A 66599-nucleotide genomic window follows, 5' to 3' on the forward strand; every position below is an offset into this window, starting at 1 on the left:
GCGGGGGGAGGTTCTCAACAAGTTTGCCCCAGAAAACCGGCACCCCCCCAACACACACACACCAATTCAACCCTGAGCCCATCATTTACCTGAACCACCTTCCCTGAGCCCCTCATTTCTCCCATCCCCAGCACCTGCCATCACTTTCCTGCACCTCACACATACCCCAAGCTTGTGCCCTGAGCTCATAATACACCTGAACCACCTGCCCTGACCGCTTCATACACTCCAACCCAGATTCCTGCACCCCCACATCCCCAGCCCCCTGCCATAAGACTGACCGAAGGCAGCCTGAATACATGCATGAAGATGGATTTGACCAGTTATTATATAAACTTCAAAGAAATGTGTGAAAAGATACAGCAGCGGAAGTCCCATTAAATAAAATCTACGCGTACAATGTTTCATTTATGCTATTATTAATCATTAGTTCAATTATCAATAATATTAAGTTGTATATTTTCAGTCATGCAAATGGGCATTCTTATACAGCTCTTTGTTGACCACTTGTTCTGAATTTTCATATAGTTTGGCTCTTTGGTTTGAAAATGCCGACCCCTGCACCGAGTATCCAAGTGCTTCAGAAAACAATGATTTTATTTTCACTATACCTCCTATTATATCTCATTTTACAGATGAGAACTGAGTCACAGAGAGATTAAGGTCAAATGTTTCCGCTAATTTCAGGTGCCCCAAACAAGACCAGTAGGGTCTAATTTCAGAGTACTTGGCATTTGATAGCATATCTTACACTGAGTTGCAACTCTGACTGATCAGCACTTATCTGTTTCCATTCATAAACATACAAAAGAGAACCAACCCAAAAATCTCTCTGTGCCCTGCCAATGCTTAAAATCACTTACGAAATTATGCAATAAAATACCCAGTAAGACTTTCAAAATTAGCTATACTCAGATAGTCTTCAGCAAACTTCAGCATCCTATTTGCTCTTTAATCAACTCCCAGTGGTCTGAGAAACAGATGGGTCTTGCTGCATGCACTAGAAGTCAACAGAATCTGGTTATTTTGGACTGAGTGTAGTGGATTTCAGAGTCAAAGGATATGTCTACAGAGCAAAGGAAAATCCACAACTGCCAGTACCAGCTGACGCATGTTTGCAGGGCTTGGGGGAGGTTGTTTCATTCCTGTGTCAACTTCCAGTCCCAGGCTGGAGTTAGTTTTTTAAAGCTGAAATATAACAAACTAGATATTTCAATTTAATTATAGGTAACCAGCAGGTGAGGCCCGTTGTTGTCCAGGCAAAGTCATTTTGCATAGAATACACTTAAAGGAAAGTTCAAGAAATGAAATATATGCAATAGATTTTTTTATTAATGTGCTTGAAAAAGGGAACAGTTTTAAATTTGTAGGATTTCAATTTCAAACATTATTAATGTTATTGAATAATTACCATGCATAGCAAATATGAATCAGAAACTCATAAAGCTTCCATTACTCTTTTCATAACCAATTTGAATTATTTTGTAATTTGCAACAGTAAAAATTTTCTTTGCACTAAAATGACAGTCAAATAGGTGACTCGATTTTAATTTCATTCGCAAATATTTTTATGAACTCGAATCATAATAGTCATGACTTTTTTCTGATGAAAAACAAAAATAATTATTTAAACCTTTCGCCCATCATATTCTGGTGTAAAAAGTAGTGCATTCAACTAATTTAAGTGGCAGGATTGTAAATTTGGTATCTGTAGGTAATCATGAAGTATGACTTTATTTAGCACAAACAAATGCACAAACAAACTCTTCAAAATATATAATAGATATCTGAATTGAATTTAATAGCACCTCTTTTAAATAGGCCAGGGATCATTAGATTACCAATTTTTATGCTATGTTCTTCTCAGGAAAACTCCTGTATTGGATAGTCCTTCAGAGATTAGTCCTTCAGAGATAAAATATTTAGTTATTTTAGCTAAGTATATTATATCACCAAGAATCATACAGGAATATAATCAGTTATCAATTCTTTAGTATCTCTAATATGTTTATCACACTTGAAGTAATTCACCAAGATGTAATGTTGGACTCTAGCTTAATCTGGTCCTGGTATGTTCAGTGTTTGGTTTGTAATGGACAAGATTAAAGCGTCAGAAGCAATTGCTTAACAGTTTTCTCTGAGATTCGCTCAGGTCAATTTACTTCAGCTTACAAAAGAAAAGCATGCTTAGAGCATTGCTTAGTTAGAATCCAAAAATGCAGTTCCTTGATGTCTCACTAAAAAGAGTGTAGACTCAAGAAGGTAGCATTCAGTACTTATATGAAAGAACATAAAGAGAGAGGCACTCTCTGAAATGAAGTCTCACCACGTATTCTGTTATTCTACATTTCTATCACGTATTCTGGTAATCCCTAAGGGAGCGCAGGTCCACGGGACTGGTAGCACTTCTGGGTTCAGCAGCTCCTTTGGTGGGTTCAGCAAACTATGAAATTCCATGTGATGGCCCCAGGCTTTATACCTTGCTCCAGAAATTTGTTGGAAGAGGCAATCCTCATATTTCTTTTTGGACTCATGCCAATGGGCTCTCATTTTTGCTTTCATTTTCTCAGCTATGTCCATCTATATCCAGTAGATGGCAACAGCATGTAACACATTTCTTTGCTCCTTTTATCAGTCTCTTTATATTTTATTCATTTCAGCAATTGTATTTCTGTTTTCACACAAACTATTAATTGGAATTTCTCCTTTTAAGCAATTTCAGTGTCGTGCACACAGGTGCTTATACCTTCCAATAATGCTTTTTCTTTCTATGGCATACAGTTCATATCCCTTCTAGGTGCAAAAATCATTTAGAAAGAAAACAAACATAATCTTCAGTTCCTCCAAATACTGTGGACCTATGCTTTACATTCTCTGAGTATTACTTAATCCCTTTTATTTCACATCCTTTGAGACTTACAAAGAGACATTGTCTTCAAGGAACAAGAAATTATTCACACACACACACACACACACACACACATACATAATATATAAAGGAGAATGTTTGTATGTTTGTGTGCTAATAACTTGGACACTATGGGTGTGTCTAGACTACAGGGTTTTGTTGACAAAAGTGGACTTTTGTCGACAAAACTATACTTGAATCTACACTATTGCAGAGTTCTGTCGACATAACGTTGACAGAACTCGGCAGTTTTGTCGATGGTGGTAAACCTCAGTTTTACTAAAATATTACAGAATCGTTCTTTGACCAATCCTAAAATTGTGAAACAATTCTGTACCCCTGAATAGGCCTGCTGACAGGGGTGGGGGGGAAGAGGGCAGTTGTCACAGGGCTTGGCAATTCAAAAAGCCCCCAGGTCTCCCAGCTGTCATCACTCTGTGTAGCTCTGAGGATAGAGGGGGACACCACTTCTGAGGACACAGAGCCGCCTCCCCCTACACCTAGCTTGGGGGCCCCGCAGAGGCTGTTGGCGCCCCGTCCACCACCTTAGCTGACTTAAATCTTGCAAAATTAGGAAACAATCAACAAACCAGAAAGAAACCATAGAGATAAGCAATATATAGGGACCATAGCACCCTTTCCCCCAATCCTGACTAACAATAATACAGTACACTAATCCATATAATATACTTCCAAATCTCTTGGGGAACATTCATCTTCTTAACTCCTTTTATGTTCTCCTTTACAGATGAGGAACTGAGACTGAGTTTAACAGAAAGATTAAATCACTTGACAAAGAGCGCAGAGTTTCTGGCAAAAGTGGGTTTAGAGCCAACAAGTTCCTGTCTCCAAGCCCTAAATGCATTCCTTCAGGTCATGATTCCTTAGTTTTTTATTCTTCATGAGCTCTGATTAGCAGTTGTAAATCAGTGACAAAAAAGCAAGAAAGGATAGATGCATTTCTTGTTATGTGACAGCAAGGTTTCAATTCCTGGATCAAGATGCTCTGTCATATTTAGATTGTCACAAGGAATGTGTGTGTTCCTTTGCCACCAAGATTGCTAACATCTGATTGGCAGCAGAGGAGGCTATGGTGAGGACAAATGTGAACCAAGTCTTCAATTTCAGCTAATGTTGCTTTCTTAGGGTAAGAACTTCAGATGGTCCTGGAACCTTGCTCAACCCATGTTTTTCATTTCTGGTGACAGCCAATTAAGTATCCAATCCAGTCCTTGTGGAGAATTCCAGCACCTCCCTTTGGTAAGACCAGGTGCCAGCTTCTCTGAGAAAATATTTGTTAGATTTCTGCTAAAAATCTGTCTCTTGATGCAGGTAGTCTCAGCCATATAAGCCTATTTCAAACTCTCTTTTTGACAGAGTTCATGGTGAGACAACTCCAGAAATATCTGAAGGTTTCATATTTCTTTATCCCAGCCAAGATGGTTTCAGGCCTCATTATGGTAGTCGATCTATATTGTTCACATTATTTCCCCCTAGCATTGGACAAAGGTCAAGAGTCCATATTTATCAACCACAGAAAAAAGAGAAAAATTAAGTTTGGGGGACATCTGCAGTATATGGATATACTTGCCTAGAGTGTCATCATGCTTAGGTTCTAAGAGAAGGTCCAGGACAGTGTTGAACAATTGTTTATCCTGCCTAAGAAGGCAGCCCACATCTTAAATGTGTGACACACAATGTTTAGGGAATCCTAGCTAAGCTGAAGGTGAAATCTCTTCTCCCCCAGGAATAGGAAATGGGTGGTGAAATAAAATCTTCAAGCGCTTGCTTGTCATTTAGCCAAGAATTTCATAATTTACACATGGATGCAATTTCTCTCTCATCCTTTTTAGCAAGACAGTGGAAATGTATGAACTGAAGAGCTGGCCCAAGGTAGTCTGGCATGGGGAGGAGTCTACCCATGGCAAAGCCCTTCCTATGCAACTGTGTCCACAATGGTGCTGTGCTAGCCCAAGTGCTGGGATAGATTTCGGGGGGCCAAAGGGGAAGGTGTCTATCCATGGCTTGCAGTGCTTTACATTGGGCTGCTCTATGAATTCATTTGCAGAGACTCTCTCTGGCCTGGTATAGAAGCAAGCTGGCCTAGAATACTGTCTGTGGCAGTGATATGAGAACAATAATTTGAATGATTAACTTCCAACTGCAGTTCCTCATTATTAATGCAGACAGTTCGGAAGGCAAAGAGTAAACTGCATTTGGCAGCAAGACCTTTTAATGAGAATGTCATTAAACAATTCAGTCTGAAAACCACAAAATGATTTGTAGCACACCCAACTGACTTCGCTGTCTGTTTCTTCCCTGTGCATTAAACATAAAAATGTCATTTTGGATATATTTCCTAAATTATGGATCTTACTGATATCACACCCTGGCTTTAGCAGAAGGCTGGTGTTGGCTTCTGGCCAATTGGCAGCAAGGAGGAGTGCTATCCAAATGATGTGGAAGCACAGCAGAAACACAGCAGGCAGATGCAGGCTAGAAATACTGAGCTACTCTAAATCTCTTCCAAGGCAGAATGTAGCCAGGGAGGAGGTAGATGAAAAGATACAGCTTAGTTGGAATTGTGAGACTGCATTGGAGGATTCAGCACACTGATGTTATTAGCCTGTATTCTCAGTGAAGAGTAGGCATTTGCCAGTCTGGGTTGAAGTGAAGCTTGACCTCAAACCTATACCCTCAGTCATACCTTGTAGCTCAGACTTAAAGCACTCTGGGGAAACTTTTCTGTGAAGACTGAAGGCTGATGATAAGGGTACTACTGTATTTCCAGTTCAGAGTGGCCTATTCTGTCCTGTTAATCAAATTAAAGAGATTATGGGGAGAAGAGGGGGAGTGAGGCATAAAGGGTACATTTGCAGTGGTAGGAATAACTACAAACAATAGATATAAAATAATAGCTGAAAGACCAGTGTCGAAGCAAAAACACGCTCCTCTGTGTTTAGGCAGCTAACAAACAGCTTTATTAATTAATAAAGCACAGCATGAGCCAAACGTGGTCACAGCAGAGCCAGACCCAGTAAGGCTGCTAATACAATCAATCCTAGTATCTTTATACCCTTAGCCAAACAGTCTGACGTCAGGGCATCCAATTACAGAAATCCTCAATTAAATTTGGAAAAACCAAACCTTATCAACAAGATGGCGGACAGGTGCGAGGGAGTACATCTCCTGTCCCAACCAGCCCAATTAACACATCCCAATAGCCCATCCTGTAGGCCTCTTCTCACGGGGTGACAGAAAGTTCACTCTGGTCTACGTGCTTGAGAGAAAAGCTGAAATGGTTTCTGATATACAAGATGGCTTCTAGCTAAACATGAAAATGGTTTCTACACCAGGACACTGAAGAATCTAATGCTCAAACTTCCTGATCCCCCACTGCTCTCCTATATTGCTTTTACTTCCAATTAGAAACTGTACATTTGTCTGCCTTATGACTCAGATACATATATATATATATATATACACACACACACACACTAGCTGGAGTTACCTGGCGTTGCTCGGGACAGTTGATATAACTGAGGTGAAGAGTCTGAGAGGAGGGAGGGGGAAGGGAGCCGTTCACCTGCCGCTGGCGCCTGAGCCTGCCCTCCACTTCCTTGTCCCTCCACCGGTCTTAGTGAGTGACTGTCCCCGCCACTTCCCCTGGGAAGCCACTTCTCCCCATACTGCCAAGCTCGGTGCAGCCAGGGGAGAGGAGTTGGTCTCTCATCTCTTCCCTCCCAAAGTCCCTTAAAACCTTCTCCTGGATGACAGGTTATTCCTCCACCGGCCTTAGTGAGAGACTGTCCCCGCCACTTCTCCTGGGAAGCCGCTTCTCCCCGCACTGCTAAGCTCCGTGCAGTCCCGGGGAGAAGTGTCCGTCTCTAATCTCTTCCCTCCTACAGTACCTTAAAACGTTCTCCTGGAGGAAAGGTTATCCCATGCAAAATTTGGTTGTGGTAGCTCTTATAGGGTATGTCTAGATTACAGCCAGTTCTGTCGACAAAGCAAGCCGCTTTGTCAACATGACAGTGTAGACAAAAAGGACAGAGTAGATGCAATAACGCCTTCTGTGGACAGAACTTTCCATCCCAAAGAGCACTCAAGAGTGCTCCCAGGAGCCTGCCAGGAACCTCAAAAGGCATGCACTAGTCTGGGCTGGGGCAGAGATCCTGGCCCTCCTCAAGGTGTGAGGTAAGGAAGAGAACCTCCAGGAGCTCCACTCCAGATGGTGCAATGCTGATATTTATGGCCAGATGGATGAAAGCCTAGTTACAAAGGGCCATACCTGGATCCAGGAGCAGGCCCAGAGTAAAGAAAAAGAGCTCCACCAGGCATACGCCAGTGGGAGGGAGCGCAGCTCACACTTGGGGGTAGGACCCCACTTCTGCCCTTCACCACATCCTGAGAGGCAGTGCAGCCCCTTCCCCTTCCCCTTCCCCACCTCTGGTAATGGACTCAGGGCTGGAGACACCCGTTGTCACTCACCTGGGGGTCCCAGCCAAGGAGGAGGACACGGCCAGCACGGTGACCACCATCACCCTGGAGCCGGTACCCCACGGCCTGGATGTGTCTCAGGCATTTTCTGAGGCCAGGGAAGGATCATCAGGCGAATGGTCTTAGTTTGCTCACACACACAGGGTGGGGGTGGCAGGTGCTGAGGGGCTGAGGTGTGATCATCGCTCAGCTTTTTGGCCTGGGCATCGCGCTACAGTCTGTGCATGTGGAGGCATGTGCAGCGCTAGTCTGCGCCACACAGCCTCAAGAGGCAGCACCAGAGCACCCTGGGCTCCTACACACAGGCTCTGGGGAGGCCGGTCACACTTCTTACCCATGGGGGAAACGGGGGGATGCCCCCCCACACACACTCACTGGAGTGCTGCACACAGCACACCTGCATGCTTGAGGCAGCATGCACTCTGGGGGGAGGAGGGGACAGCATTGCCAGGCGCAGATGTGTCTGCTGCTCACACACACACCCTTGTCCCCTGTCACCCAGTGGCCAGGGATACAAGGTCTCTCCCCTTGGGATACCACCACTGCTGGAGCTGACGTGTGTATGGCACCGATGGAAGCCTAAGCAGCTCGAGGCCCCCATCCCCGCCATCAGATCCCATTGTGACCGGCAAATTTCCATGCCTGCTTGTCCATGTGATGTGGGGAGGCAGGAAGCCTGGTACCCTGGGCACATCTGGGCTTCTGTAAAACAGGGCCCGCTGTCCAGGTCACACATAGCCTTGCTCCCAGGACACCTTCTTCTGACCTGGGAACTGTTGGTCTCAGCTCACAGATGAAGGCAACGCCTCAGGGAGAGTGTCTCCAGGGTTGACTGACCCTCTGTCTTTATTGTCTCCAGCCAGACCAGCTATGACTTTGGGGCAGGCTATGCCACCTGAGCCAGCCGCCCGACCCCAGGGGAGCCGCAGGTGCCAGAGAGCCCAGGAGGACCTCATGAGGGAGCATGTCTCCATCCTCCAGGACATGCTGGAGACACTGGCCCAGAAAGTCCAGGATGACATGCAGTGGCAGACAGACATGTTGATGGGGTTGCTGCAGCAGGGACACATGTGCGTGACCGTCCAGGCTCTCCTGACCCACCTGGAGCCAGCTTCTGCTCCTTTTCCAGACTGTTACCGGTCCTGCTTCCGCTCCCATGCCTGACCCTGCTCCAGCTTCCCTCCCCCCGCTTATCCCCCTAGACTCCCTGGGTCCCCCCACCCCCAAGGTTGCTGAGGTCCCCGCACATGAGGCTGAGGAAGCACCTTAGCAATGTGCCACTCCCAGCCCCAGCCCTGAGCCTCTCTTCCCCCCCTCCAAGGTTCTCAGCCCCCACCTCTCCCCTCCTTGGTTCTAAGACCCCCTACCCTGTTGGGCCTGCCAGATGGCAGCTGTGCACAGATGCTCAAAGGCCCTTCCCTCCTGTCCGTCCTCTGTCCCCGACCCTGGAAGGAATGCCTCCCCCTTCCTCTCCACTATGTTGTGGAGCTCAAAATATGCAGACACCACCTGGGGGATGTTTTGCTCCCCCACATCCAGGCGAGTCAGGAGGCACCTGAACATTGCCTTCAGATGCCCGAAGGCGCACTCTGCCTACATGTGGGCCCTGCCCAGGTGGGTAATGAAGTGGTCCTTGCTCGGATCAAGGTGGCCAGTGTAGGGTTTCATTAGCCATGGCATGAGGGGGTAGGCCGCGTCCCCCACAATGCACAGTGGCATGTCCACATCCCCAACTCTGATGCTTTGCTCAGAGAGGAAAGTGCCAGCCTCCAGCTTGCAAAAGAGGCTGGAGTTTCTGAAGACATGGGTGTCATATGCCTTCCCCGACCAGCCAACGAAGACATCTGAGAACTGGCCTCAGTGGTCAAGCAGGGCCTGCAGGATCATTGAAAAGTATCCCTTTCGGTTGATGTATTGTGATACCTGGTGGTCGGGGGCCCGGATGGGGATGTGGGTGCTATGAATAACCCCTCCTTCCCGGCAGCCAGGGAAGCCCATAGTGGCAAAGCCAGTGACAATGGGGTCCACATCACCCAGTGGATGACCCCGCACAGCAGGACTGTGTTGATAGCCCTCACCACCTGCAGAAGGAGACAAAAAACAAACAAAACAGAGAATCAAAGGGGGTGCCAGAGCCCTTGGGAGGTCCCTGATCCCTCTCCCTCCTTCCCCCCTCCACAAACACCCCAGGAGCTGCCCCTATGAAGTCCCCTTTCCCCCCTCACCCCCCCGCAGGGCTGTGTGAGGGCAGGACTGCAGAACCCCTGCCACTCCCACCCTCTCTTTCCCTATGGCCCCCCCTTTCCATTACTCCCCTCCCCCCGCCCGGGACTGTAGTCCAAGAGCACCATACCTGCATGACAAGGGCCCTGATGGTAGACTTCCTCATGCCAAACTGGTTCCCAACGGATTGGTAACTGTCCTGCATTGCGAGCTTCCAGAGAGTGATGGCGACCCTCTGGGGGGATGGGAGGGCCGCATCTGCGTGTCCCATTGTGTGAGGTCAGGGGTGAGCCAGTTACACAACTCCAGAAACGTCTCCTTCCTCATAAGGAAGCTCTGGAGCCACTGCTGGTCATCCCACCATTCCATGACGAGCCAGTCCCACCAATCAGAACTGGTATCCTGCCACCAGAACCAGCACTCCATGGTAGGGTGCATCTGAAAGAGTTGCAGTCCCAGACGCATGTTGAGGGTTTCCTCAAGCAGCTCGGGGTTGTGTTCCTGAAGGACCTGGAGAGCAGCCTGCAGAAACTGCAGCACAACAGCATCTTAAAGACTAACAAAATATGTAGATGGTATCATGAGTTTTTGTGGGCACAACCCACGTGTCATTGTGAGTTGTGGCCACGAAAGTTCGTGGTACCATCTACATGTTTTGTTAGTCTTTAAGGTGCTGCTCGACTATTCATTGTTTTTTTAAGTTTCTCCAGTTAACTAACTTGGCTACCCCTCTGAAGCTTTTGCAGCAAGACAGTCAGGGGCCATCACATGCCCAGAGGCAGCTCCGATTCCATAGTGGGTTGTGCTGTGGTGTCCAAAGGCAGGGCAACCAAAGCACACAATGGCAATGATTTGCTGTCCCTCAGAGAGATAGGCAAGCAAGCAGAATAACTTGAGAAACAGCTGTACAGGAGAGGTCCCTTTAAGCAGGCAACGCAAGCAGCAGCTCCAGGAAGTGACTGCTGACTTAATGCCTGCCTGAACTGGTTCTGGGTGACCTTAAATGTAAGATAGGGTCCAATCAGTGTTGTCTATTTCTAAATAGCAAATGGCTATTTTGTTGTGCTTTTTTGTGTGTAGACATGCAATTTCAAAATATGCTATTCCGGAAGATTTCTTCTGGGGAAGCTTATTCTGAAAGAAGATGCCATGTAGACATACCCTAACAGATTGATGTGGGCATAAACTTTTGTAGATCAAAACCACTTTGTCAAAAGTTTCCTGTGTCAAAACCACTTCCTGCATCTGACCAACTGGTTTTGAGCCTCAAATGCCCAATAAATCTGTTATTGAGTCTTTAAAGGACCCACAAAACTCTGTGTTGTAAAAACAAGGGAGCAATTTTAAAAAAATCCAACATCGATTCGTTTTAATCCTTGTAAATCATTATCAAGCTCTGTGTGAGAGTGACAAGAACTGCTTTTCCCTTTATCATCCTCCCCGCCCTTATTGGGGGGGAGAGCGTGAAGAATGGATGGAAGACTGCCTCCACGTGGTATTTAAAAGTTAGGGGGCGGCTCACTATCGCTAATGCTCTCCTGGTTTGTGTGATTCTGTGGGCAGGTTCATGACAGAAAGGTGAGGAAGGAATCATTGTATCATTTGATCCACGGGATCATGTTTTCCATGGTGTTTCCCTCAGCAGCATGGCGGAAGCTCACTGCCCCTTCCTGCAGCCTCCGATTGGTGGAAATTCCCTCCCCAAACACCAAATCCCAACCACGACAAACCTAGGGAAATGATGTAGCCAGATACTCAAAAAAAAAATGTCTACCCCCCAACTTTTTAAAATTATGAACATAGAAAAAGAGGCTGGTCGTTGGTAGCCCTGGAGCAGTCAGGCTGGGCATCAGGGCTGGCAGCGTTCCCAAACCCGGTCATCAGTGCCGCGGATCCACTGTCACACGGATCCTTGTCCGTGCTGCAAGCCGGGCCGCTTGCCGGTGGATAGTGTTTCTGTCGTTGCACCGGCCAGCTGTGTGCGGATGCGTCCGTCTACTGGTGCAATGCGCCCTAGGAGGCAAACTCCCCAGGGGCGGGCGGAACCCCTGTTCCCCCGCGTCTAACCCGCTCCGGGCTTAGGGGAGGGCAACGTAGCAGGGATGGAACCTCCCCGTTTCCACCGCTGCACGCTCCCCTCCCCCTTTCCCGCGCGGAGCGGAAGGGACCCGGGCTGCGATTCGCCCCGCTCCGAGATGGGTGGCGCCTGCTCCCGGGAATTTTCTGGCACAGCGGAGCGCGAGCGCTGCAGGAGGCGGGGAAGGGCGTTTAGCAGGGCCGCTGCCGGGAGCTGCTGCGTCTGCACCGGAGCGCGAGCGGCCGCGGGGAGCTGCCCGCGCGGTGAGTGGGGGCGCGGCTCTGCCGGTCCCGCGGGCGCTGCAGGGAGGCCGGGTTCCCAGCTCCTGAGTGTCCCGGGGCAGCTGGCGCGTCCGCCTTCGCTTGGGTTAGTCGGCTGGGCTGGCTGCAGGGCGGTGCCCGGGCCGGGAGAGAAGGCTGGGGCCCCGCGCTCCACTTCTAAGCGGGAGGTGGTCTCCGGAGCTTCCTGCCGGGCAGCGCTGGAGACTGGCGGGCAAAACACGCCTTGCGGTTAGCAGCTTGGCTGAGCTTTTGAAGGGGGAGGGGGGCGGAAGCTGGGTGATGGGAGGCTGGCAAGGGCCTCGAGAGGCGGCAGGCTTGCAGAAAAGCCTCCTCCCCCTCCCCCACTCAAGCTCTTTTCGCCCTTTCCCCTCTAAACTGCCCAAGGTTCCGAGAGGGACTTTGGATGGGGGGTGGGAGTTTGTTGCAGAAGCGGGGAAGGGCTCAGGGAAGGGTTGTTAGCGGCTACCTGGGAAATGGTAAACCATTGCTTGTGGCTTAACAGCCCTACATAACCACAACAGCCTTCCCCTCACTCCTCCGTGCGCTTTGCATTTTAAACTCCAGCGGGCAGGCTGGCTCAGTCCCAGCCCGCTGGTCCAAGTTGTAAATGAAGAGCAAGAATGGGGAGCCACCTGCTTCTCTCCCCCCCCCCCAGCAGGTAGCTCCGGCCCCCACAGACAAGGGCTGCTGCTGTATCAGAGGCAACATAGCAGGGCATCAGGAAGCAGACCAGTGGACTTTTTTCAAAAAAATTTCACCTGTATCTAGACTGCCACCGCATTCTTTCGAAATTAAATCGAAAGAATGCAGCAGGTTTTTTTTACAGTGGTAAACCTCATTTTATGAGGGAGATTGCCTTTTTTCAAAAGAGCTCTTTTGAAAAAAGGCGTTCTTGACCACAAACAGGGCTTTTTTGAAAGAGAGCATCCAAGTAGCCTGGGTGCTCTCTTTGAAAAAAAGCGGATCTCTTTTTCAAAAAAGTGTGGCTGTCTAAACTATCTTTCAAAAGAAGTTTTTTTTTGTTTTTGAAAGATTCTTTCAAAAAAGCTTCTTTCGAAAGATAATCTGGACATATCCTGAGTGAGTGGTACTGTAACTGCTAGTGCTTTCCATCTGTCAGTGTAGACATGGCCTACCTGAAAACATTAATGTAGTAATCTGGGAGCACCAACTTGCTAAATTTTACTGAACTTTGCTCAGAGAATCAAGAATCCAAGTTCAGCAGACTTCCGATAACCCGGCACCTTTGGGACCCAGGGGAATGGCATGACATGGGGCGAACTGGGTGCTGGTGAGGGGCGATGTTGCAGGACCAACCTGGCAGCAGCTCAGCTTCCCCAAGTCTGCCGCTGCTGAAACTGACCAGCGGCGGACTTGGGGACGGGCAGGCAGAGCAGCTGGGGTCAGTTTCAGCAGTGCTGGACTTGGAGAAGCCCTGGGGCAGAGTAGCTGGGGTGCTGTCGGGTTGGTCCCGCAGTGCCGCTCAGGTGAGGGGTGGCGCTGCGGGACCAACCAGGTAGCACCCCAGCTGCTCTGCTCCGCACCACTTCCCCAGGTCCGCAGCTGGCCAGTTTCAGCAGCGGCAACAGCGGACTTGGGGAAGCGGTGCGGAGCAGCTCCAATTGTCCGGTTGTCTGGAGCACTTCTGGGTTCCAGTTGGTGCCGGACTATCGGGAGTGCCGGACCTCTGGATGCCGGACAATTGGAGTTTTACTGTAGTTGTATCAGGCATTATTTGTCTAGCCCTGTTGTCGCAGTGTATAATAAAGGACATGCTTTTTAGGTGTGTGTGTGGAGGTCTTGTAGGACCCTGGAAATCTTTGTATTCTGGGTTCACTGACATCATGGCCCAATTTCCCACAGGAACCTCTATCCACCTTCTGTTATTCATGCAGTCTTGAACTAAAAGGCAGTGGCAACACAAATGAGAAATATCCCAAGTTTAAAAACTTTTTAGTCTTAGTTCTAAAAATTAAACTCTGAGCTCCAGTACAATGAACCTTCAGCTGAGGAGTGGGAGGGTAAAATATTGATTCTTAAGCTTAGAATTGCACAGCAGGTTCATCATCTTGCTGAGAGTAGAATCATATTCCATATGTTTGTGGATGGTAAAATAAAGTTGTAAACCAACAAAATGTTAAACATATGTTTAACTGCATTGAGTACAGTGCATTAAGTTAAGACCACCTGAGACTATAGAGTCAGGGTGCATGTCAGGCACTAGAGTTTCTACTGCATGTTTGATTAACACACATGTAGCTCTTTTCATTTTGAGGAAGGGTTTTGTTTGATTTGTAAGGGGTACAAATAGTTTTCCACTACTGTAGCTCACCTGCAAAAAGCCAGGAGAGATGATAGTTATTGTCTTGTGGGCCATGGAAGTATCTAATTTTTTCTCAAGTGGTTTGGTGAATTTATAAAAATAGGTTGTTTTCTGAAGTCCTATATGCTAACAGCTCTGAAGTAGAGCAGACTTTATGCTTTAGCCTGGGTACTTTGAAAGAAGAAACAACATATTTAATGCAAAAATTTGTCTTCCGGTAATGTTTCTCTGTGGTTGATTTAAAAAAAGAGGGTGTGAGTTAGCAATTATTGGTCTGGCTATAATTCTCTTTTAGAATTGTCACACTATATCTAAGGCACACATTTATAAAAATACACACTAGCAAAAATGTAAATAGAGAATAAATATCAAATGTTTAATTAAGATGTCTTGCATAAATAAAATGGTATTAGAGTGCTAATCAGTTAAAAGTATGTGTGTATAAATGAAGTGATTAGGAATTTAGTGATTGCTTATCTGGCAGGTCCTACCAATTTCATAGCTGTGGAAAAATATATCCCAGACCATGAAATAAGTCCCTCACCAGGAAATCTGAACTCCCTTGTGCTGCCAGGAGTGTCCCAGACAGGGGTTTTTTAGCTGTGAGTCCTGGCCGGGCTGGGTAGGGTCAGGATTTGTAATTTCCCTGCACAGCCACTTCGGGAGGGAGGGGGGCGGCAGGAGGAGGGAGAGATCAGGCCCATCTCTAGGTACCCTGATGCACCAAGTTCCAGGGTTGGACAGCAGCCCTGGAGGTTCCTATGGCTAGGTGCACCCCAACCAAGGGTTCCTAGCTGCTAGTGCTGGCTGGGCTGGAGAGGGGCAGAACTGTCCTTCCCCTGCACAGTAGCTCTGCAGCCCCTCCCTTAAATTCGCTTCCTGTCCCCATAACTTCACAGCCGCAGGGGGAGGAGTCATTGAGTAGGGAACTGCCCCTCCTTATGCAGAAGTAATTATTAGCATGATTCATTTAAAATAAAAAAAGTGAGGAACTTGACAGAATTTTTTGATTGACACTTTAAAGAGATAAATCACACTCACAACTCAGTTCACTGATTGGTAAATAGATGTTGGGACGATGATGTTATGTATGATCTCAAAGGGCACTCTACCAGAAGTCAAGTGAAATTACAAATGTAAGATGAGTGTCCAAAGTAAATAAAAAACCTCCTAAAATCATTACTGCAGTGTATCGTGTGAAAGAATTTGGCTTCTCTATTCTATATGCCAATGATGACAAACTGTGTTTTATTTGATCATGTACATTGAGCAATGGTTCAGAGCCACTTAGACTTGAAAACCAATTGAAGCAGATAGAGGGCTGCAGGTAATGCATTGCTAGTAAACGAAAAGTTGAAAATACAATTTCACCTTTTTAAAGAAGATAACAGAGTCTGAGAACAGTAATTCAGCTAGAATGAAACTTGGTGGGTGCATTTGCAAGAGCTAATATACAGCTTGAAAATTTTTATCACCCAAAACTGCATGAGTTCATTGAATTAAATATACAAAATGTTGGTTGTTTACCAACTATGAATAAACTACAGTAGGATAGGTTTCACAGGTTTTGCTAGACATTTTTTATGGAGATGAAATCTCAAATTAACTCATATGAATCATTTGCAGTTATTTCAGATGAGTCCACAGATGAGCAAGACAGCTATGTAGTGCCTATTTGGTTCAATTTTATTTCTGACAATGCCAAAAATGTAGTTAGGGAAATTATCAACAGTGCTCACTAAATGCATTTTCTTGGATGCTGTTAACTACACAACATTTTCACAAGTGATAATTAAAGCCATTTAAAAATAGGGTGTGAACTGACAAAGTGTCTGCTTTTATAAATGAAAATTCAGCTTACATGACAAAATGTTTCAAATCTCTTCTCTGAGATATAATGACAAATGCTGTCTACATATACTTTGTCTGGTCAGTGAACTGTGTAGATTATGGGTTCCCAAACTGGGGGGCATGCCCCCCTGGGGGGGTGTAAAGAAATTCCAGGGGGGATGCAAGGCAACCTCCCCTCCTCCCCCAATCAAGTTTTGCTGCCCTGGTCAGTTCTTTTTTTTTTTCTCAACAAGTTTTGCTGCTATTTTTTTGGAGGGGGGGTGGGGGCTGAGTGTTTCTCAGGAATCAAAAAGGGGGGGTGATGCCAAAAAGTTTGGGAACCACTGGTGTAGATGCAAGTTTGGGTAATGTTAATAAATTCAGCTACCTTAAAAGATCTTTGAAGCTAGGGCAGAGTTTAAACTTTGATTTAGGCAGTGTATTGCAAAACCAACTGAAATAACTAAAAAGAGAGAGAAAACATTACATTACACGGTAGCCACCAATTAGTCATTGAAATTCCTATATTTGGGCTGTACAGTACTCTATGCATGCAGAGAGATCTGTATTTAAACACAGACTGGTGTTTTCAGCATAGAGACAGGGCATGAAGAATGAGTCCATTGCTGGATGGTCCATACTGACATTGAATTGATCACATTAGAAACCAGAACATATTTTTTCACTTACTTTTGTTAACTTAAGGCAGTCGTTTCCAAGTTTGAGGCTACCAATTGAGATCAGTACTCCATAATATTGATTCAGATGCCCATATCTATCAATCAAGGAGTTGAGTTCTGAAAATTATTTTCTGCTGTAAAATGTCCATCAGTAAATCCTGTCAAGTTCACATGACCTTTATCATATTGAAACAGGTAATAATTGCATGAAGGGAGGGGGGGGAGGGACACACCCTGTCTAGTGGCTGGAAGGAGAAGATGTCTTGTCCCTCCCCTGCCAAGTCAGGACTACCAACTAAGAGATCCTTCCTAGTGCAATCACAGCAGATTGAAGGAGATCAGACCAGTGTTCCCTCTAAGCTGGACAGCAGCACAGCTTCACAAGTGATTAATCAGCCCTGCCCAGTCAGAGGCTCAGGGCTCTATGCATGGAGCTGGCTGACTGGGTAGGACTGATACTACCTGTAAAGCTGTGCTGCCATGCAGCATAGAGGGAACACTGGATCGGACTCAACTCTGGGAACTTCCTGCCTCTGTAGGAAGCTCTGCAGCTGCAGCCTTCTGTGCCCATCTTTGAAGACAGCACAGAAGTGGGGATGACAATCCTACCATCCCCCTGCAACAGATGTGTGATTCCCACCTGCCCCATTTTGGGTCAGGATCCTGATAGTTACACTGAAATTTTACATTTAAACATCTGGAAAAAAATGAAAATTACCAACTTTCAAACCCTATGACAATGATATTGACTAGAATGGACTGTGAATTTTGGTAGGACCCTGCCTATTATTTCTAATAATTTCCACTGATGGATGTATTCACAGATAGGATCTATTTAGCAATATTTTTCCATTCTAAAATATTTGTAGTTTCATTGTTGCTGGTTTGTTCTAAATGGTAAATATTCATCATTAACAGGTATTTGAAAAATCTTCTCCAAGATGAATTTCTTCCTGGAAACACTCAGAGTCGTGGTGCTCTCAATATATTTCTTGTTGGAGTCTCTAGTCTTGTTGTTTGTTCCCGTACGAAAGAAAAGTGTTGCTGGTGAAATAGTACTTATAACAGGAGCCGGAAGTGGAATTGGAAGACTTCTAGCATTAAAATTTGCCCGCCTTGGAGCCACTCTTGTTCTCTGGGATATTAATCAAGAAGGTAACAAGGAAACAAGCAGACTAGCTAAAGAAAATGGAGCTGTGAGAGTGCATGCATACTTGTGTGACTGCAGCAAAAGGCAAGAGATCTACAGAGTGGCAGATCAGGTGAAATATTACATGTTCCTTGTTTTTTTATGAACCCATAAAATATTATCCATGAATAAGTGACCTCTTACCTAGATGTCATTGAACAAAGTTAATAGGTCCAGAGTTCATATCACTCATTCCATATTAATCCAGTCCCGGGTGCAATATCCGTCTTCACGTACTTCAGAATCTAGCGTCAACTTGTCCAATTCCCTCTGCTTCTGCTAAAAGCAGTAGCAACACTTAGGCATTGTAGTAGATAACTTTATTAAAAAAGACAAAGTGGACGCTAATGCAATAGGTTATTGAACATAATAAGTCAAAATATTAAAGCAACTAATGCTCGAACAACTGCAAAGGATGAGCCTTAGAGGTAGCAGTATCTTGTAAAATGGCACAAATTTAGCATAACTTGTGAGATTTTAAAGGACTTCATGGGTATGTTTTGATCAAACACACCAAAGGCAGAAATATTACATTCCTTTATAAGAAACTGTTTGCCTCTGCTTAACATGCTGTTAAACCTACCTGCTGAGCTGAAAATTCTGAGTCTGCATCAGGCTAAATTTTTGGAAAATTTCAGCCAAAATAGTTCAGCTCTTTCTGGGAAGAAGGTTGGAGCAGAAAATACAATGTTTACCCGGTTAAAAATTTACAAAAGTTTATTTGAGAAACTCTATCGTGGGGGTCTCAAACTCAGGCTTGGGAATCTTCCTAACATACTCAGCCATGAAGCCCAAAGCAAAGAATTTATTTAGTTTCTCCACAATGACCTTATCGTCTTTGAGTGCTCTTTTAGCATCTTGATCATCCAGTGGACCCACAGGTTGTTTAGCAGGCCTCCTGCTTCTCATGTACTTAAAAGCATTTTGCTATTACTTTTTTAGTTTTTGGCTAGCTGTTATTCAAACTCCTTTTTGGCTTTCTGATTATATTTTTACACTTATTTTGACAGAGTTTATGCTCCTTTCTATTTTCTATTTTAGTGCTAATAGGTATTCAGTTAACATAGGAAGCCTGTGTGGCAGTGCGTACACATGGGAAGATGGCTCCAGTTCCTGCTCTTCACAGCTTTCCCTAGACGTAACAGAGGTAAAACATCTTACGAGTTTTTGCAGCTGGAAATCCTCTAGGAGGCAGTGAAACTACGAAGATTTAGGTCTGCTTCAGCTTGAGGACAGCTATGAAGAAAGGCTTTTCTCTTGTGAACAACAGCACAAAGAATACCATACACCCTCTACTTTAGGATCCAGGAGGAAAAAACAGCTGTGGCAATATGGAGAATGAAACTCCAGGGCCTTTTATGATCTCATCTTTCTTGCTGAAATTACACAAAATGAAGGATGACTGTAAAGCAACTATAGCTTCAAACAACCCTCCCTCCGCCAGGAGAGCAGGGCCTACTTAGTAGGAAGTAGAATAGGGCCATCCTCTGCTGCCAAGGATTAGTTTTGAAAGTCTGACTCAGAAACCACCCCACCCCCATTTGCTTTTGTTGTTTTCATCCTCCCCACCCAAGAGGTGTTGGCAGCCTGTCACTGAGTTGGGCTGGCATCGTTGATTCCATTACACACACACACCCATATGCACGCTTCTGAATGAGAGTATAGACATACACCCAACTTTAAACTGAATTAAGGCAGTACAAAGTTTAAAATGGAGTTTGTTACAATATTTAAAAAAAATTTGAATAGCAGATTGTTCCAAAGCAATTCTTTAACATGCTACTAACAGATTAATCCAAAAGAAGTTAACACTGTTTCATTTATAAAATCCATCATAAGAATTGGTCTGCTAGCCAAAAACTCAAGAAGTAATAGTAAAATGTTTTTTTAAGTACATCAGAAGCAGAAAGCCGGCTAAACAACCAGTGGGGCCCTTGGACGATCGAGACGCTAAAGGATCCCTCAAAGATGATAGTCATAGCGGAGAAGCCAAATTAATTCTTTGCTTCAATCTTCATGGCTGAGGATATTGGGGAGATTCCCAAACCTGATCCATCCTTGGTAGGTGACAAATCTGAGGAATTGTCTCAGATAGAGGTGTCATTAGTGGAGGTTTTGGAACAAATTGATAAACTTAACAGTAACACATCACCGAGAATGTATGACATTCACCCAAGAGTTCTGAAAAAACTCAAATGGGAAATTGCAGAACTATTAACTGGGGTTTGTAATCTAGCCTTTAGATCAGCTTCTGTACCTAATGATTGGAAGATAGCTAACATGACGCCAATATTTAAAAAGGGCTCTAGAGGTGATCCTAGCAATTACAGACCGGTAAGTCTAATGTCAGTACCGGGCAAATTAGTTGAAACTATAGTTAAGAATAAAATTCTCAGACACATGGATGAATATAATTTGTTGGGGGAAAGTCAACATGGTTTCTGCCACTGCATACTGTGTGGACATCTTCAGAGAACTATCCACGATGACTCCAAGATCTCTTTCCTGATTAGTTGTAGCTAAATTAGCCCCCATCATATTATATGTATAGTTGGGGTTATTTTTTCCAATGTGCATGACTTTACATTTATCCACCTTAAATTTCATTTGCCATTTTGTTGCCCAGTCACTTAGTTGGGTGAGATCTTTTTGAAGTTCTTCGCAGTCTGCTTTGGTCTTAACTAACTTGAGCAGTTTAGTATTGTCTGCAGCTTTTGCTACCTCACTGTTTACCGCTTTCTCCAGATCATTTATGAATAAGTTGAATAAGATTGGTCCTAGGACTGACCCTTGGGGAACACCACTAGTTACCCTTCTCCATTCTGAAAATTTGCCATTTATTCCTACCCTTTGCTTCCTGTCTTTTAACCAGTTCTCAGTCCATAAAAGGATCTTCCCTCTTATCCCATGACAATTTAATTTACGTAAGAGCCTTTGGTGAGGGACCTTGTCAAAGGCTTTCTGGAAATTTAAGTACACTATATCTACTGGATCCCCCCCCCCCTTGTCCACATGTTTGTTGACCCCTTCAAAGAACTCTAATAGATTAGTAAGACATGATTTCTCTTTACAGAAACCATATTGACTTTTGCCCAACAAATTATGTTGTTCTGTGTGTCTGACAATTTTATTCTTTACTATTGTTTCACCTCATTTGCCTGATACTGAAGTTAGACTTACCGGTCTGTAATTGCTGGGATCGCCTCTAGAGCCCTTTTTAAATATTGGCGTTACATTAGCTGTCTTCCAGTCATTGGGTACAGAAGTTAATTTAAAGGATAGGTTACAAACCAGAGTTAATAGTTCCGCAATTTCACATTTGAGTTCTTTCAGAACTCTTAGGTGAACGCCATCTGGTCCTGGTGACTTGTTACTGTTAATTTTATCAATTAATTCCAAAACCCCCTCTAATGACACTTCAATCTATGACAAGTCCTCAGATTTGTCACCTACAAAGGACGGGTCAGGTTTGGGAATCTCCCTAACATCCTCAGCTGTGAAGACTGAAGCAAAGAATTCATTTAGTTTCTCTGCAATGACTTTATCATCTTTAAATGCTCCTTTTGTATCTCAATTGTCCAGGGGCCCCACTGGTTGTTTAGCAGACTTCCTGTTTCTGATGTACTTAAACATTTTGTTATTACCTTTGGAGTTTTTGCCAAGCTGTTCTTCAAACTCCTTTTTGGCTTTTCTTATTACATTTTTACACTTAATTTGGCAGTGTTTTTGCTCCTTTCTATTTACCTCACTAGGATTTGACTTCCACTTTTTAAAAGATGTCTTTTTATCTCTCACAGCTTCTTTTACGTGGTTGTTAAGCCACGGTGGCTCTTTTTTAGTTCTTCTACTATGCTTTTTAATTTGGGGTATACATTTAAGTTGGGCCTCTATTATGGTGTCTTTGAAAAGCGCTCATGCATCTTGCAGGGATTTTACTTTAGTCACTGTACCTTTTAATTTCTGTTTAACATCCTCATTTTGCATAGTTCCCCTTTTTGAAATTAAATGCCACAGTGTTGGGCTGCTGAGGTGTTCTTCCCACCACAGGAATGTTAAATATTATTATATTATGATCAGTATTTCCAAGCGGTCCTGCGCACCAGTCTAGGACTAAATCGAGAATTGCCTCTCCCCTTGTGGGTTCCTGTACCAGCTGTTCCAAGAAGCAGTCGTTTACGGTATCGAGAAATTTTGTCTTTGCATCTTGTCCTAAGGTAACATGTAGCCAGTCAATATGGGGATAGTTGAAATCCCCCACTATTATTGAGTTCTTTATTTTGATAGCCTCTCTAATCTCCCTTAGCATTTCATAGTCACTATTACTGTGCTGTCAGGTGGTCAATAATAGATGCCTACCGTTAAATTCTTATTAGAGCAGGGAATTACTATCCATAGCGATTCTATAGAACATGTTGATTCATTTAAGATTTTTACTTCATTTGATTCTAAATTTTCTTTCACATATATTGCCACTCCCCCACCCGTACAACTTGTTCTGTCCTTCTGATATATTTTGTACCCCGGAATGATTGTGTCCCACTGATTGTCCTCACTCCACCAGGTTTCTGTGATGCTTATTATATCAGTTTCCTCCTTTAACACAAGGCACTCATCTTATTTTTTAGACTTCTAGCATTTGTGTACAAGCACTTTAAAAACTAGTCACTGTTTGTCTGCCCTTTTCTGATGTGTCAGATTCTTTTTTATGTGAATGTTTTTCATCTGATCTGGCCCAGGATTCTTATCCTCTTCCATCATCTCCTCCTGACTAAAACCTAGAGAATCTTTATCAATAGACTCTCCTCTAATAGTCATCTCTGTCTGATCCATATGCTCCTCTGCACCAATCAGCTTTCCCCCATCTCTTAGTTTAAAAACTGCTCTGTGACCTTTTTAATGTTAAGTGCCAGCAGTCTGGATCCACTTTGGTTTAGGTGGAGCCCATCCTTCCTGTATAGGCTCTCCCTACCCCAAAAATTTCCCCAGTTCCTTATAAAGTTAAACCCCTCCTCCCTACACCATCGTCTCGCCCACACATTGAGATTCTGAAGCTCTGCCTGCCTACTTGGCCCTGCGTGTAGAACTGAAAGCATTTCTGAGAATGTCACCATAGAGATCCTGGGTTTCAGTCTCTTTTCTAGCAGCCTAAATTTGGCCTCCAGGACATCTCTGCTACCCTTTCCCTATGTCACTGGTACCACAAGGACCAGCTCCTCTCCAGCACTACATATAAGTCTATCTAGATGCCTCGAGATCCACAACCTTCGCACCAGGCAGGCAAGTCACCATATGGTTGTTCCAGTCATCGCAAACCCAGCTATCTACATTTCTAATGATCGAATCTTCCATTACTAGTAACTGCCTTTTCCTAGGGTGTGTCTAGACTACATGCCTCCTTCGACGGAGGCATGTAGATTAGCCAGATCGGAAGAGGGAAATGAAGCCGCGATTAAAATAATCGCGGCTTCATTTAAATTTAAATGGCTGCCCCGATCTGCCGATCAGCTGTTTGTCGGCAGATCGGGGGAGTCTGGACGCGATGCCCCGACAAAGAAGCCTTTCTTCATCGACACAGGTAAGCCTCGTGAAACCAGGCTTACCTGTGTCGATGAAGAAAGGCTTCTTTGTCGGGGCATCGCGTCCAGACTCCCCCGATCTGCCGACAAACAGCTGATCGGCAGATCGGGGCAGCCATTTAAATTTAAATGAAGCCGCGATTATTTTAATCGCGGCTTCATTTCCCTCTTCCGATCTGGCTAATCTACATGCCTCCGTCGAAGGAGGCATGTAGTCTAGACACACCCCTAATGACTGGAGTTCCCTCCCCCGGAGAGGTAACCTCAGTGCAAGAGGATACTCCAACATCTGGAAGGAGGGTCCCAACTAGGGGAAGGTTTCCCTCTGTTCCCATTGACTGAAAAGGCAATCTCCATTCATTTCAAATCTCCTAGAACTGGAAGGGACCTTGAAAGGTCATGGAGTCCAGTCCCCTGCCTTCGCAGCATGAGCAAATACCATCCCTGACAATTTTTGCTCTCCGAGGGTTGTGAGTTCAATCCTTGAGGAGGCCATTTAGGGATTTAGGACTGCTCTCCTTCCCTGAGCCTTTCATCCTCCTTAACAGTACAGGGGCTGTCTGACTGGAGGTGGGACAATTCTACAGTGTCCTGGAAATCCTCATCTACATACCTCTCTGCCTCCCTCAGCTCCTCCAGTTCAGTCACCCTGGCCTCCAAAGCCCGTACGCGGTCTCTGAGAGCCAGGAGCTCCTTGCACTGAATGCACATGTACGCCTCCTGCCCATTGGGCAGGTAATCATACATGCTACACTGAGCACAATAAACGGGATCACCCCCACTCTGCTGCTGAGCTTCTGCCTGCATTCTCTCCTACAGCTACCTAGATTATTGATAGGGTTTCTAGCTAAATCAGGAAGTTTTGATTAAAACCTTTAAACTAAACTATAAAGAATGGCAAGTGTACGTTGGCCACTTCCCAACTCCCTCTCAAAACTTCCTTTTTCCTGCTCCTGTTTGCAAAGCTCCCTGGTTGCTGACTAACTGCTTTATAAAGCCCTGACCTTCCTGATTGCCCCGCCCCCTGACTAAGGCTCAGCCAATTAACAGAGGCTTCTAGATTTCAAACCTTTAGAAGCTCACAGCTTCCAACTGCCGGCCACAGCACACGCTCCTTCAAACAGACAAACACAAGCTCAGCAGGTAACCCCCAAACACACACTACAGACAGCCACTTACCTCAAGGGTCCTGTATTTGCTCCTCCTTTACCTGGAGAACTCCCTCTCAAAGGGAGTAAAGTCCCGTTTAATCAGTTAACCAGTTAAATGTTATGTTTAACCGGTTAACCACTTAAATGGGGCAGGTTGAAGGTTGCTCCAGCTGGGCTGAGGCCCATGTTCAGTGGGGGGGGGGGCTGCTGCAGCCCAGGTTAACCATTTACATCCCATGTATCTATACTTTATGGTTCTGTGCTGACAGGCAAGGATAAGCATACCCACTTCTGAGGGCTCCATTCAGTACACCCTCAAGTATCCAATAGTTTCTTCTCTTTCCCAGCCCATTGGCTTATAACGCAAAGTAGCCAAAAAGATCCCATGGTCAATTTTGGGAGCAGGCTTACCTTCCATAGCTCTGTCTCCACAGACTGTTGGTGTGCAAATTCACCTAACAACAAATCAGGCTTAACCATGCTAAATGCATATTGCTTCCATTCATGTCTACAGGTGTCAAACAATGAGCTTTTTCATTGTTTTAATGTACTAATACCCTAATATTGTTGATATTGCCCAATACAGTTTATGTTCAAGAAGGAGATTTTCATTTCAGTACATCCAATGGCCATTGCAGTTTTATTCCCTGATTCCATCTGATCCTGATTAAACTTATTTATTTTTGTTTTAATAGAGGTGATCATTTCTTGATCTGCCACTAAGCGGAGATAAGAGCTGTTACATGCCTCTCATGGCAGCTATACAGCTGCTGCTCCATTTTGCTTGGGCTGGACAGATTATAAACTACCAGGTATTGGGCCAATTTATCTACCACATCTGAAATGGTATGGATATCAAAAAGGACCTGCTCTGTTCATGGACTGGGTTCAAATTTTGCAAAATATGGATAAAAGGAGTGATTTCTTTGACAAATGGTAGAGAGGATTGCAGGTTAAGATGCTTCCCTGAAAGGCAAGGCTTTTGGGGTGTCTCTTCCCAAACAGTTTTGAATACCACAAATGTCTCTAGACCAGTCAGAGTCCTTCACACACAGCACCCACTTCTCTGTGTAGAAATAATCCTAAGTGCAAACTCTTACTGCCCTGCTAACAGACATGCAGCTCCATCATGAGGCCAGAGTATATGCAGAAGACTCATTGTACTTCTTGCAGGATATATACTTTGCTATGTAGCTAAATTAGCAACACACATTCTGCAGCACCCCTTTGTTAAAAAAGATTAAATATAACAAGTGTCAAACCCAGAACTAGAACCCAAATATCTTGATTCTGCCATTGTCAAAAAGAAACTTTACATTTCTGGGATTTATTACACATGAACTTTCATGTTCAGTATTGTACATGAGCAGTTCAAACTAGCTTGATACAGGTAGCTGACTCAGTTCAAATTAGCTCATTTTAACTCAGCCTGTCTGTTGGCAGACACTTGAGTCAGCCTATGAAAACAAAGTAGAATCTTAAAATCTTGACATATTGACTTTTCTCACTTGGCTTTTTAAAGCATCTTGCCTATCTATGCTGCTCTATAAGGAAAAATTAAGCATGTGAGAGGCTGCTGTGTTGGAGGATTCTCAGATGAAATGAAGCCAGAGGGATTGAAATGTGTTGGCTTCTGCACATTCCTGGAGGACTCTGGGCCGAAGAGTGGTGCTACATAGAAGCTGATTAACACAATCTATTGAGCCAATTGCAGTGATTTTACTGGGATAGAGAAGATATTACAGGGATGCAGATCTTGTATGTGGATAGCCTCCCATGGCTCCAGGGGGCACAACAAATTTGACAGATTTCTTTTCTAGAAAGCAGGTTGTTGGGTTTTTGGGGGGGGGAGGGGGTGAAGGGGGTAAGCGGTGCCTGAATTGTATCCCGGTCTGAGTATAATCTCATGTCTGTCTATTACATACATTATACAGTAAAACTCCATTAGTCCGGCATCCAAGGCTCCGGGACTCCTGATGGTCCGGCACCATCAGGAACCCGGAAGGGCTGGGGCAGCCGGACAGGTTTCCCCCATTCAGCTGCTGCTGAAATTGACCAGCAGCTGAATCGGGGAAGCCAGGAGCAGAGCAGCTGGGGGTGCTGCCGGTTGGTCTCGTAGTGCTGCCCCTCGGGGCTGCGGGACCAACCCGGCAGCACCTCAGCTGCTCTTGGGGATGCCTGGGGCAGAGCAGCTGGAGTGCTGCCGGGTTGGTCCCGCAGCACCAAAGGACGGTGCTGCGTGACCAACCCGGCAGGACCCCAGCTGCTCTGCCCCAGGGGTCCCCGATTCAGCCGCTGCTGAAACAGATCAGCGGCTGATTCCAGGAAGCCCCGGGCAGAGCAGCTGGGGTGCTGCCGGGTTGGTCCCGCAGCGCTGAGGGGCGGCGCTACGAGACCAACCTGGCAGCACCCCAGCTGCTCTATTGCAGGCATCCCCGATTCAGCTACTGCTGAAACTGACCAGCAGCAGCTGAATCAGGGACGCCTGGGGCAGAGCTGGAGTATCGTAAGGGGGGGCTATGACGGGTCTGGGGTGGCATCCCCTCCCACCCCACTCCAGACCCCTCATAGCCCCCCCTTCTGATAGTCCATCATATCTGATAATCCGGCACCCCCTGGGTCCTAAAGGTGCTGGATTATCGGAAGTTTACCGTATCCTGCATTATAAATTGCTCCTTTTGACTGTCTCCGGTAACATAAGTCTTAACTTCAAGATTACATTGTCTGAACACTGATACAAACAAAGTAGAGTAACCAGTTCTTCAAACCCCACCTAGGAGCTATCTACACATCCCCTTCTTGCGCAAGAAAAATCCTCTTGCGCGATGCTGCTATGCTGATTATTTTCAGGAATAGCGGCATTGTGCAAGAGGGTTTTTCTTGTGCAAAGAGGGGCAGTGTAGACGCTCTTTCTGGCGCAAGTGCTTCTTCCGCAAAATGGCGGCTCATTAGATATGAGAATGAGGCTGTGATATTCCACGCTTAGCCTCATTTGCATATTTCTGGCGCAAGAACCCGCCAGTGTGGACATAGCCCTAGAGTTTTCTTGAGGCAGTCAGTCCATTCCTTTTGCTCAGAATGAGAACCCCCAAGACTGTCATGTATTCCTTTGTTAAAAAATTTTTTTTTTAAACTGTGTCTATGAAACAGGTGATCAGGGCTATCAGAAAGAAGCTTCAAAGGCTGAGTGCTTAGTAAGAGCAGGTTACAAATTCCCACCTGTGTACTCCCTAAGAATTCCATGCTATACATGTTGTCACAAAAGATCATTTATCCCTTACATCCCTGGTGTCCAACACACTAGCTACATGTGGCTGTTTGGCTGGATGAATGCTGCAAGTTTGCTGTAGCAGAAGCCACTGTAGTGGTACTCCTTCAGAACTGCTTGGACATCAGGGCCCTACACAGTCTTTTGAAATGTACAGTACTTCCCAAAGATTATATTAACCTTGTCTTTCTCCTAAAGGAGTTCTATACAATCCCACAATAATACATAAACTAGGGATCTCAATTCATTTTACCGTAGGGCCAGTGCCAGTCCTCAAATGATCCTAACAGGCCAATGGGCACCTCCCTCTGGCAGGGCTCGGGGCAGGGGAGGATCTTCACACATTCTCTCTTCCTCCTCATCCTTCTCTCCCCCACCCTCCAGCCCCCTCCGTGTATCTCCCAGCCCTGCTTACTGGTCCATACGCTCCTCTCCTGCGTGTCTTCCTGCTGCCCCCAAGTGATTTAAACCCCTTTTCCTGCGTCCTACCACTGGCAGCACAGCAGAGCTAGAGCAGGTTCTGGCTGGTAGGTCCACACTGCTGCCGGCATGTCCCTGTCAATCAGGGTGGTGTTTGCATAGCCATCCCACCCATAGCCAGCCCAGGTCCTGCATTTTGTGGGTTTCCACAGCAGCCACCCCAACTGTCCCATGGACAGAATGATCTCCCATAATGAAGTTAGCCCACGGGTGAAGCAGAGCAACTGGGCTGGTCTGGGAGATGGCGTCAGAGTGGAACAGGCTGCTGTGGTGCTCTGCTGCCCCGGGGCTTCCACCACTGTAGTGAGTGGGGGGCGTTGAATCCTGCTGCCCCAAGCTCCCTTTCCCCCGATAATCTCTGAGGCCACATAAGGGAAGAGGTGCAATGAGGGAGGAGAAGGCGGAACAGGAAAAGGCTGGGCAGGGGCTGGGCTTGGGTGAAGGGTGTAGATCCACATAACTTCCTAGTGCAACAAAGACTCGTGCCAGCAGCCACATGCAGGCCAGATTATGGAACTGCTTGGGCCGTAGATGGCCCACCGGCCATGAGTTTAAGACCCCCGGCATAAACATTTGTGTTTTCACTACAGTGTATTCTTTAAAATACTTAAACGTAAGCCTTTTCTGTGTTACAAATTTTTGCCAGCAAAAGTTATGCTGATTTTATTAAAGCACTTTAATTAAACCACTGTTGCATTTCCACAGTATGTGCCTTCTGTTGGTAGAGTGCATCGACACTAGCAGCTCTTGCATTGACTCACCCCCTCCACACACACACACACACACACACACACACACTCACACTCTATGCAGCAGTGTGTTACTAGTGCAGAGGGAAGAACAGGAGCATTCCCTGTTAATGATTTGCTCTTTGTCCCAGAACAGATCTGTATACTCAGATGTCAAATGCTTCCAGGAACTTTGAAAAGGGAGAGGGTGGCACATGCCTGGAGGACAGCAGGGATCAAAACAGTGAGAAAAGCACTCAGGGTATGTCTACACTACCCTCCTAGTTCGAACTAGGAGGGTAATGTAGGCATACCGCACTTGCAAATGAAGCCCGGGATTTGAATTTCCCGGGCTTCATTTGCATAAGCTGGGAGCCGCCATTTTTAAATCCCCGCTGGTTCGAACCCCGTGCAGCGCGGCTACACGGGGCTCGAACTAGGTAGTTCGGACTAGGGTGCCTATTCCGAACTACCGGTACACCTCGTTCCACGAGGCTGCCATGAGAGCAGTGCTCCCTATGGGGGAGGCACATCTCCCCTTCCCTCCATGAAGTGGTGGGGGGCCGCTACCTAGGGATGTTAAATTTAGTGTAATTGACTAGTCGATAGAGGCAGCAAAGGAGGGGAAGCGACTAGCTGAGGGACTATTCGACTATCCAATAAGCTTTTGCTTATTGGATAGTTGACTAGTCGCTTACGTCCCCAGCGCTGCCTGGGAGAGTCTCTTGGGGAGCAGCACCACTGGTGGGTGCCACGGTGGCACACATCCGAACAAGCGCACTTGACTCATTGTTGGCACACAAGACAATACTCACTCCACTCATGGATGGAAAATCTTAGAGGGAACACTGGAGTACATCTCCACTATTTTATCAGCAAAAAGAAGCTTTTACCGACAAAGCTTTGTAGTACAGACAAGGCATTAATTCAGCAAAGATGTGACCGGGATATTGCAGGAAACTGCCAGAATTATCACATTACCTTTCAGGGGTGTTATACAAAAATCTGTAGAAGACTAAGAAAATCTTGTGATCTTTGGAGAAGCCACAGAGTATTCTTCTATCTCCATTACACAATCCTTAACACAATTGGAGAATCCTTATGCCTCACTATCAGTAAGCTTTAATTATATGTCTGGCTGGTCATGCCAGCCAGCTCAGACTAAGACTGCAGGGCTGTTTCATTGTTGTTTAGATTTCTGGACTTAGGCAGAAGTCAGCCAGTCCTCAGCACTACCCGGAGCGCCCCATGCCGGCCCAGTCCCTCACCAGCTCTCAGAGCTGCCCAGAGCACAGCATTCCAGCACTGATTTAAAGGGGCTGGGGCTCCTACCGCTGCTGCGATAGCGGTGGCTGGGAGCCTTTCAAATTGCCTGGCCTTGGGACAACTGCCCCCTCTGCCTCCTCTGTGTTGGCAGGCCTGTGTGTAGACTTATCCAAGAGGGTTATCGGGGCCTCATTGTCTCTGAGGAGGTTCAGTACATTTGTATGTGAGCTCATAACACCTTAATTCAAGGTATGGGAAATATGACAAAGGTTTCCTTTATACAAAATATTCAGATTTTATTTATCTTCTGTGAACTTCTCCTCTTCCTCCCTGTGTTTTTTGGATCATGACCATTGCCAGAGCTATCAAAGTATCGTGTTCTTCTTGCCATTTTTATAGTATACTTAGAAGATTTACGCAGCATTGCTCAGATCCTTAGCTCAATTATTATTCTTTTTTGGGGGGAAAATAACATGAAATTGTACATGCATAATTTAAATCATTGCTCTGAGTTTAGGCTGGGGACGAGGGGGTCAGTATGCAGGTTGCCCCATGGAGAGAGGACCACCTCTTGCCCTCTCTCACTGCAGCAGCTTGGGGCCAGGTGAGAAGTGCCTTTCCATGGCCACTGCAGCTCCATGTTCCCCCGGCTGGGACAGGTGCAGATTCATCTGTCCCCTCTGCTGCCCAACTGCACTTTCCCCTCACTCCCTGATGGAAGTCCCCATACAAATGGGGTAGAGAGCCTCTTCCTCCCCTTCCCCCCCCTTCTAAAGGATACCTGAGAGGTGGGAGGCTCAGGTCTGGGGCAGTCCCAGACAGGGGGACACCACCTCGCCTCTCTCCCCCACCCCCACAGACAGTCCCTTTCACTGCCTGGTTATGATGTCTCTTTTCTGTACGGTTTTATGAGAAGGAATCCAATTCTAGGCACATCCCACTTTCCTGAAACAACCAAATCCTTGCCTTGCTTTAAGTAATGCTAAGAGGAAGCTATATACTGAATTTGGTGGTCTTAGCTCTTACATTTAGAAATTCTTGAACAAACAGAGGGACAGACAAACTCTCAAAAATATGCAGGTTGAATGTCTATAGTCTGTACCTTTGGGACCTGACCAGTGCTGATCCAGAGAATTTGCCGAACCATAGTAGATCAGTGTTGTCTAGCAGTATTACCAACATTTCCACTGCTTACTGGGAGCTATATAACAGCGCACACAGAGCCAAAACTGGTGGCTCTAGACAAACTGTATGGGACCGAGGGAAATCTGGTCATACCCATAAGTAGACACCCAGCTGACTAAAATCATTCCAGACCATGGATGTTGCCAGACCAGAGAGAGCTGGATTAGAGAGGCTCAAACTGTAATAGATAATGTGCTGGTGGTTGTATTTTTCTTTTATAAAGCCCAGTATTTCCCTGTAGCAGGTCACATTTAAATTACAGCCCTGTAAAGTTGTTGTCTTCAGAGTTCTAACACTTCACTAAAGGAAAAAATTGCAAAGAAAAAGACTTCTACCTTATGAAAAGCTTGTAAATGACATCTTGATTTGATTGCTTTTCTTTAGGTTAAAAAAGAAGTTGGTGATGTTAGTATCCTAATCAATAATGCTGGTATTGTAACTGGAAAGAAGTTCATTGATTCTCCAGATTCGCTTGTGGAGAAAACCATGGAGGTGAACATCATGGCACACTTCTGGGTAATATACAGAATTTTTTTTATAGGGAACTATGAAATGTTGGCACTCACACCTGTTTTGGAAATGGGGAGGGAGAGATTTATTTTATGTAATTGATTTTTAGCTGGTTAAGTTTGTGAAGTCCTGCATGCAAGTTGGTGATATTTATTTGTGAGTTCCAGAAATAGGGAGGATGGTAGGGTGTCCCACAGGAAGCTTGTTGGGGGAGAATGGAGGGATATTTGCAGCCCCTTGTATGGGTAATCACTTCTGCCTAAAGAAGAAATAAAGGATGCAACTGCCTAGTATTGGTTGTCTGATATTAAGAAATACTTCTGGGAAATGTGAACCTGAAAAGTAATAATATTGTGGGTAGGGATGTAATAGTGTAACCGTTTAAATGCTGGAAGCTGTCTGCTGCCCTGCAGTACAGGCTCGCAAGGAGTGGGGCTGACAGCTGGGCGCACGCTGGCTACCAGTCCCACTCCCAGGAAGCCAGCTGCACTGATGGCTCTGCAATACAAGCTTTATACTGCAGAGCCTGCAATGTGTAACCGCTTAAGATTTTTAACAGCTACACAGTTACCTAATAAACTGCTTTTTAACATCTCTAATTGTGGCGATATTGTTCTGTAGCTGTTGATATAAACTGACAAAAACTTACCTTAAATTAGTCATTCGATTTGCATTTCATTATGAAGGAGACGAACCGATATAGTAATAAAGAACTGGAGAAGGAATGGTGAATTAACATATGCTGCTCTGTTTCCATTCACTGGAAAACATGGAAATGACAGAGAATTTGTAGCTGAAATCAGGAAATGATGTTAGAAAGGTTAGAAGTGGTTTCCCCTTCTCAGCTGCTATTTTTAAAATGGAAGCCTATTTGGAAAATGTTTCAGTACTGAACTCCTAGGTGAAGGGAAGTTTCCCAAGGCTTCAGCTGATTGCAGTCTCTCTGACATCAATTTAGTTTCTGACTCCCCCTAGTGGATGACTACAACATGAAGAAAACTATGGAAACATATTGGAGAGTCCTTAGAGATTTACCTCGGAGGATTTAGTTAGTAGACAAAGTAGCAGTACTTCTTGTTCTAACTAATATGTATCTTATTAACCTCTGTAGAAAGAGGCAGACATTTTTCTTATCTCCTAGAACTCAAAAGACTTAATAGGTCTCCTTAATACTTTTTCAATAGTAATCCTCTTAACCAATTGGGCAATTAAATCACTTTAAGTAATGTTTAATTGTAAGTGTGGGTTTCAATGTGTTTCATAGACTTACAAAGCCTTCCTCCCAGCCATGATGGCCTCTAATCATGGACACTTGGTTAGTATTGCAAGTTCAGCAGGACTGATTGGAGTCAATGGACTAGCAGGTTAGTGTATTCAACATAATTCTAAATGGAATTTAAAGGTATGTTCTTGGTTATACCCCTCAACAACAGCTCTTAGTCCAAGCCACCTAATAACATTATCTGACTTTCAAAACACGTGCACACTTAATTGCTCCCACTGACCTCAATGGAACATAAGTTCTCAGTGCCATTAAAAATTATTTTCACCTTTTATTAAAAGGTACAGGGTGGGGGTGGAGAACAGGAAAATAATTGAAGCATTTGAAATATAAAGTGTTATGATAAAACCTTTACTTACCCATCCTGTGGCTTGTTCCTTTTAGCTGGAGAGTCTGTAAAAGGAATATCCACCCTTCTTCCTCCCCTTTCATTTGATAGTATTTTAGATTATATTAAAAATGGTAATAACTACTCTTCTGGGGGAAAAGAGAAGCTAATTGAAATGGACTAGAGTTGGAGCTGTTGCTGCTGTTAAATCTGATCATCTTGTTTAGAAGATGAACCAGGACACACAATGGTATAGAAAAGAACAATAAAAATAGAAGATGCAGTTTCTGTGTCTTTGGTGTTGACTTTTATTTGCAGCATTACAGCTGGCAAAACACAGGCTTGGCACATGGTCTTATTAGCCACTCTGAAATCTGGCAAACTTGCGCCAGCATTGGGCAATTTAGGACATTTAGTTTTAGCGGCCTTTTTCATAACAGGCTTATAGCAGTGTTGCAAAACCTGAAGGCATGAAACAGAAGATGAAAGAGAAGAAATATGGTGAGGAAGAGAAGAGATACATGGTGGGGAAGGAAGAAGTCTCACCAGCCGATGATTGCGGTTTACCCAAAGCTAGTGGAGGTGACAATGTCATCTGAATCCCTCTTTCTGGCCCAGTCTGATCAGGACACATCTCAGGATTAGAACAACAAAGGCCTGGTGGTATCATGATAGATCCTAGGGTCCTAGGAAGCAGTTGAGGTGGCAGCTATGATTATAAAGTTTCTTGGCCATCAGACAGCTTTTGATTGGTAGTAAGGAGTTTAAGGATCCCACAAGGAAGCAATAGCAGTGTAACCCTCTTTATTTTGTTCACAAACTAGGCCTAATTTCTGACACACTGATTTGGATACATAAGTTTTAGTCCCATACTTAATTTATTGACCAAGCATAATCTTGTCCTTGAATAACACTGTCCTTGAATTCTATCATTTGCCCTTTTTGTGATCTAACTTAGCCTTGCTCTTTCCCTTTCATACCTTTTCCCTTCAGCATTTGTTATAGATTAGTGTGACTCTTCATAAACTTACACTCATTCTTTGCAGTTAATCTCACACTTAAGATACATTTGTACGTGCAGTTGTTTTAACAGTACCCAGACTACCCTCATTAGGGCATAGTTTTGATTGACTTTCTTCTTAGGCAAGAAGTTGTGTTTTATTTGCTCAGCATGAGACACTGGACAGAGGGAGAATTAAAACCATGTTATGTTGTTTGCAAGAGTTGTGAGATGTTTCTCTTAATAGAAAAATTAATTGCACCAAGTAACTGTTCATCTTTCTTCACCCTACAGATTATTGTGCAAGTAAATTTGCAGCAGTTGGGTTTGCAGAAGCAGTTGGTTTAGAAATGCTAGCTCTGGAGAAGACCGGCATTAAAACCACTATTGTGTGTCCTTACTTCATAAACACAGGAATGTTTGATGGTTGTAAAACCAAGTGAGTGAATTTTGGGGTTGTGTATAACTAGTATATGGCACACCAAAAATGTTTGATTAAATACAGGATTTATTAAAGAGAATTAATAATCAGTAGAAATAACATAATCTGAAACTATTGTAAGGTAGATTTTGATCCTTGTGCAATTTTTAGGGCTTATAGACAAAATCCAATAATTGCTAGAATGCAGAATCTAAGACTTTTTATTTACATTTCTAGCCCCTATTGCTAGAATGTGAATCTTCCAGATGCCTATATATTATAGTCCAATGAAGTGTTCTCTTTCCAATTCTACAGATGGTCTGAAACAGTAATTCTGGAAAAAAAGTGTAAACTGCCATTCGCATTAACTCTGCAATCTAGTGATGGTGTCACTTTAATCATCAACACATTTAACTCCTTCACTGCTCATTTGAGAAGAAACATGCAGTCTGTGTCCTCAGTCTCATGCCTTCTCCCCAAGGTGGAGCCCTGCAGCTGGTAGCAGCAGAGGGGCTGAAATTGACCTCCCCTGATCTGGAAAATTTCCAGGTTCAGGACCAATCAGGCCCCAAGGGTGGCAGATCAGGGAGGTTCAACCCGTACAATCTTTCATGGCACATTAAACATAGAAAATATAGTAGCAGAGTAAGGTTACCTAAATGAAACCTTTGTAAAATTTGAAGATAGCAAGAATTTAGCTCACAGGTACTAATATCAAGTGAAAACAAAACAGTGACACTTTCCAACTGATTTGTCAGGTGTTATATAATTCCACAAACTTCCTTTCGAAATGTTTGCTTCTAAGAGGCAAAAATCGTTGTAAAATGGGGTAACCTTCTTTTGTAAGGTGCATAACTTTAAATTTGAAGCTGCCTTGTTCTAAATTTGAAGTTATCTAGATGGAACATGGAGGGGAAAGCTTTGACAGTTTCATAGTAGTAGCCATATGTTGTCTTTTTCCAGGTGGCCTTGTCTACTCCCTATTCTAAATGCAGAGTATGCAGCAGAGAAGATTGTGACTGCTATACAACGGGAACAGGTGCATCTGATAATGCCACGAAGCCTGTACTTTTTATGCTTTCTGAAAACGTAAGGATGGATTCTCCTTGTTATGTTTGTGTCTGCTGTCAGATGCGTTATGTTTAGTTGCACAGATACTAATTCTACATGCTATAGTATCAAATGATTAACTAGGCGGGGAAAGGGGGGCTACTTAGATATTGACCTTAGTGGATTTCCAGCCACTTTTTAGTTATTGCCACAGGAAGGCTTCATCAGGTGGTGGTCTTGGATAACTTGCATGTCTGCAAATCTTCTACCAGACTCTGAAGATTCCCAATAAGGATAACACAATTTGCTGCAATTTAATAGCCATGTATATTGCTGTGTATATAGAGTTATTGTGCTGGCCTCCAGTGTTACTTTGCATACACCCAAAGAAATGCTGTTTCTGCCCTGAAATGCTTGCACAGCCTGGGTATGTTGAAGACCAAAGGTAGTGTATGCTGTTTTGGATGGCTGAGCATACCAATAGCCTATTTAATGCATGCTCTGATGTGGCTTATTTCTATTGGAGCTTATTAACATGATTGGAAGCTTGATGCAATATTATCCCATTACTTTAGGAAAGAAACTAGGATAAAACAGTAGAAAAGGCTATGAAAACCTTTTCACTTAATGCTTTCAACAGTCACTTGTTCTTTAGGCTTTTTTAAAGGTTCTTAGACTATTTGAAAGCGGGCCACACTCTGAGCAGCAATTAGTGGTCCAACACCTACTTTTAAAATCAGTGTGTGTCTTCTTTTTTAAATGTAAACATTCCCAGATCAGTTTTGGCAGTAGCAGGTGATTCTGTAAATAGCAGGAAGTAAATATACAGTGCTGAAAATATAGCTTGGGGTGCAGGAGAAGGGCAGCTTACATTTTTTTTCCTCCTAGCTCCCCCCCCCCATACTCCTTATTTGCCTTGTTGTCCTACTAGACATCTATTTTAGGGATGTCAGCATGTAGTCAACTACACATTTAACTGATAAGCCAAGGCTTATTGGTTAATCTTGTTGACTACATGCATTCCCCTGCTTGTATCAGAGGCAGCAAGAGGGGCAATCATGAGTGGTTCCCGTGAAGAGCTAGCTTTAAGTAGGCTCCCCATAAGGAACAGCAGCAGCACAGAGGGAGGGGAGGCAGGCTGAAGCCAATACGGGCAGGAAGCCAGCTTTCAAGCAGGCTTCTCATGCGTGCCAGCTCCATGGACCTGCTTGCCTTCCCTTGCAGCCTCCTACAGAGGCAGCGAGCAGGGAGGCAGGCAAGAGTCAGTGCTGGAGGGAGCTGGCTTAAAAGCAAATTCCTTCCAGCACCAGCTCTGTGGTGCTATCTATTCCCCCTCACCACACTGCTGCTTCTGATACAAGCAGGGGAATGCATGTAGTCAACAAGATTAACCAAGAAGAGGCAGCAGTGTGGAGGTGGAGGGAGACTGTTGCAAAGCAGCCCAGGCTTGCTGTGGACAGAGGCTGGTCCATAGCAGCAGCCCCTGTCTGCAGGGAGCTCGGACCCCCAATGCACAGGGGCTGCTACCACCCCGCCCTGCTGCCTCTGTAGCAGAGGCAGCAGCCCAGGGCAGCAGGCAGCTAGTCTAAGAGGGGAGCTGGTTTTTAAACTGGCTTCCATGGTGGACCAGCTTCCTCTTGCCACCTTGTGCAGGGGATTTGCCGGGAGTGTACTGGCTGCCACCCCAGGGGCTAACAAATAGTCATGTAATTGCTAAGATTTTATGCAATTATACAACTATTCAATTACCCTATATCTAACATCCCTAATCTTAAATTACCATGTTAAATTCTCTAGAGACTCTGATCATCTAGGTGAGCATGCATGAGACACTTTTAGGGAGGGGTGAAAAAATATTTCCACAAAAATTCTGTACTTCATTTACAAATACATGACTTTTATAGCTACTGGCATCACTAGAATGAATTATGTATCTCCATAACTCAGGTCCTATTACACAGATTGTTTATACCATGCATGAGCAATAAAATAGCAGCGCTTTGTCAGGGTTAGCCCCTGCCGGGCCACCGCCACTATATTTATCTGTACTGCTGCACATATGGGCAACTGCCACTTCTGTTGGCTGCAGATTGTCATTCCCAGCCAATGGGTGCTGTGGGAAGCAGTGCAGACTGGGACAACACTTTCCGCTGTTCTCTTTGACTGGGAATGGTGATCCGCAGTCAACAGGAGCTGTGACCACCGATACCTGTGGAAGGACAGGTGAATATAGTGGTGGAGACCTACCAGGAGCTAACCTTGGCAAACCGGATTCAGCCCACAGACTGGTATTGGCCCACCCCTAGGTTATACTAACACGCAGAAGTTTGGCTTCTGCAGTCTTGAGTACAAAACTAATTATTTCTGAAACTACCAGTTCCCAAAATACATTGGGCCTACTTACATTTGGGGAGCATCTATCATTTCTTTGTAATGTAAATTATCATATGGACAGTGAGGCAGTATGTTCTGAAGGAATGTGCCTATTCAGTGGCTTGGGTTCCTGAGTTCTAATCCTGGCTCTGCTACTGACTAGCTCTGATACTGGGGAAACATTGACCCAGTTTCTCTCTGTGCACTGGGAATACTTGCTACCCCATAAATAAATTGTGAAGACTGTTTGTGCTCTATTTTAGAAGCTGTAATGTCACTTCTGTGATTTATAAGATTATGTAAATACTCTGGTGTGTTTTTTTTCCCTTCAGTATTTTGCCTGTGAAAATGGGGATAGTCCTAGGAGACTACATTGGGGCCTTCCATTTCATGGACCACTTCAGAGGTCGGGTGAAGGAGGACTGATAATAAAGAGTGAAGACATCCAGTACCAGCAGCTCTAAAATAATTGACGGGTTTAGAGTTTAAAACATGGCCTGCTATTTCAGCAGCACAGAATTTGTCTTCTGTATTCCACTTGTAGTGCCTCATACATTTGTTAGTTAACAGCTTTAATCAACAGCTTCAACACAAGCTGCCTTTCCTTGATTTTCTGAATAGCTATCCTTGATTTAATCTAAATGAGTTCTGTTGTCTCTTTAAGTTCTTACTGAATGACTGTTGGTATCCATTTCATAAATTAATCACAACTGGCACATACAGGTACTCTCAACTAAGAAATAGGTTGTAATGGGCTGGGAAATTGAATTGAATTGACTTTGAATGCCTTCAAGTCCCCTCCACAATGTTGCTATTAGGGCTGTCTGAGAGAGCATATCTTTGTCATAGCCTTGGAAGTATTTAGTTTCAATTTCCTGAACTGTTTGGCATCTTTTATGAGCCCTAAAATTCACATTCATGAAATTAAGTAAAATGTCAGTTTTACATACTGACAATATTTTCCATATTTGTGATGTTGATTCACTAATCAAATACATATGCAGGGTAATAAATAATTTGTTATTAATGTCTGTGGGAAAGATTCCAATAGTGAGTGATTATAAACATATACCTTCCAGAGAAGTGCTCGTAAGAATTGTACATGTTTGTCTGATTACAAATATTAACTTTGGAATAAATGCCCATATTTTCTGTAGGACTACATTATTTATCAAATATTAAAAAGAAAATTTATTAAGTTATGTCTAAAATATTGTAACTCTGAACTCTTGTCTTGAAATGAGATACGGAGACACATTGAATATAAGTGGCAGTGAAAGAGCTTCTGAAATCTTTTCAGATGAGATGACTGGCAACTACAAGCAAGTCCCTGGACGAAGTTTAACAGGAGTTTCACTATTAGAAATTCTTGCAGTGTGGTGGCAGAAGAAGTTAAATTTGATGGAATTATTCCACATCTGTAAAAATGAACAAACCATCAACCATGCAATAATTTAAATGTTTATAAATAACTTATAATTTGCTCCTCTGAATGGGTTTCCCATCACTTATAATAATGTGCCACTCCTCATTTTTATCTTACACTGGATCTGCGCTGCACACCTCTAGCGGCAGTATGTAGGGTACGTGTAGCTATATGCCACAATGAAAAACAGGCTATGTCCACACTGTGATAGCTACATGTGCCAGCAAAAGGCTCTCCTGGAGCTGGCAGTGGGGAGCACTATATTTCTTTGCTGCTCTCAGCTATATGAGCCTTTCCCTGCTGTGAGGAGACTCCAAACCCCCACAAGTACCCTGCCCCCCCCCCCCCGCCCAAACCTCCATGAATATCCTGCCCCTGCCCAAACCCCCCACAAGTACCATGCCTGCCATGCCAAGATCCTCACAAGTACCCTAACCCCCTACCCAGACTCCAAACCTCCACGGGTACCCTGCTCCCCCGCCTAGACCTCCATGAGTACCCAGCCCCCCGTCCAGACTCCAAACCCCAACGAGAACCCCGCCTCCCCGCCCAGACCCCCACGAGTACCCTGTCCCCGTTCAGACCCTAAGCCCCCACGAGTACCCTGCCCCCCTTCCAGACTCCAAACCCCCACGAGTACCCTGCCTCCCCGCCCAGACCCCCACGAGTACCCTGCCCAAACCCCCATGAGTACTGTGCCCTCCATGCCAAGACCCTCATAAGTACCCTGCCCAGACTCCAAACCCCCACAAGTACCTTGCCCCCCCGGCCCAGGCCCCACGAGTACCCTGCCCCCCCACTCAGGCCCCACGAGTACCCTGCCCAAATCCCCACAAGTACTGTGCCCCTCCTGCTGAGACCCTCACAAGTACCCTGCCCCCCCTGTCCAGACCACAACCCCCACGAGTACCATGCCTTCCCTGCTCAAACTTCCATGAGTATGTTGCCCAGGGCCCCACCTGCCTCCTGCCCCCTGATCAGGGCCCCATTAGGACCCTGCTCCTGTCCCCTACCTCCTGGCTGGACACCTACCCCCAGCTTGCTCCTGTAGCCTATTTTCCACCCAGATTCTGCACCCCATCCCTATCTCACTGACTGGCAGTCCTGTCCCACACAATGAAGCCCTCATTTTTGGCCCCACCTCAGAGTGTAGAGGGGCCCACAAATTCCACTAACCCTGGAACCCCAGAAAAATTAATCTGGCCTGAGCCCTTGAACCTCAGTCCTACCTACCCTCCCCACATGGGGCTGGGGTGCCAGGGGAGGGATGTGTCTCAGTTGCGGCCACATCAGTGGGGTTTGGGGGGGCTAGGAGGGTTTGGGGTTTTTTTGCATCTCGTGTGGTCCCTGACTGATTTTTCTGAGGGTCAGTGACCCCTGAACCAAAACAGTTTCCCTGCTCTTCCCATATATAAAGACAATGCTGAAACATTTGTGCTGGAAATATATTATTTAAAAATGAAGTCTGGCCCATAAGGCCCCGATTGGGTCCAAGCCCCCATCTGGCCACAGCATCACAACACCCCTGCATCCTCACACACACCTCAATCCTAAGCCTATCGTATTCTGGAACCTTGTCCTGAGCGTCTCACATCCTCAGTCTTCTGCCACAACACTACTGCACAATCCACACACTACAAATGTGTGTCCTGAGCCCATCATAATCCCAACCCCTCTGCCCTGAGCCCCTCAGACACCTCAACCTGAACTCCTGCACCCTCATCCACAAGCCTGTGGTTTGCTCAGCACCCCAACACTCCTCCTGACCCCAACACTCTCCAGCCTGGAGCCCCCTCCCTGAGCCAGAAGCCTCTTCTCCACCTCATCCTGCACCCAAATTCCCTCCCAGAGCTTGCACCTTTCACCCCTTCCCACACCCAAATCCTCATTCCCACCCCAGAGCCCTCACATCCTGTCTCAACCCAGTGAGAGTGAGTAAGGGCTGGGGACAGCAAATGATGGAGAGGAGGGAAAGGGAGAGAGCAGGGCCTCTAGAAAGGGGTGGGATCTTCAGGCTTGCCCTGACATTTAAAAAGTGATCTTGGGTGTAAAAAGATTGGAGACACTACCATAAACAAATTTTAATTTTCAAATTTCATACCATGAAATGTGAATATATATATATTTATATTTCCTTTTGACATGTAGGGGTACTGGTTTGGTTAGTGGGAAGGCCAAAGAACGATGTAGAAGGCAATGGAACTTTTTCAAACTTTCTAGCACGCTTGCAGGAGTGTTTGGGACTGTTTTGTTGTGGGAGTAGGTAGCCACTCTTGCGTGGTTACTGGTGGTGGGGTATATATAAGGCAGCATGCGTATGTACATAAGAGTAGTAGTAAATAAACATTTGCAATAACTTATCAAGTAACTCACGTCCATTAAATTTATTGTAATCGGGGAAATTATTTTTATAGATTTTTTTTTAATTTAATATATTATGGCTGCGATTAAGAAAAGGAAGTACCATGAAGACTACATTAAGTATGGCTTCACAGTCATGGAAAAAAATGAGATTGATCATCCTCAATGCGTAGTATGCCACACAGTTCTTAGCAATAAGGCCTTGAGACCTAGTCATCTTGAGTGACACTTGACGAAGAACCACAGCGCTTTGACAGAGAAACCAAAATAGTTTTTTGCTGCTAAACTTCAAAATTTGAAAAGCATGAAGCTAAACACTACTGGAGCTTTTCATCAAGCGTTGGCCAAAGCGGTAGAAGCATCTTATGAACTGTCATTGCTCATCACTAAAGCCAAGAAAGTGCACATAATCGGAGAAACTCTTGTGAAGCCTTGCTTGTTAAAAGCAACTGATATTGTGCTTGATGTCGAAAGAAAGAAAAAAACTATTGGAAATTTCGCTTTCTGACAATTCTGTGAAACGTCGTATCGATGAGCTGGCGAAAGATCTTAAACTTCAAGTTGTGGAGGCAGTGTTAGCTTCTTTTTTTGCAATTCAGTGTGACGATTCCACTGATGTAGCACAATGTTGTCCACTGAAACAAAAAACAGGACTGTATAGCACTTTAAAGACTAACAAGATGGTTTATTAGGTGATGAGCTTTCGTGGGCCAGACCCACTTCCTCAGATCAAATAGTGGAAGAAAATTGTCACAACCATATATACCAAAGGATACAAATTAAAAAAAATGAACACATATGAAAAGGACAAATCAAATTTCAGAACAGAAGGGGGATGGAGGGGGGGGAAGAGGGGGAGGTAAATGTCTGTGAGCTAATGATATTAGAGGTGATAATTAGGGAACAGCCCCCAACTTAAACCTGTCCAACACATTATAAATAAACTACAGCCTATATTGGAACAGGATACTAAACTCCGAGAGGCTCTAGGAGACAGACCCATAGAATCCTATAGACAACCACCTAACCTCAAGATGATTCTTACCAACAACCACAGGACATACCACACTAATACCAACCCTGGTACCTTCCCTTGCAACAAACCCCGTTGCCAGCTTTGTCCACATATTCACTCTGCTGATGCCATTATTGGACCCAACCAAGTGAGTTATAAGATCAAGAATACATATTCCTGCGCATCCAGAAATATAATTTATGCAATCATGTGCCGAAAGTGTCCGTCTGCTATGTACATTAGACAAACGTCTCAGACACTTCGCCAAAGGATTAATGCCCACAAAACTGATATCAGACAGGATCACAAAGAAAAAACAGTTTCTTGCCATTTCAACCAGAAAGGACCTTGTCTCAACAACTTGATTACCTGCATCCTGCTTCAAAGACCTTTTAAGACTTCATTTCAAAGAGACTCCTCTGAACTGTCATTCATACTTATATTTGACACTTTACACTCAAATTTGAATAAAGACGCTACTTAGCTTACCCATTACAAAGATAGCTTCCTCAATTATCACCTCTAATATCATTAGCTCACAGACATTTAGCTCCACCCCTTCCCCTCCTCCATCCCCCTTCTGTTCTGAAATTTGATTTGTCCTTTTCATATGTGTTCATTTTTTTTATTTGTATCCTTTGGTATATATGGTTGTGACAATTTTCTTCCACTATTTGATCTGAGGAAGTGGGTCTGGCCCACGAAAGCTCATCACCTATTAAACCATCTTGTTAGTCTTTAAAGTGCTACACAGTCCTGTTTTTTGTTTCAGCTGCACCAGACTAACAGGGCTACATTTCTACCAGTGTTGTCAGCTGTTTGTCTATGTTCGATTCATTAACAATGGAACTATGAAAGAAGAGCTGCTTTTTTCAAAGGAATTGATGACCACATCAAAGGCTTCTGATATTATGAAAATGATTTCTGACTTTTTTGAAGAAAATAGACTTCCATGGGAAAAACTGGTTGGTGTATGCACAGATGGTACTCCAGCAATGCTTGGCTCTCGCTCTGGATTTGTGACATTGGTGAAAGAAAAAAATCCAGCCGTAACCACAACTCACTGCGTCATACACAGACAAGCACTGGCCTCTAAAACCCTTCCAGATGACCTACGTGACTCATTGAATTTGGCCATCAAAGTTGTTAATTTTGTGAAGAACAGTGCTTTAAATATGAGACTATTTGATGCTCTTTGCATGGATTTTGGAGCAGATCAGAAAACTCTCTTGTTTCACACGGAGGTACTATAGCTGTCCAAAGATAACATGCTTTTGAGATTATTCGAACTGAAAGATGAAGTGGAAATTTTCCTCAAGCAACGGAAGAAAGAAGAGTTATATCATGCATTTACGCACCAAACGTTTCAGCTTTCACTGGCATACCTGGTGGACATTTTTGAATCTTTGAACAACCTCAATTTGAAGCTGCAAGGAAACAACACTACAAACATTATAATGCACCATGATGCCATCAAAGCATTTACAAAAAAGTCCAGCTTTGGAAACATCAAACACAAGCTCAGATGCCTAATGTTTCATCTTTCCCAACATTTTCATCACTCGCTGAAAATGAAGGTTTCCAAGAAGTTTGTAAAGAGGATGTGAAGAATAAAATTGTGTTTCTTCTGGACTACCTTGCTGACGAATTCATCCGCTATTTTCCAGACAACTTTTCTGGCAACCCTATTCATAAATTAGTACGCAATCCATTCAGCGTTGATGTCAATTCATTGCCAGAAGTATTGCAAGAACAAGCACTTGAAATAAAATATGATTCAAGTGCAAAAGATAATTTTGAAAACACAAGCTCAGAGGAATTTTGGATAAAATATTTCCCAATGTACTCGAAAGTTGGAGAAGAAGCACTACGTGTTATTCCTCCATTTTCATCAACCTACCTCTGTGAAAAAAGCTTTTCAAGTTTAGTCACATTAAAAACAATACAAAGAAATCGGACTGGATGGCGAAAACGATTTGCGTTCCCCACTTTCATCTTTCAAACCTAGAATTTCCCAACTCGTGAAGAAAATGCAGCATCATTCTTCACATTAAATTTGATTTGTTTCTGCTATTTCTTATGTTAAATTACATTTTTATTAAATTTTTGTGCCAAGAAAAACTATTTGTGCATATTTTTTAATTTAAAATAATTTTTATACCAAGTTTTTGTGTGTATTTTTAATTTTAAATTGCAAATTGAATTTTTTTGTTAAAAGGGGGTTGGATGATGGTAAAGAAGAGTTGGGGGGCATGCGGATTTCTCAGAAATCGAAAGGGGGGCGTGATGCTGAAAAGTTGGGGAACCACTGTCACAGAGAGTCTGGAGAAGGAACACACACACAAGAGAACGGCCCTGGCGTTCCAGTGGGAAGAGCAGAGGAAGATTCAGCAAGACATAATGGGCCTTCTCAGGCAGCAGACACAAGTGCTCCAAGCATTTTGGCCAATTTCAGTCATGGGATTTTAAAAACAGTAAGTATGATTTTGGCTATTGAAATCTGAAATTTCACTGTTTTGTAATTGCAGAGATCCTGACACAAAAAGGAGTTTTTGGGGGGGAAGGGAGCTTTCAAGATTAGTGTAGGGGGCAGCAGATGCAGTACTGATACCCTTATTTCTGCACTGTGTCAGAGCTGGGGCAGCTGAAAAGTGGCAGCTACTGGCTGTAATACCAGATGCAAAGACACTGCCAGCAACAGCAGTACAGAAGGAGGATTGGGTATGGCACTGTCACCCTTCTGCACTGCTGCTCTCTGGATGCCCAGCTCTGATGGCAGCAGTGCAGAAGGTGGCATGGTATGGTATTGTCACCCTTCCGCACAGCTGTTGGTGGGGTGCTGCTTTCAGAGCTGGGTGAGCAGTCAACAGCCATCACTGTCTGGCTGCTCAGCTCAGAGGGCAGGGTAGAAGTAAGGGTTGCAATGCTGTGAGCCTCCCTCCTCCCAATAATCTTGCAACATAGGAATTTGGAGAATGTGCTTTGGAGGTGGGGATTGAAAACAGTGTAGCTACGTCTACATTGCGCTCTCTTGTGCAAGAACATATGCCAATGAGGGGCGGCAATGAATATATATAGCTGATGAGCCGCCATATTTGTGCAAGAAGGAGCAGTCTACACTGTTCCTTCTTGCTCAAAAACCCCCTCTTGCGCAAGAGGCCCTTGTGCAAAAATGGCGGCTCATTAAGTATGCAAATGAAGTGCGGCGATATTCATGGCCGTGCCTCATTTGCATATGTTCTTGCGCAAGAGAGCGCAATGTAGACGTAGCCTGTATGTCTGTGTGCACTACAGAAGCTCTCCAGGTTTTTTTTTCTTTTGTTTTCCCTGGTTTGCTATTTAATGAACCCCAAAAATCACGGTGTCAGAAGTTCAGAATAAGAAGGTAACTGGAGTCATTTTTAAGTTAACTGCTGTGTTTGCAACTGAATGTAGAGAAGCATGGGGAGCACAAGGCACAGGGGCCTTTGCATGTATTCGCTGAGCATAATAATGGCTTGACTAGCTTAAGGAGGAAAAAAGATAAAAATTGATGTGTTGCAACATGGCAGAGAACTGGACAAAAAGTGAGAAATAGTTTTGAATCGTACTGAGCAGTTATTGTGGGGTGGGGAGATGAGAAAAATGGTAAAATGAAATCACCTGTCTTGGTGCATGTTGGGAAGGAAGCACTGGATATTTATTACAATGTTAAGTCTGAAGAAGGTGAAAATACAAAGTTAAATGAAATACTGACTAAATGTAAGGAACATTGCCTGCCTAAAAGGAATGAAACCTTAGAGATGTTTTTATATACATGCACAAAACTGACAGTGCCATACAGGAATTTCCCACATAATTAAGGAAACTCACTAAAACCTGTGATGCCATAAAGACAACATGTTAAGACAGAGGTTGCTGTCTTACATATAGAAAGGAGATTTAATTTTAGAAAAAGCGCTTGGAATGTACGGGGCAGGAAATACTATAAAAGCACAAGCCAAAGAGCTGCATTTACCGGAAGAAGTTATCCACGTATTAAGGAACTGTGGCCAGAGTAGGTGAAATCAGAAAGTAGAACTCCTTACTATGAGAACTAATGCTGGGGGAAGACTGTGTACAGACAGTAGGTGGAAGCTAAGGATCACAGCATGGTCCCAAGCAGTGTATTGCCTTTGGAGCACTGTTATAAATGTGGGGGAAACAGTCGTTTTGCAAAATGCTACAGTCAGGTGGATTCCGTGAAAGACAATCTGCTTACGGAGTTTTTCATAGATGTAGTCTGATCGAGCAGGCCTGGTGAGAGGGACTGGGTACTGCATATGACAGTGAAAGAAACAACTATTCCACTGAAACTGGACTCAAGAGCTCAGATTCCCATTTATACATGTACAGCTGATTGTTCCTCTCTCAGTGGAGTGCTTTGCATTTGTCCTTATCAAATTTCATCCTGTTTTCTTCAGACCACTTCTCCATTTTGAATTTTAATCCTAACACCCAAGGCACTTGCAACCCCTCCCAGCTTGACATCATTCACAAACATTGCAAGTTATCTCCTTATCTAAATCATTGCAAAAGATACTGACCAGAACCAACCCCAGAACTGATCACTGTAGAACCCTATTCAATATGCCTTTCCAGCTTCTCTGTGAACCCCTGATAACTACCCTCAGGAACAGTGTTTCCATCCAGTTATGCAACCACCTTATAGTAGCTCGATCTAGGTTGTATGTCTAGTTTGTTTATGCGAAGCATGGGAAGATAGGGCTGGAGGAAGCAATCCCTCACCCCCAGCCCTGCCCCTTCTGCTAAGGCTCCACTTCCCCCATGGGAGCCAAGTTGCCTCCCCCACCCACCACAAGGAGGCGCGGCAGCATGCCATGCACATGCACCCCTCACCATGGGATGGGGGAGAGAGCGGGCACACATATGCGCCCCAGCCTTCCCAGCCCTGGAGCATGGGGAGTGAGGAAGGAGCACAGCTCCATCCTCCCCAGAGCATAGGGAGGGCTGGCACTGAGGGGTAGCAACACGGTAGAACACCTACAGTAGGTGTTATGGTGATGGAGTGTGAGCAGGGCCAGGTTGGCCATTTGGGAAGGTAGTGCCTTCCCCAGCCTAGCTTACCAGCCGCCCATGATGAGAAGGTCATGTGAGATAGTATCAAAAGCTTTGTTAAAGTCAAGCTATACTTCTTATATCCATCCACAAGGCTTATTACTCTGTCAAAGAAAGCTACAGTAGAACCTCAGAGTTACGGACACCTCAGAAATGGATGGTGTGCATTATTCAGAAACATTGCATAACTCTGAGCAAGATGTTAAAGACTTTAGTCACAGGGACACGGAGCTGCAACCTATGGGGGGGGGGGTGTCAGTTGTGGCGGGGGAAGGGGAGAAGATTGGGGATTCTGCCCTGCAGGAGATTCAAGACTCAGAGCTTAAGACCTGCAGGGAGCAATGGGGCTTGGGGCTTCAATCCTGCAGCTCTACTCCCGGTTTCTGGTTCCACATGGTGTCCACTTGACCAGTAAGTCCATAACGCTGGTGTTTGTATCTTTGAGGTTTTACTGTTGCAGATTGCTTTTGAGCAGACTTTTTTTTCTTGACAAATCTATCTGACTATTACTTATCACTTTATCTTCTAAGTGTTATTAAATTGATTGCTTAAGTATTTGCTCCATTATTTTTCCAGATACTAAAATTATGCTTGCTGGTCTATAATTCCCTCAGTTATCCTTATTTCCCTTTTTTATAGATGGATGCTATATTTGCCTTTTGACAGTCCTTTGGAATCTCTCCCTATAGGCATCTTTCTGCATATTTAATATCCCATTTGAATGATACATATTTTTATATTTTTTCTTTTCCATACAACAAAGCCATACATCTGATCTACCAATATATATGTATGGTGATTATATATAATGGTGGTGATTCTTCACTGAAATTATCAGCTGGGGCTCATAGAAAGAGAAGCATAATTGTAGACTTGGGGAAATGCTGGTTGTAACCAGAGTGGCAAGTTCAAACTAAATAGGGAGCTATGTAATTTAGGGGTTACAGAATTGATGTTTGTTGGGGACATTTTTTTTTCCAGAAAAGGTGTGAAACCTGACGAGAGAGAGATTTCAGCCACTGAAATGATCCCAACAGTTCCTGGGAATGGTTAATTAACTTGGCATATTCATATCTAATCTATCCATCAAATCAGCAGCTTTAAGAACCAGAGAATTAAAATGAACAGTATTGGAGTGCAGAACAAGAGGAACCATGAGAAGTTTTAAAACAACACCTGATACAAGAATCCACAGGCAAACCTATTAAAATTTCTGCAGATGCTTCACAGTCTGGGTTCGATGCAGTGATTTTACAGAAGTATGAGGATTGTTGGCAACCAGTGACATATGCATCCAAATCACTGACTGAGGCACAAACCAGATACGTACAGATTGGGGAGCTTTTAGTAATATTGTTTGCCTGAGAGAAATTCAATCAGTATATTTATGGCCACACAGTTGACGTTGAAATGGACCAAAAAGCCCCTGAGCATTATTTAGCAAATTGCTAAGTGACTGTATATTGAGGATTTAAAGAATGATGATCAAGCTGCAAAAGTATGATTTGGTTGTGACCTACATGTCTGGTAAATTCATGTTCACTGCAGATGCACTTTCCAGAGTAGTGTCTCCTATGAAACTAGAGAAGACTTTAGAGACTAAAGATGCTAGCCTGTATAGCTTTGACTGTAAAGTCAATTCCCAGAGTTAACAAGGAAACTGTAACAAATGAGAGGAAACAGAGTAAGATGAATTGTTGGGAATCCTTAAAGAAGTGATCGTTAAAGGCAGCCTGAAGAAGTAAAGTAGTTGCTAACCAAGTAAAAAACTATTGGAACTGCAGACATGCACATTTTTTTCAAGGGCAGTAAGGTTGTAATTCCAATAAGCCTTAAAAAAGAAAAAGGTATAGAAGATCCACTTGGGTCATTTAGGAATTGAGGAGTGCAAACAGTGAGCATGAAAGGTACTGTATTGATGGTGGAAAACTATGGCATTCCTAATGTGATAAGAAATACAGCTTGAGGCATGTATGGACAGGTGGCATATGTGTGCATTCAGTGCAAGGAGCTCCCGCCCTCAGAGACCGCATACAGGCTTTGGAGACCAGGGAAGCTGAATTGGAGAAGCCAAGGGAGGCAGAGAGGTACAAATATGAGACTTTACGGGACACAGTAGAATGGTCCCACGCCCAATTAGACAGCCTCTGTGCTGCTGAGGACTGTGAAAGGGAAGGAGAACATCCAACTGGAGCAGAGGCAAATGATCCCTCCTTCCTGATGACGATATGGTAGCCTCTCACACTGAGGATACCTCTCCGGGGGAGGGAACTCCAGTTATTAGGAAAAGACAGACATTAGTAATGGGGGATTTGATAATTAGAAATGTTGACAGCTGGATTTGCAATGACTGGGAGAACTACATGGTAACTACCGTATCTGGTGCAAATGTTGTGGATCTCTCAAGACATCTAGATAGATGGGTGTGTAGTGCTGGGGAGGAGCCAGTGGTCTTGGTACATGCAGGAACCAGTGACATAGGGAAGGGTAGGGGAAAGGTCCTGGAGGCCACATTTAGGTTGTTAGGAAAGACATTGAAATCCAGGATCTCCATGGTAGTGTTCTCTGAAATACTTCCAGTTCCACATGCAGGGCCAGTTCTGCAGAACTGCAGGGTCTCAATGCATGGATGAGAGGATGATGTAGGGAGGAGGGTTTAGATTTATGAGAAACTGGAGAAACAGGGCACCACATTCCGGGAAAGATGTGGAGAAATTGGAGAAGGTCCAGAAAAGAGCAACAAAACTGAAGGTCTAGAAAACATGAGCTATGAGGCACAGCTGAAGGAATTGGACTTGTTTAGTTTGGAAAAGAGAAGACTGAGAGGGGACATGATAGTGGTTTCCAGGTATCTAAAAGGGTGTCACGGGGGAGCGGTGGAATTGTTCTCCTTGACCCCTGTTGATAGGACAAGAAGCAATGGGCTTAAACTGCAACAAGGGAGGTTTAGGTTGGAGATTAGGAAAAACTCCCTAACTATCAGAGTGGTTAAACACTGGAATAAATTGCCTAGGGAAGTTGTAGAATCTCCATCACTGGAGATATTTAAGAGCAGGTTAGACAGATATCTATCAGGGATTCTATAGACTGTGCTTGGTCCTGCCATGAGGGCAGGGGACTGGATTTGAAGATCTCTCAAGATCCCTTCTAGTTCTAGTAGTCAATGATTCTATGAAACTTTTGATAAAGGGGGAGCCTATATTGGAATGATGAGCTCCACCTAAACCAAAATGAAACGAGATTGCTGGTATTTAAAAAGGTCACAGAGCAATTTTTAAACTAAGGGCTGGAGGAAAACTGACAGGTGTGGAGAAACACATGTATAGGACAGAGACATCCCTTAGGGCAGTGCTTCTGAAAGTGTTATGTGAAATTGCTTTCAGAAACACATTAACTGGCTGCCCTGGTTTGTTTATTTACTGACGCCGTGGCATAGAGCCTCGCGGCTCCCATTGGCTCCATTTTGTCCTTTGCAGTCAGTGATTTTGCAGAAAACTTTCAGAAACACTGCCTGAGGGGACAGTCTATTAACAGATATTCTCTCTGTCCTAGAAAAGAGGAGAGGAAGATGATAAAATATGGGTAAGATATGATGAGAAACAGCCAAATGAAAAAGAGTCCCATTCAATCACCTCAGGTAACGGCAGACAGCTAAATAGTGCCCAGTTTTTAGAGTGCTTGTATACAAATGCCAGAAGTCTAAATAGTAAGACTGGATGAACCATAGTACCTCATATTGAATGAGGATATTGATATAATAGGCATCACAGAAACTTGGTGGAATGGGAGATGAAGGGGTGGTGCTGGCAGAGAGAGTCAGGACACAGTCATATGTCTCCTGCCCCTCACCTCCAGGGCCAAAGGGGTGCATTGGCCCCTTCTGGGAGTGGTATGGGGCTGAAGCAGGCAGGAAGCCTGTCATAACTTCACTGTGCCACCAACCATGAGCTACCCATGGTAAGTGCCACCTAGCAGGATGCCACACTCAGCCCCAGCCCCCTCCAATAGCCAGCACCTCCTGCTGTACCTGAAGTCCCAGACCTGATCCTTCCTCCCAAAGCCAGCATCCCTTACCTGCTCCTTCATCCTGAACCCTCTCTCGGAGCCAGCACCCCATACTCCCTCCTGTACCGCACATCCCCTTTGCACCCCAATGGAGCTCCAGCCTGGAGCTCCCTCCTGCACCCAAACTCCGTCCGAGAGTTTGCACGGTCACCTCCAGCATCCCAAACCCCTGTCCCGGGGTCTGACCCAGAGCCCTCTCCCACACTGCAAACTCCTTTGGCCCAGCCCGGAGTCTGCGCCACAAACCCAAATCTAGTTAAACTGAGAGAGGAGGAGAGAACAAGCAAGTAATGGAGGGGGGGGGGAGTAAGCAGGGCAGGGTTTCGGGGATGGGGTGGGGCATTGAGGAAAGGCGCTACATACCAGATCTCTGTTCTTGGGGAACCAGAGCATGGCTATCTGTCAGCCCTCTGATCTTTGGGAGCCAGGGAATGATACTCAGGGGAAACTATCTCCCTCCCCCAGGCCTCTGCTTGAATCAAAGACAAAGCAATGAAAAGGCCAGGGAAGACAAACCTAAACTCCTCCAGACAAGGATGATACAATTAAGGAAACACTCCAGCCTCATCTGCACTGAAGACAGAACAGAGACACGTCTCCATTAGCAGACAGAATGGAGAACAGCTCTTCCAAAGCAGGAACCGCACTGAACTATGGGATACTGAAAGAAGAGAAGCACTGCCTGATGGGAAATCTCTGCTCCAGATGTTAATGAACCCAGGCCTGCTCACACCCAAATTAGTCATTATCAGACCAATTCTAGTAATGGATCCTATTGACATCCAAAATACTGAAACTGCCTAGTTGCATTGTGAGCTGCTCAAGGAACATCACCCATAGCCAGGTGTGATCAGTCTCTATTGTCTCACCTCTGTTTACCCATAAACAAATCCAGTGTTCGTGAACTATTGGCCTGTCCCTAAAAAAACACTTCTCCTTACTCAAGAAAAATTGTTCTGTTGCCTGGATTTAAATTGCATCAATTCCACTGAGCCTTCATCATCTCCTGCCTTATTCTGCTGAGGGCTCTGCTCTGCTTTTCTCCTGCCCTCTGGACACCCTGCTACTATCACCATCTAGGAACCCTGATCAGTGCAAGCTTCACGGAGTGGTGAGGTCTCTCTCTCTCTTCCCCCATCTCTCTAAGCATAGCCTCCTGATCCTGCCCTGTGTAAACAGTTATATGGTTTGCTAGCCCTAACATTTGTAATCAATTTCAATTTAGATTTAATATTGTAACTGTTTTGTGTGTTTGGCTCCCCATATATATATATTTCCACTACTCAGAAATAAATAACTTTCATTGTTAAGTTGGTTACTTCTCTCTCTCGCTCTCTCTTGCTCATTCTTCCTTAGGGATGTTGTTTTGACTTCCCCATTCGCTCTGCAACAATGCTGCTTGTACCCAAGCTAAAGATCCCTGTAGTGCCTAAAAATCCTGTGGGATTTGCTCATCCTGTGGTTTACCAGCAAACGATTGTGGTGGGAAAGTGGAGATAGGGAGGTGCTGAACCTGGGGGCATATGAGGATGGCAACTTAAAGTGCTGTTAAAACCAGCCCACTGAGTCCAAATGCACATGTGAGTGCAGTGTGGCATTGCTGTTAAACCCAGCCTGCTGAGTCCATGGCATATAAGGGGTCGGTCAGCCCATGAGCCTGATTAACCAGTCCTCTCAGATGTACTCTGTTAGTATCTATGGCTACACTACAAGCTTTTTCCCAAAGAGGAAATGCAAATGGTGTGCTTATTTGTATATGGTGTGCTTTCATTTGCATTTTCGCTTCTGAGCCTTTTTGTGGAAGAGGTTTTTGCACAAAAAGCATTGTGTAGACGGTGCCATTTTGCACAAAAAAAAACCCAAACCCTTTTGCGCAAGAGCCCTTCTTCCTCATTTTTTGAGGTGCACACCTTAGCAGGAACCCTGCTGCCGATGTGCTGTCAGACAGGATGAGAATTGTCCTGCCCCTGAATTAGGGAAGGAAGGCCTGGCATGTGAGGTGAACCACCCACAGTTCCCTGACATTTATATGCAAGGAGAGTTTCTCCCACATCCACATATCTAGCATCTGCACATTGCCAATGTGGGCCCCCCATCCAGTGTTGGAAGCATCCATCACCAGCCACAAGGTCGGGAGGAGCCTGGAGAATGGAACTCTGGCTCAGACCACCTCTTGCTGGGTGAGTCCACCAGTCCAGGGATCTGAGGATGTCTGTAGGGACTGTCACCACCCTTTTCTCAGGGTGGAGGGATGGATTGTGGACTTGTGCCGGCCACACTACAGTGGGCACATGCGGAGCCTGGTGTGCTGCATCATGTACATGCAGGCAGCTATCAGTCCCAGGAGATGTATGGCCATGACGGTTTCCTTGATAACCAGAAAGCAGGACCTGGAAGGGAGGCTATGGCTAATGAGGAGTCTAAGTGAACTCCCACAAACTCTGTGACCAAGGTAGACTAGGCCACATTTAAGAGGAGGCCAAGGTCCACAAAAAGTGCCTGAACCATGGCAATGTAGGCCAACACTTGGTCCAAAGATGGGCCCTGCACCAGCCACGTGTCCAGGTTCGGAAATACTTGGACCCCATACTTTCTCAGAAAGGCCATGACTACAGTCATGTACTTCTTGAAGACTCAAGGAGCCATAGAGAGGCTAAAGAGAAGGGCCATAAACTGGAAGTGCTCCTGACCTATGGTGAAATGCAGGAACCTCCTGTGAGGAGGGGCAATGGAAATATGAAAATAAGCAGGGCTTGACAAATATGCTCACCCGCTCGCTTCTGGTGAGTAGATATTACCAGCTAGCAAGTAGCTACACACACAGGCGTGCACACAATGGGCAGCACAGCCCCATCCACTGGTCAGGTGGAGAAGCGGAGCGCCACTGGGGGGAGGAAGTATGGCAATTCTCGCCACTGGGCTGCCTGCGTGCAGCTTTGGCGCAAGGAGGCGGGGCACAAGCCAGAGGGTGGAACGCCAGCAGACGCCAGGACACTGGTGTGATGTGGCATCGTGACATCACGGCCGGCAACCACTGGATTCAAAAAGGCTCGGCAGCCCCGCAAACTGGAAGGCAGAAGCCAGGTAGGAGAGGGGAACGGGGGAAAATAGAGGGAAGGGGTTTGTGCTGAGGGGAGGGGGCAGGTCAATAGAAGAAAGGGGAAGGCACCAAGGGACAGGGTGGAGGAGAGAGAAATGCCAGGGGTCCAAGTGGAGACAGTAAGGAAAAGGACATGAGGGGAGGTGTCAGTGGGAGGGGGAACAGGGTGATGCTGGGAGAGGAGAGGGTAAGGGTATTGCAGGTTAGAGGGGGGAGGGGGACATGCTGGGAGAAGGCTTGAAAGAAGGGGTGGGCATGAGGAAGGTGGGCATGGAGCAAGGCATGTGTGAGGGCACAGGGGAATGAGGGCAGAGGGTGGTGAGGGGGTGGGCATCAGAGAAAAAGAGGGCAAAGGGGGCAGGGGCAGTGAGGGAAGGGGAAGGCACCAGGAGGGTGCAGGTGCCAGGGGATTCTGGGGGTGAAGCAGAAGGGCAGACACCTGCAGGGGAGGGACCTGCACCAGAGGAGAGAGGCAGGGCAGGTGTGTAGCGGGAGGTGTTAGGATCAGAGTGGGCGCAGGGGGGAGAGAAGGGCTGATGGAGGGGGGCAGGTCTCAGGAAGGCTGAGGGCAGTGAGAAGGCAGGAGTCAGGACAGCAGAGGAGGGTGAGGGGTTGGGGGGCAGCAGGCACTAGGGGAGCTGATGGAGCAAGGGGAGGAGACATGGCAACAGAGGGAAAAGGTAGAGGTTTATAAGATATTAATAACTTGGGTTATATTTATTAATAACTTATTAGTTCTTATTCTTATTAGTGCCACTAAAAAAAACACTTTTTTGGGGGGGTGAGTCCCTTTTTTTGTCTGGCGAGCAGGGTTTTGCATAATTTGTCGAGCCCTGAAAATAAGTGTCCTTTAAATCGAGAGCAGCATACCAGTCTTCAGGATTGAGGGAGGGAATGATCGGCATCAGCGTCACCACTTTGAATTTGGCATTGGTGATGAAGGCATTCGGGTATTTGAGGTGTAGGATGGGTCGGAACCCCTTCTTCACCTTGGGGACCAAAAAGTACTGGTAGTAGAAACCTCTGCCCATAAACTCTGAGGGGACCACCTCAACTGCTCCTAGGCTTAGAAGTTGTTGTACCTCCTCCTGCAGGAGATGCTCCGGAGAGGGAAGTGGAAGGGAATTGTGAGGTGCGGGGTCAGAGGAATCATAGAATACTTGAACTGGAAGGGATTGAGAGGTTATCGAGTCCAGTCCCCTGCCCTCATTGCAGGACTAAGCACTGAATATGGGATAGCATAGCCCCCTCCTACTGTCTTGAGGTCCCACCAGTCCGAAGCGATGGAAGCCCATGCATGGTAGAAAGGGAATAGAAGGTCCAGGAAAGGGAGTGGTAAAACTGGCAATCTGTCCCTGGGTGCACCCTTAAAACACTTGACAAGAGCCCTGGGTTTTTTTGGTCAGGCCAGACCCTTGGTTGGACAAGGGGCAGGAGCAGCTTCTGTTGCTCCTGCTGTTCCCATTCCTCCTCCTGCACCAAGAGAATTCTGGGTGTGTACCGTGCAGATAAGACTGGGGGGACATTTCTCCCAGAAAAGAATTGCCATTAGGGGGCAGGAATATAGATCCCGAGGGATTAAAGAATGGCCCACATGTCCTTCAGGCCATTAAGATAATGATCAGTCTTCTCTGAGAATAGGTTCAGCCCTTCAAATGGCAGGTCTTGAATAGTGGTCTGGACTCTGGGGGCACTCCAGACTCCTGAAGTCATGAGCTGTGGCAAAGCACTAGGTCGGTGGCCATGGTGCGCTAACTACATCTGACGCATCTAAGGCCACTTGCAAGGCTGCACGGGAGACCACCCTGCTCTCTTCAGAGAGGGACTTAAACTTGGGCCAGGAGCAGGGGTGGATATAGGGCAGGGCGAGCAGGCCCCACGCTTCAAGAAGTTCCGTGCATGTGCCATGTCAAAGGGGGGGCCCCGCGGAATTGTGCTGCCCTGGGCCCCGCAAAATCCTTATCTGCCCCTGGCCAGGAGTCCTGGGGGAGAAGTTCGATGAACTTGTCCATAGCAAGCCAGGTGTTATAAGCACAGCGGCTCAGCAGAATCTGCTGGTTTGCTATGCATAGCTGCAGACCCCTGAGGTGCAGACCTTCCTACCCAGAAGGTCCATCTTCTTAGCCTCTGTGTTCTTAGGGATGTGCTCCCTAAGAACACGTGTTCCAGCTGACCCTCCCGCTCATGCTGATTGACCACTTGGACCACCAAGGACCCTGGGGGTGGCTGGGAGAACAAATGTTCATTCCCCTCCTGGGGCACAAAATAATGCCTCTCCACCATCTTTTCTGTTGGCAGAATGGAGGCCAGGGTCTGACAGACCATTTTCATAATCCCAGTCACAGTTTTATTGAGGGGCAGAGACACTTTGGTAGGGGTGTCAGCTTGAAGAATGTCAACAGTAGGGTGTGAATCATCTGACACCCTCTCTGGATGTACCTCCAGACTCTGGACCAGCCTGCAGAAGAGTTCCTGATGCGCCCTCGAGTCCATGGATGGCATTGATGGGAGGGCCCCACCGAGAGCCTCATCTGGGGATGAGGAGCCCTTCAGAGAACCGTCCTCTTGTTCATGGGCCTGAAAGGTCACCTGGAAAACCACCAAGAAAACTGCCATTGCAGCCTGGGTTGTAGCAGGGCACTCGTCCCAGCGGCCCTGGGAGAGTCCTGGGAGCAGGGATTACCCCAATGTAGGGGAGCAGGCCAAGAGGTTGCTGGGGGAAAGGGCCGTAGGGCCTGAGTAGATCAATTCTGGTCTAAAGGGACTGGCATCCTGTGATTGGTGGTAGCCTGAGGAGTCCCAGCACAGGCTGGAATGAAGTCTGCCCGACCTCAAGGTTCTGGGAGCTGAGCCCACTGGTGCCCTGTGTCCCTCCTGAGGCTGCACTGTTGGCACGTGCCTCAACAGAGACCAGTCCCTGCTTGGCCTCCATTTCTTCTGCAGCATCAGGGATTGAAAGCATTGCTGCCGCCATCTCAGTGTCGGGGAGGCCCTAGAGTGGCCGGGTGCCTCACACACGAAGGCCAGTGCACTGTGTGTGGCTGGTGCGGGGTCTGAGGCCAGTGCCAGATGGAGAGCTGCCTCCATAAGTAGGATTTTAAGGCAAGACTCACACTTCTGCTTGGTTCTCAGCTTGAATCCTCTCCAAATCTTGTAGAACTCTGAAAGGTGGGCCTCCCCAAGGCACTTTAGGTAGGCTTCATGGGGATCCCCACAGGGCATAGGTTTTGAGCACTTGACACGGGGCTAGAAGCCTTGGGGCCTGGGCATACCCCGCCATAGGTGCTGGGAGAACACAGCGAGCCCCCATGCTAGAACGAACTACTTAACACTAAAAAAAGCAGTCATGTAGCACTTTAAAGACTAACAAGATAGTTTATTAGGTGATGAGCTTTCGTGGGCCAGACCCACTTCTTCAGATCATATTCTGAAAGCAAATTGGCATGACCATTATGTAACAGAGGGATACAATGAAAAAAGTAAATAAATTACAAACGAACGAATCAGCTTCATAGAACAGAACTAGGAACTATTTACAGAAGATAACGAATGATTAACAGCAACTCTAAACTAAACTAAGACAACTCTAACCTAAACGAAGTGATAACGGCTAAGGAGCACTTGCAGAGCAACAACGCAGCATGTTCCAACAACCAACATGTGTGGTAAGGAGTGGAGAGCCAGCAAGTATATATTAGCCGATATAGCGGCGCCACTCCAGGGGGCTCCTCTGCTGGCCCAAAGGGTAATGCTAAGGGAAAAAAATTCAAACAAAGCGTGCACGCTGCACGCACACACCTATGTGGAATGCTCATGAGCAATCATTCAAAGAAGAAACATTTTTTTCTTTTTTTTAAACTAAATTTAATAGTTGAACAAACTAACAAACAACAACAAACAACACTAACGCTAATAACATTTTGAAAATACTACGACTGCATCAAAATCTTGCCACCTGCCTACACTGGCCGCAAGTATTTGCGCAAGAACACTGACTTTGTAATGTACAAAATCAGTGCTTATTGCGCAAATACTCTGACACTCCCGCTCAGGGATAAGACCTCTTGCACAAGCATTCTTGTGCAAGAGGGCCAGTGTAGACAGCAACATTAATTTCTTGCGCAAGAAAGCCCAATGGCTAAAATGGCCATTGGTGCTTTCTTGCGCAAGAGAGCGTCTACACTGGCATGGATGCTTTTGCGCAAAAGCACATATTTTGCTCAAAGGCACATGCAAGTATAGACGCTCTCTTGGGCAAATACTTTTAACAGAAAAACTTTTCCGTTAAAAGTATTTGTGCAAAATCATGCCAGTCTAGACGCAGCCTATGAGCGCAGCTATAAAACTGACACTGGCAGCTGCAGAGAAGGAACAGAAGGGACAGTTTGCTGGGCCTGCGGAGTAGCTGCACCAGTGTGTGCCAGCTGCCCCATGTGGCCAACCTACTGGGGACACTGCTACCTAAATTCTCTCACAACGGCACCCCGGACACCTAAGGTGGAGCACCCACAGGGACACTCCACAAAGAAGAAACAAGTGTTTGTAGGATTGGAGCCTAGATATGAATCTTTGAAGATAGTTGGCTTTTACAGCAGCAATAAAAATACTCTGAATGAAAAGCATAAGCCAATGTTCATTAAAAAAAAATCACAAAAAAGTCACCAGATGCATTCAAAAAACAAATGCATTGACTAGAGCTGATTTAAAGAGAGCAATTTCAGTAAAGCCACTTTATTGGAATGGACCAGTGTGTGGTGGTACTTAGGGACAATTCCATTTTCATATTAACTATGAGAAATAATTTGCTCTATATCACTTGTATCTTAACCATGTGTACTTTGCAGCTGGTTATAAATTAATATAAATGTGGTTGATATGGCTTTAACAGTGAAATTAAAGTGAAATTAACAAAAGAAAAATCATTCCATTTTTAATAAAAATAATGTATTTTAAAGGCTGAAAAGTTCATTAACTATTCCATTTATTGTTCCCATCCCTGTACCACACCCTGTTTTCTTTATTGTATCCTGGTCACTTTGTTTGGCCCTATAACTTCCAAATAATTAGCTTCTAGGGTGGTTAAGTCCCTACAGAAGCATAGTGTTTGCTCCTCCCTACTCAAGTCCAACTATTTGCTATGGCCCAGATACACAAAGGTATTCATGCTCATAACTTCCACTGAATACCTAAATACCTTTGTGCATCTGGACCTATGTAGCCAGTTATTTCAATGAAGCTCTAAACTTTCTAGGTTTAGGAGGGTTAGTTTGTTTGGGGTTTTTTTTAAGTAAATGCAGGTAAATATAATTTATCTTGTACACACACACACACACACATTGGCAAAAATCATTCCATTGATGATGACTAAAATTTACAGAGGCAAAGTTTGAAAAATGTTGCTTGATAATTTATTAAAGTCCTGCTTTATTTTTTTTTAAAAAAATATGTATGTAATGCTGGCATTAACAAAGCCCATTTATCATTATTAACTTTATCTATTTTGGCATGTGATATTGACACTTTGTGTATGAATGATTTTGGAAGCATCAGCTTTTCAAATCTCAGTGTCTATTTTCATTAATTATCTTTTGCTCCCCTATAATTTCCCACAACTTGAAAATTTAGTTAATAAAAATCTAAAAGTTTAAATATTAACTGTAAAATAAATGTAAATTCTGCCAAGCCTCATTTATGTACCATAAAGCCACCAATTATTTGGTCCATCCCTATCAGAGATATTATCTTTTTCCATATGTGGTCCTGCCATGTTAGAGATGCATAGAGGTGCTAGAGCTGGAATTCTCTCAGCGTATTAGAGAGGGAGCTGCTGATAGATTGTTTTCTGAGAATCCATTCATGGTTTTAGAATTTACTCTCCAAAACAGCCTAGATTAACCTCTAGGATTCTGCAGAATGCTCATCTATTTGGAGCAGAATTTAGGGAGTACTGAAATATGACGGAAAAGTGAGGGTGTAAGGTGGGGGAGTAGGGCTTTGCAGGAACTAAGGTTGGACTGGCATCTTTGGTGCAGAGAAATGGTGTTGGCTTGTTATTGCCATTTCTCTCTTAATTGGAAGGCACTTCAATTTGTCAGGGTGCCTAGAACCTAGGACAAGCTTTCTTTTCATGTTTGTATGTTGAACTATAAATATATTTTTAAATATATATTTTCCTAGGTTTATTTTTCTGCATTCCTTTTATGACCATAAATTAGAGTCATAAATAAAACTTCAATCCTGCAGCTATTACTCACATTAGTAATTCTTACTCAGTCAAGTAGTACCATCAGCTTTGATGAGACCAGCTATATGAATAAAGACTACTGGTATGAGTACGCCTGTGCAGAGTGAGGGCCTTAGTTAGAATTTATAAGCATAAGAATACAAATACAAGCAACAATAAATCAAAACCAGTTCAGGGAAATGAAGGTGGTAACCCAGTACAGTGAGAAGTTTCATTAGGGTACAACATTTTCAAAGGAGAAAGGAGAGAAATTAAATGGGAATGACTGTTGAAAGGTTTTTTTTTTTTTTTTTTTTTTTTTTGCTTGTTTGTTGTTTTATAAGCCCTGTGGGCGCTCTAAATTCTCCTTTAGGAAGGTATATTAGTACCTCTTCAAAATAACTTTAAAAGTTAGTTATTTAAGTTTTAATCAAAGCATGCTTCTGATTTTCTGAAAACAAAATCAAAGGTCCCTCTTAATGGAAACCATGTGATCAGGAACAAAAAAAGCATTGTTTCAGCTTCAATCACCAGGAAATGATGGAACCAGAAGAATGTATCTGTGGAGAAATCCAAAGAAATTCTGCAAGCTGGTATCCTCAAGATGCAATGCATTTCACAGTATAACTAGTTTCTACATCAGTCCTCTAAGACAATTTGCATTTTCATAGATTTCTAATTGTGAATGGCCACTTCAGCCAACAGCCAATAAAATGGATAAATTAGTCTTAAATGCTTGTTTAAAGAAATTTCTCAACTGGGTCTCTTTCCTAGACTTTTAAATATTTACAAAAGGAAGCTATTTTAAAAGGTAAATTATGGGATTACTTTTATTATGGGTTACTGGAAATTTACGGACAATATCCTTCTCTAGGACATGGAAAAAATCTGCCTCAAAACTCGTTTACAGCTTTGCTATAATGCTTAAAATAAAAGGGGTGTTCTCGTGCACATCTTAAATCTTTGTGGCAAATGGTGTCTGGTCCATCTGGTTGGGACAGTTAGCAATCCTAATTCAGCACTCAGCTGTCCTCTATTCAAAGTAAATCTCTCTAGGGACAATAGATTTGCTTCTACCTGGAAGAAAAACTTCCTTCTCTTATTTGGAGGGAGGGTGTTTGGGAGCAATGAAAAACTACCAAATGGCAGAACACAAGCACCAGGTGACCCAGCAGGGGCCTATAACGGGCCTCATAGAGGAAAACTGGAGGAAAGAGCCATTTTGCACCAGAGTAAAATGAGGGAGTCTGCTACAAAGGCAGGGTAGACACAGGGACAGTAGAGCCTGCCTGCCAGACCACAGCTGATCACCCAAGGGTAGGATGAGCTAGTATAGGACATTGTGTTTAGGAAGTTTCATTGTGTTGAATAATCTGCAGGCTCCTGTGCTTTATCAGTTCAGTCAAGAGCATAAAGTTGATAGATTGAACAAAACGTGTGTGAGAGGTGACTGCTTCACTGCTGCATGCCTCTAAGCAAGTTGAACTGTAAACCAGAAGCATCACACTATATCTGACATAGAGCTTTGGGGAAATTGACAGGTCAGCTCTGTGCCTATAGGGACTAGGTAGCTGGACAGTGGGTTCCAATACTCAGAAGTAGGAGGTGCCAATTAGAAGGTCCATGCCACAAGATTGTTCCTAGGAAGCACAAGATTGAGGGAGAGGTTGGACTATGTTCAGACTACATGAGCATAAATATCCTTGGGGAATCCAGTGCATAGAAGCTTGGATTTTCCCTCACGACTGTCCTAGTGGGTGGCAAAGAAGGGGTGGTTGCTTGCTGGGGTCTAACACATTGCACAATAGACGTGAAAATAGTATGAATAATATAATCCTGACACAGCACAAAATAAGGCAATGGTCCTAAAAATTGCATGGTGTGTAATGCTTGCTAAAGATGTAAACAAAGACCCCTCTTTTCCACCTATCAAAGAAAACAGATCTGTGTATAGCCCATCAGGCACCTCAAATCTGATTTTTGAAAATATAAAACTTTAAGAGTCCCTCACCTATAACTTATTTTTTAACTGGGTCAACATCAGGCCATTAGGTTAAGCAGTGCAGGGTAAACAATTTCTGTTGGTTGCCAGACTGTTCACATGCATTTCTAAGCATATCAACAGCAATCTCAGATTTGAAGAGTCACTACAAAAATGCATGGTCCATTCTGAACTTTCACCTCTCTCTCATAAAAATATTGGGGAAAGGAGTATGGAGAAGGAATAACTGCTTCAGGTTTCTTTCGAATCACGTAATCATTTATCTTTGCAGAACTGACACTCTTGCTCTAATAATACTATTTTTACAGCTATTCTCATGTTTTTGGGCTGCAGAGAAATTGCTCACAGTTTGAAAGAATTTACATCTGTTTCAGATACATAAGAGGTTTTGAATAAAGGGCAGCATCTCTGAACTCTGCAAATGCCAAACTGCACACCTGCCCACTTACCACTGTTTATTTTTCATTTAACTTAGGAAACAGATTTGTGCTATTAGCAAACCCAGAAAAATATTTAATAGGAGCAGAGCCATAGAAAATTCAATACATCTCAGACAGTATTGCCTCAATTTTCTTTTTGTGTCAAAATTCCTGCTTCACTAATCAATTGGAAAAAGTTATCTGGGCACTTGAAATAGCTCATTTCTTTGAGTTCATTTTCACATTGGCATTCTTGACCTTATCACACACCATTTGTAATGTAAAAGCATTTTCCAGCATATTACCCGACAGTGACAAGATGAATGAATTATTCCATGAAGTACCCTCTAGATGAGCAGTGCAGATCACAGCTCCTTTCGGTGGCATATCTCCAAACACTGACAATGCAGCTCTTAATTCAAGATTATTACATTAGAGACAATTTGTTCAATAATTACATAATGTTCTGCTAATAAAAAGAAATGCCTTTAACTAAATATTTTCATTAATGTCACTTAATTTGACTTAAGTAAACGGATCAAAAGTGGCTTATATTAGATTAAATTGGTTGAATACGTATACAGTACTTCTTGTAATACCAAATCTATAGGTCCTTAATTTTTTTGAGACCTTTACAAACCTGCTGCATTAAGAAGTACATTTTATCAAAAATGCAAACTGCTACTGGATAAGAAATGTTTGACTTCTTATCTCTGTACAGAACCTGGCACAAAGTGAGCACTACTATAAAGATTTAATCAAAAATAATCAAAAAGAAGAGAAACTAGTATAAAAAATATAGCCAAATAATTCAATACAAGTGTCCACACGCACTTAGTACAGGGCACAAACAAAACATCATAATTAGTCTTGGAAGGATTACATTTTTACTAGCAGATGTTGGTAATCATCAATTTCAACGAACACACCAACTGACAAACTATTTCCATCGACAATAATCAAAATGTACAGACAGGCAAAGTAAGGAAAATGCTGCTCAATAACTTAATTTAAGACATTTAGTAGGTGAATGTGGTGTTAATTTTTAATGACTATAAAGCTTTAATTATTGAATCTCAACATTTATTGTCATAAAATATTTACTGTCTGACTCCCCAATAATCTTCTGCAGCCATGAACAGTCAAATTGACAAAAAAAATACTTAAAATCCATGATTTTGCACAACTGTGAAAATTTAAAATCAATACAAATTAAACACAGTATTAAACAATTTTTTTAAATCACATTGTGCCAAGCCTAACCATAATTTAATCCAGTAATGTCCTTCAAATAAGCAGTTAATTTCTACATGTTACAACCAGGAACAGTGTGTGTCACAATTTATTAATTTGAAGGCCATTTTGCAATTATAAAAATATACAAAATATCCATAAAATAAATAGACTTAGTATCAGGACTGGGAATAGACCTAACATTTTTATAGCTTTTGATTTTAAAGACCCAAAAAATTAAACTTTTCTGCTGCTCAACATTAGACAGTAATAGGTAAGTTCCAGGTCATTTTAAACAGAGATCTTGGTGTTTTACTCAGACTATGTCCACACTGTTAGGTTTTTTTGGAAAAAGGTATGCAAATTGAGAACCACAATTTGCGTACCTTTTTCGGAATATTTTTTCGGAAGAGGCTTTTCCGATATTTGTACCATTTACAGGCGGCTAAATGTGGGGAAAACCTCCTCTTTTGGAAGAGCGCTTATTCCACATAAATGGAGGAATACAGGGCTTTCGAAAGAGCACATCTGCTCTTCCGAAAAAATTTTGGAAGAGCAGATGCGTTCCCTGGACGCAGTGGAGTTTTTCCGGGATACCTCTAGTATCTCAGAAAAACTCCGTAGTTTAGACATAGCCTCAGTTACTTGGCAAACACCCTAAAGTATTCATTCACATTAAAGGTTTTTTTATTAAACATAAAAAAAGAATAAGAAATCTAAACAAGCATTCTTCTTGGAACGAGTGTTATCATGAAAAAGTGACTTAGGCTTTAAATATTTTGACTTGCTCCTTTCAGAGGCAAAATCAATTTTCAGAATGAACTTTCTTCAACGAAAAGGAAAGGATTCATTTTACTTTCAATTCTGATGCATAGAGAACATTGACTTTAGCCTGTTCTTGACAGAGATAAGGTGGAGAGACAGGATAAAAAGATGGGTAAAATACAGTTTTGTTGTCTTCTGTAATATTGGACTACTGATGTTTTTTGGTTGGCAAGTCAACTACAACACTTGTTGCTTGGTCCTGGT

At 44.4% G+C, this 66599-nt stretch overlaps 1 protein-coding gene and 1 pseudogene across 3 annotated transcripts; both read left to right on the top strand.

Moving 5' to 3' along the window:
* The first annotated feature begins 11744 nt into the window (after nt 1-11744).
* SDR16C5 (short chain dehydrogenase/reductase family 16C member 5) lies at nt 11745-39785 on the top strand. Of its 3 annotated transcripts, none has more exons than XM_075920665.2 (7): nt 11745-11971; nt 17741-18084; nt 32050-32181; nt 33440-33539; nt 35080-35224; nt 36170-36295; nt 38962-39785. In XM_075920665.2, the coding sequence occupies exons 2-7, from the start codon at nt 17764-17766 to the stop codon at nt 39053-39055; spliced, it is 918 nt and encodes a 305-aa protein (XP_075776780.1). In that variant the 5' UTR covers nt 11745-11971; nt 17741-17763; the 3' UTR covers nt 39056-39785. The 3 variants fall into 3 exon arrangements, with proteins under 3 accessions (XP_075776780.1, XP_075776781.1, XP_075776782.1); XM_075920666.2 differs by lacking the exon at nt 11745-11971 and adding an exon at nt 12086-12217; XM_075920667.2 differs by lacking the exon at nt 11745-11971 and adding an exon at nt 19053-19158 and having other exon boundaries at nt 17886-18084.
* A 2680-nt stretch (nt 39786-42465) lies between these two features.
* Nucleotides 42466-45541, top strand: LOC102446770 (zinc finger BED domain-containing protein 5-like; annotated as a pseudogene).
* The last annotated feature ends 21058 nt before the right edge of the window (nt 45542-66599 follow it).

This window comes from Pelodiscus sinensis, chromosome 2 (assembly GCF_052426305.1).
Source record: "Pelodiscus sinensis isolate ZL-2025 chromosome 2, ASM5242630v1, whole genome shotgun sequence".
In the NCBI taxonomy this organism is placed as follows: Eukaryota; Metazoa; Chordata; order Testudines; family Trionychidae; genus Pelodiscus; species Pelodiscus sinensis.

Bases quoted from the DNA above. Each gene is read 5' to 3' on its own strand.
- SDR16C5 (XM_075920665.2), top strand. From the start codon at position 17,764: ATGAATTTCTTCCTGGAAACACTCAGAGTCGTGGTGCTCTCAATATAT. The intron at 18,085-32,049 runs GTGAAATATTAC...GCTTTTCTTTAG, and splicing joins TCTACAGAGTGGCAGATCAG to GTTAAAAAAGAAGTTGGTGA. The intron at 32,182-33,439 runs GTAATATACAGA...TGTGTTTCATAG, and splicing joins ACATCATGGCACACTTCTGG to ACTTACAAAGCCTTCCTCCC.